The 60,940-nt window shown below is 42.2% G+C and overlaps 4 protein-coding genes across 12 annotated transcripts; 2 read left to right on the top strand and 2 right to left on the bottom strand.

The window, feature by feature from the left end:
* Positions 1–864: 864 nt before the first annotated feature.
* mthfs (5,10-methenyltetrahydrofolate synthetase (5-formyltetrahydrofolate cyclo-ligase)) lies at positions 865–11,536 on the bottom strand. The gene is made up of 3 exons (XM_014127624.3): positions 11,246–11,536; positions 9,564–9,834; positions 865–2,629 (listed from the first exon to the last, which is right to left on the bottom strand). Exons 1-3 carry the CDS (start codon positions 11,354–11,356, stop codon positions 2,403–2,405), a joined length of 609 nt encoding a protein of 202 aa, XP_013983099.1. The 5' UTR covers positions 11,357–11,536; the 3' UTR covers positions 865–2,402.
* A 62-nt stretch (positions 11,537–11,598) lies between these two features.
* Positions 11,599–28,850, top strand: zfand6 (zinc finger, AN1-type domain 6). Of its 8 annotated transcripts, none has more exons than XM_014127622.3 (6): positions 11,599–11,846; positions 20,140–20,297; positions 21,373–21,487; positions 22,771–22,871; positions 27,644–27,775; positions 27,949–28,850. In XM_014127622.3, the coding sequence occupies exons 2-6, from the start codon at positions 20,147–20,149 to the stop codon at positions 28,095–28,097; spliced, it is 648 nt and encodes a 215-aa protein (XP_013983097.1). In that variant the 5' UTR covers positions 11,599–11,846; positions 20,140–20,146; the 3' UTR covers positions 28,098–28,850. The 8 variants fall into 8 exon arrangements, with proteins under 8 accessions (XP_013983097.1, XP_013983096.1, XP_082825813.1 ...); XM_014127621.3 differs by having other exon boundaries at positions 21,373–21,496; XM_082969685.1 differs by lacking the exon at positions 11,599–11,846 and adding an exon at positions 12,442–12,737 and having other exon boundaries at positions 21,373–21,496.
* A 469-nt stretch (positions 28,851–29,319) lies between these two features.
* On the top strand, positions 29,320–55,525 carry fah (fumarylacetoacetate hydrolase (fumarylacetoacetase)). Of its 2 annotated transcripts, XM_045708427.2 has the most exons (14): positions 29,322–29,503; positions 29,745–29,855; positions 30,739–30,860; positions 31,320–31,369; positions 31,871–31,961; positions 35,258–35,355; positions 35,511–35,563; positions 35,762–35,861; positions 40,484–40,614; positions 41,747–41,822; positions 43,726–43,772; positions 47,375–47,476; positions 49,705–49,822; positions 55,187–55,525. In XM_045708427.2, the coding sequence occupies exons 1-14, from the start codon at positions 29,339–29,341 to the stop codon at positions 55,255–55,257; spliced, it is 1,335 nt and encodes a 444-aa protein (XP_045564383.2). In that variant the 5' UTR covers positions 29,322–29,338; the 3' UTR covers positions 55,258–55,525. The 2 variants fall into 2 exon arrangements, with proteins under 2 accessions (XP_045564384.2, XP_045564383.2); XM_045708428.2 differs by lacking the exon at positions 49,705–49,822 and having other exon boundaries at positions 29,320–29,503.
* Positions 55,526–56,996: 1,471 nt separating this feature from the next.
* LOC106587845 (major histocompatibility complex class I-related protein 1) lies at positions 56,997–60,291 on the bottom strand. Its single transcript, XM_014176498.3, has 2 exons — positions 60,131–60,291; positions 56,997–58,742 (listed from the first exon to the last, which is right to left on the bottom strand). The coding sequence occupies exons 1-2, from the start codon at positions 60,210–60,212 to the stop codon at positions 57,724–57,726; spliced, it is 1,101 nt and encodes a 366-aa protein (XP_014031973.2). The 5' UTR covers positions 60,213–60,291; the 3' UTR covers positions 56,997–57,723.
* Positions 60,292–60,940: the final 649 nt, after the last annotated feature.

Below are 60,940 nucleotides of genomic sequence, written 5' to 3'. Positions count from 1 at the left end.
AAACTGAAACCAATGTTAAACACATAGAGGAACCGAATAACGTTTATGTAAAACCACTTTTGTGATTTCAGCAGATGAACAAACTATAAACCACCATGGGGATTTAATGAGTGGGCAGGTCGTGGTGGAAGTACAGCCAGTCTAAAATAATAGGATTGAGACAAGGTCTTTTGTAATCTCTCTCTGAAGGTCTTGTTTAGATCATGGAAGGATGACTGTGGTTCTGAAGGTCTTGTTTAGATCATGGATGGATGACTATGGTTCTGAAGGTCTTGTTAAGATCATGGATGGATGACTGTGGTTCTGAAGGTCTTGTTTAGATCATGGATGGATGACTATGGTTCTGAAGGTCTACTGTAGGTGTGTACATCCTTTTGTTACCACCCAGGAACAAACGTTTCCTGATCCAAATAATCATGGTCTTCAATAAATAAAAAAAACAGAGGACCAGCAATGTATGTTCAAGTGCGGTTACACAAAAAGAGAGAACATCTTAGTGTTTTACTCTTGGATCTACGGTGAGCCATTCAAGCTTTCTGCGATTCATGCTGCTGCACTTAGCAATGTCATGTCATTCAGTCTCAGTTTAAAACAGGCAAGACTTTGATAAGCAAAACATAAAAAGACTCTACCAGAAAAGTATGGATTAATTCCCAAGAGCATCACAGCAATTAGGCAAACAAGCGAGGCAGTCACTAGGCAGTTCATTAACATTCTGCCAGTCAAACACTCATTCTCAGCATGCTCTCAGTCTCCAGTAATAATACTGTTATTCCTTTGTTAAGACAACGGAGGGGTTTTGGATTCCACTTCTGACACCAAAACTATGCTAGCTAGCTTTGGTAAGCAATAAACAAGCGTGTGTTCATTCAGCAGTCTTTATTCTTAACCGAACTTCCTGTGTCCCCTGATGGCAGCATAATCATCTCATTACAGAAGACCAGGAAGTTTGACAGTTTAAAAAAAATCTAAGAACTGAAATCACAGGAATCTTGAAATGGAAACAAGGTAGTGTCATCTGGTAGTAGTGTCATCTGTAGAGAACAGTTTATTCCTCACCAATTCAGGCACATTCTAAGACAACTCGTTTGACCATTATGATCACTAGGGGTCTTTAGCAAGCACTTTAGAAGTCCAAACTGAACCCTGGCCCCTTACTTAGGCCCTTGTTGATGCCCCCACTAGAAGATTTAAATGGATTGGATCCGTATTTAAACAAACACCTTGGAGTAAGGGCTAATGATCCATTTGGAATGAGGCCACCAGGCTCAGCTCTACCACTGTCCTGTTGACTAGTTCACAGCTTCATGTCTTATGATAATATCATATCAACATACCAAACAATATCATCACAGCTAGCACTGAACGTTCCCTAAAGGCTCTCTTTTGGTTGTTTGAAATAACTTTCCCACAATGTTCTGGGAACCAATATCTGTTAGCTGGGATCACATAATATGATATCATGTGCTGTATAATACAATTTCATCCACAGGTTGGTGGCACCTTAATTGGGGCGGACGGGCTTGTGGTAATGGCAAGAGCGGAATCAGTGGAATGGTATGTAAATACATGGTTTGATGCCATTCCATTTGCTCTGTTCCAGCCATTATTATGAGCCGTCCTCCCCTCAACCTCCACTGATTTCATCGTCATACCATTGTAGTCCAGTTGACTATTCCCATCACAGTTAAAGGAGAATTTTCCTATTTCTGAATTAGATCTCTGTTTCTGGTGTAAATGGCATGTTCTAGAAGGGTCCAGTCACTGTTTTGTGTGATTTGTCTTGTTTTCCATACGTTTCTCCCAGCCATGATACACTTCCTCATTGCTTGTTGTGCAGTACCAGGGCACATAAAAGACATGAACAAAAGCTCAAAAAACACCCAAATATGTCCTTTTAGAAATGGATTTTCAGTATAGTGATGTAGGTCTTAAGATGTTGTACATGTGTCATTCCGAAATGTATCCGCAACATTATAATCCATTTTGGTCGACTTGCACTGTTTCCCCCCTGCAGCTGTGCAGGTTGAGCGTGTCCCTATAGTACACGGACACAGCCCGCGCAGCACAGCTGCTAGAAGAAACGGCTCCAGTCGCACAAAATGGAAGCTAACGTTGTGGATAAAGTCTGGAATGACACAATTGAATGTGTACAACATCTAAAGACCTACATCACTATACTGAAAGTGTGTCCGTTTCTAAAACGACATATTTGGGTGTGTTTTATTCATGTCTTTTGCGTTGCCCGATTACTGCACAACGAGCAAGGAAGTGAATCACGGCTGGGGTAAGTTTCTCAAAAACAAGCCAAACCACAAAAAAGGTGTCTGAACCCTTCTAGAACATGCCATTTACATCACAAATAGAGATTTACTTCAGAAATATGAAAATGTGCCTTTTAACTAGTCCAGGACATCATACAGGACCTCGTCTATCAGCACGTCGTTGTCACCCACGGGTATGTCCTGACACAGCTGCTCCCTGAAGGCCAGAGCGATGGTGTACGGCTTCCCCTTGGGGTGCTTCATACAGCGTTCCAGGTATGTGTCGTAGAAGCCCTTCCCTCGGCCCAGCCGGTTCCCATTCCTGTCAAATCCCAGGCCTGGCATCAAGATCAGGTCAAGACCTCCTGCATGGGAGGAAGACATGAAAATACATGAATGAGGAGGCTATAAAACAACACTGTTCATCCTATTTAAAACAGAAATACACTCCACCCCCTAAAAATGCTATTGTTGCTTCGTAGCAGTGAACTGCAGGCCTGCTTCAATAAATGCCAGAACTAAAACATGCATTGCCAGTTCTACAGTCTCCAGCATGATCAATTCTTTATAATTCCATCAGACCCAACAAGCTACAGATTCTCTGTGAGGCAAAAGATGGATGGTGTTCGCTGCAAGACTTCACAAGCCCTTGGATGAATATTTCACAACATCCTGATGTAACCATAGCATCAAGTGCTCGCTGACAACCCAAAGAAATAACAGATGAGATGTTTCACAGAATGTTTCTTAGAACATCTGATATCAGGGCCCGTACATATCAATCGTCTCAGGGTAGGAGTGCTGATCTAGAATCAGTTTTGGCTTTAAGATCAAAATGATCAAGATTACATGGACAGGGTGGACCTGATCCTAGATCAGCACTTTATGAATGCGGCAGCAGGTTTCTGGTGATGATGTGAACCTCTCACTTCATTCTGCTCGGTGTAGCCTGAGACTCTAATATCAAAAGCTCTTCCTGTTGTCACGCAACCATGACATTCATTAATCATTTATGCAGATTAAGCAGGGACATTCTGCATACACGTTCCTCACAGCAGCAGCAGGTTGCGGTCTCTTCTCTGGCCCTCCAGACTGCATGGCAACATTCATCTATTATTGATGCATGTAGCCTACTGTTGTTCACATGACTCATCTGGCATCACATCTACTTTAAATGGTAGTAAGGATGTAATGCTAACAATTGAACCCTGATAGTTAGACACGCACGCTCACACACACACCCACACACACCCTCCCAATGTGTAAATAAAACAGAGCCCAATCAAAGGTCTCTGTTTTAATCTACTCCAGTCTTTTCTATTCCTAGCCAATAACAAAGATCTCGGATGAATGTTAAATCATTCACTTTCTGAAGGACATCTACTCCTGCTGTGCCAAAATGCCATTACCCCTTTTCTCTCTCCCTCTCTGTTGTGTGCTCTCTCCCTCTCTCTCTCTGTTGTGTGCTCTCTCTCTCTCTCTCTCTCTCTCTCTCTCTGTTGTGTGCTCTCTCTCTCCCTCTCTCTCTCTGTTGTGTGCTCTCTCTCTCTCTCTCTGTTGTGTGCTCTCTCTCTTTCTCTCTCTCTCTCTCTGTTGTGAGCTCTCTCTCTCTCTGTTGTGAGCTCCCCTCTCTCTCTGTTATGAGCTCTCTCTCTCTCTCTCTCTCTGTTATGAGCTTTTTCTCTCTCTCTCTCTCTCTCTGCTGTGTTCACTCTCTCTCCCCCCCATTTCTATATGCTGTGTTCTCTCTCTCTCTCTGATGTGTGCTCTCTCGCCCTCTCTCTGCTCTGTTCACTCTCTCTGCTGTGTTCTCTCTCTCCATCTCTCTACTGTGTTCTCTCTCTCCCCCCATCTATCTGCTGTGTTCTCTCTTTCTCCATCTCTCTGCCGTGCTCTCTCTCTCTCCAGCTCTCTCTGCCGGGTTCTCTCTCTCTCCAGCTCTCTCTGACGTGTTCTCTCTCTCTCCAGCTCTCTCTGCCGTGTTCTCTCTCTCTCCAGCTCTCTCTGCCGTGTTCTCTCTCTCTTCAGCTCTCTCTGCCGTGTTCTCTCTCTCTTCAGCTCTCTCTGCCGTGTTCTCTCTCTCTTCAGCTCTCTCTGCCGTGTTCTCTCTCTCTTCAGCTCTCTCTGCCGTGCTCTCTCTCTCTCCAGCTCTCTCTGCCGTGTTCTCTCTCTCTCTCAGCTCTCTCTGCCGTGTTCTCTCTCTCTCTGCCTGTTCTCTCTCTCTCTGCCGTGTTCTCTCTCCCTCAGCTCTCTCTGCCGAGTTCTCTCTCTCTCCAGCTCTCTCTGCGTGTTCTCTCTCTCTTCAGCTCTCTCTGCCGTGTTCTCTCTCTCTTCAGCTCTCTCTGCCGTGCTCTCTCTCTCTCCAGTCTCTCTCTGCCGTGTTCTCTCTCTCTCCAGCTCTCTCTGCCGTGTTCTCTCTCCTCAGCTCTCTCTGCCGTGTTCTTCTCTCCAGCTCTCTCTGCCGTGTTCTCTCTCTCTCTCCAGCTCTCTCTGCCGTGTTCTCTCTCCCTCTAGCTCTCTCTGCCGTGTTCTATCTCTCCAGCTCTCTCTGCCGTGTTCTCTCTCGCTCAGCTCTCTCTGCCTCTCTCTCACTCACTCTCTCTGCCGTGTTCTCTCTCCCTCTAGCTCTCTCTGCCGTGTTCTCTCTCTCTCCGCCGTGTTCTCTCTCCCTCTAGCTCTCTCTGCCGTGTTCTCTCTCTCTCTGCCGTGTTCTCTCTCTCTCTCCGCCGTGTTCTCTCTCTCTCTGCCGTGTTCTCTCTCCCTCTGCCGTGTTCTCTCTCCCTCTGCCGTGTTCTCTCTCTCTCTGCCGTGTTCTCTCTCCCTCTGCCGTGTTCTCTCTCCCTCTGCCGTGTTCTCTCTCTCTCTCCGCCGTGTTCTCTCTCCCTCTAGCTCTCTGCCGTGTTCTCTCTCTGATGTGTGCTCTCTCGCCCTCTCTCTGCTCTGTTCACTCTCTCTCTGCCGTGTTCTCTCTCCCTCCAGCTCTCTCTGCCGTGTTCTCTCTCTCCGCCGTGTTCTCTCTCTCTCTGCCGTGTTCTCTCTCTCTCCGCCGTGTTCTCTCTCTCTCTCTCCACATGTAAGTATCTGAACAAGAGGAAAATGCTTTGAAGACAAGTTTCAGATGCTCAGCAGGATGGCAATCCTTGCAGGTAGCAATTTGTGTTGTGTTGTCCACACACACACACACACACACACCTCCAGACCTTTGCTTTCTATGCACCCCAGGACAAAGAGACATTCTTTATGAGGATGGAACTGCTGTTATGAAAAGAGGGAAATAATATGGTCTATACCCTTCTGTCAGCTCCTGGGAATATTCAAGGTACTTGGAATAAGGTGCCCTTCTTGTTGCTATGTGAAAACCATGACGATAATCAAAGCTAATCTGATGGCACGGCAAGACAGACCTCCCCCCATCTCTTCTCATGTATTTAAATTTGCTTTGCATTATGTTCTATCGGTAGTTTCCTTGACAACAGCCATGATAGGTTCATGAGAGGTATTCAAGGCTGCAGGACTGAGTCAGAGTGGAGAGAAATTCATCAAACCAGCTGTTCACTGTCAGAGGGAGCCCTAAACTGAAGACGTGATTGGTTGGTATACAGAGACTACAGAAAGTCTACACCCCCTTCAACTTTTTCACATTTTCTTGCGTTTTTAAGTGGGACTGAAATAGATTTAACTGTATTATTTTTATGTCAAGTTGAATAGAAAATTATATTTTTTTTTACAAATTAATAAAAATTAAACAACAAATAGTAATTGCAAAAGTATTCACCCTCTTTGTTTATGCAAACCTAAATTAGTTCATAAGTATTTCGCTTAACAAATCACATAAGGACTCCCTCTGTGTGAAATAACAAAGGTTGACATGATTTTTTAATGACTATCCTTTCCTCTGTCCCCCATACATACAACATATATAAGGTCCCTCAGTCAAATATTGAATTTCTAGCACAGATTCAACTACAAAGACCAGGGTGCTTTTTCGAAAGCCTCATTACGGATGGCAGTGATTGGTAGATGGGTAACAATAACAAATTAGACATTGAATATATCTTTAAGCATGGTCAAGGTAATAATGATGCAGTGGATGATGTATTAAACCAACCAGACACATCAAAGATGAAGTCATCCTTCTGAACTGAGCTGCAGGACAGGAAGGAAACTGCTCAGGGATGTCACCATGAGGCCATTGGTGATTTTAAAACAGCTAGAGTTCAATGGCTGTGATGGGAGAAAACTGAGGATGGATCAACAACATTGTAGTGACTCCACAATAATGACCTAAACGACAGAGTGAAAAGAAGAATACAAATATACAGAATACATGCATATGTATGCAATAAGGCACTAAAGTAATACTGAAGAAAAAAAAACAAGGCAAAGAAATGCAAAGCCTTATGCCAAATCCAACGCAACACATCACTGAGTAACTGCCTCCTTATTTTCAAGCATGGTGGTGGCTGCATCATTTACACCAGACACTGGGAGAGGAATTCACCTTTCAACAGGACAATAACCTACAACACAAAGCCAAAGCTACTGGAGTTGCTTACCAAGAACACAGTGAATATTCCTTTGGCCAAGTTACAGTTTTGACTTAAAATCTGCTTGAAAATATATGGCAAGACTTAAATTGCTGTCTAGCCATGATCCCCAACACCTTGACAGATCCTGAAGAATTTTCAAAAGAATAATGGGCTAATATTGCACAATACAGGTGTGCAAAGCTTTTAGAGTGTCACATCTGTCGTCAGGAATGGACCAAGGCGCAGCGGGTTGCGTGCTCATCATTGTTATTTATTAGAGAACACGAAAAAACCACGACAGTACACCAGTCTTGCAGGCTATACTAAAAGCAATGCAAAAACAACTACCCACAAAATCCAAACCAAACACACACCTAGTTATAGGACTCTCAATCAGCGGCAACTAGAAACACCTGCCTCCAATTGAGAGTCCAACACCCAAACCTAAACATAGAAAAACTAAACTAGACAGAACGTAGAAATACATACAAAAACCCTCTGCCACATCCTGACCAAAACTAATACAATTACTCCCTCTGCTGGTCAGGACGTGACATAGAGACTTACCCAAGAAGACTGACCGCTGCCAAATGTGTTTCTGACATGTATTGACACAGAGGGGTGAATACTTATCTAATCAAGGTGTATTAGGGTTTTATTTTCATTCATCTTTAAAAATGTTTGAATTTTTTCTTCCACTTTGACATGAGTATTTTGTGAAGATCGTTGACAAAAAAGAAAGATTAAATCCATTTTAATCCCACTTTGGAACGCAACAAAATGTGAAAAAAGTTAAAGGGAGTGTAGACTTTCTATAGTCCCCAACGCCAAAATAAGTGAACCTGGTTACAAGTGAACCTGGTTACTAGTGAACCTGGTTACTAGTGAACCTGGTTACTAGTGAACCTGGTTACAAGTGAACCTGGTTACAAGTGAACCTGGTTACTTGAGCTGGCGAGTGGAGTGCATGAGGTGAGTAAGAGCGATAATTAGAATTGACACAGGTTATTGCCAGACAGGAGTGAATTCATACATATGTAACCGGTGTGAAATGGCTAGCTAGTTATAGCGGGGTGCGCGCTAATAGCGTTTCAATCGGTGATGTCACTCGCTCTGAGACCTTGAAGTAGTTGTTCCCCTTGCTCTGCAAGGGCTGCGACTTTTGTGGAGCGATGGGTAACGATGCTTTGAGGGTGGCTGTTGCCGATGGGTGCAGAGGGTCCCTGGTTCGAGCCCAGGTAGGGGCGAGGAGAGGGACGGAAGCAATACTGTTACACATACACAATGAAGGAGCGTGGTTATGACCAGTTTGGTTCCAGAAGTCATGATGACATTATTTGCACAGCTCAAATAGACTCAGAGAATGCACAACAAACACATTTCCTCCCCAGGCGTCGGTATTTCATATCCTATCTAATAATTAAAACTGTGACGGTCTGGATTAAAATAGTTGAGGTTGACAGAGGAAAAAATAAGTATTCACCATCCAAGAGATTACAATGCTAATAACCGTTATCAATATGATCTTTCTTATTATACAGCAGCAGCAGAGTTGATTACAATAGAATTATGCAACGTCACCAATGATTCACAGTGCTTATTTGGTGCTCAGGGTAAATGTTACCAGATCTAGGATCAGTTTATCCTCCCCAATGTTTTTTTTTTCACACCTTTATTTAACCAGGTAGGCAAGTTGAGAACAAGTTCTCATTTACAAAGACTAATGATTATCATATTATGATTGATTATGATTATCAATGATTAACCTTTAGGGGGTAAATGACCTTGGATCAGTGTTGGGGCAATTCCATCCTTCCCCTTGCATAGTATTTCGATTAAGTGTCACATGTCAGGTGTGTGGCCAGACGTAAAGATTGTTATTGCAGGAGACTATCAGTCTCGATGATGGTGCTATACCACCATCTTGTGGAGGAAACCAAAACAGGAACTTTTGTCTGACACTAATATGGTATCACATGTTGGAGACTGTGAATGCATCCCAAATGGCACCCTTTCCCCTAAATAGTGCACTACTTCTGAACAGGGCCCATAGGGGAACAAAGATTAACTGTGTATAAGGGAAGAAAGACGAACATTGCAAGGCCATGCCAGGATTTAGGTAATTCAAACAAATAGGTCATAAGTGTGTTATGATACACACAGCTGGTAACATACAACAGGCAAACTAAAGTACAATGTGTCAACACACACTGTGAGGATCGTATCACCATAGGGCACCCTGTGTGTGTGTGTGTGTGTAAATGTTTTCCAACCTTATCAGGCCCACAAATTCCTGGCAAGTCACCGGAATGTCCTGACAAGGTAGAAAAACAGTCAGGACTTCTTTCATGTCCTGAATTTGTTAACATTCTATTTTACGCTTAAGGGTTAGGTTTAGGAGTTAAGTTTAGGTTAGGCATTTGGGTTTCAGTTAGGTTAAAGGTTATGGGTTAGGGAAACTAGGATTTTGATTGGGAATACATTTTTACTCCCCAAAAAGTAAAAAATGAATCACGAAAACTAAGCTCTGTGTGTGTGTGTGTGTGTGGCCCTATGTGCATACTGAAAGAAGGTATGACGCTTACTTGACTCGGTAGGATATAAAGGATATTTTGTTGTTGTGTATAACCAATAAAGAGATCCCAGAAAAATAGAATAGGTTCTCACACAAAGTGGACGGACTCCATTATCTTCTTCTTCTTGTGTGTGTGTGTGTGTGTGTGTGTGTGTGTGTGTGTGTGTGTGTGTGTGTGTGTAGGTTAACACTAACCTGTCTCCAAGGCCTCCTCTCTGGTGTTGTCGTTGGCAGTAGGCTGTCTGATGTTCCAAGAAGTCAGAGGCAGTGACATCATATCCTCCATGCTGGTGAGCTTCACCATGTCCATGTGGTTACTGGTGCCCTGTGTCAAGTACTTGGGCATAAAGCAGGTCTTACCGTGCTTAAACAAGTCCTGAATTATCTCCTCGGTTCTCACCTCGTCATGCATGCTGAGGAACACAGCGATGCGCTCACAGCTAGCATACTTGGGGTGCTTGAAGAGCTGGTTGAGAGGAGAGTATAAACGGGTCAGTGTATGCATAGTTTTTCTATTTTCCTGTCATTTACGGAGCAAATTACATCAAATAATGCATGTAAATTAACCATTCAAAATGTGCTGTTAGGTTTGGTGAAAGTAATTAGGTATGAGGTGTTAGACTGGTAATTATATGATTACAGCATTAAGGTACTGCCAGTTTAACATAGGCAGTATGGCCTATGAAAACCATGTGAGGTCACCAACTGGAGACATCTGACAAACGAATTGTTTGAGTTATTTGATTATTTTAAAAGCAATATCGTCTATCTGTTAGTAAAAGGCAAGTTACATATAATTGAAAGCATTCATGGCTAGGTGTCTTCTGCTTGCAGGTATTGACAATACTAAACAAAAGTAACTATAGAGAGCAATAGTAAAGGCATGTTTTTGGAGGCACCAACTCTACCCTGGTTCACACTAAATCAGGCTTTGGCTCCACAGGCTGTCTAGCCACGCACCTGGTCACCCAAACGGGTTACCAGGTGCTGATGGGGGGGGGGGGGTCCTCAGGAGTGGTAAGTGTGGTAAGTGGTAAGACCCCCTAGAGGGGGCAACCCCCCCCCCCCCCCCCCACCTGGGATCCACCACAACGGGGCGCCACTGGTCATTTTAGGACATTTTAACCACGGGCACCAGGGAACCACTGTACAAAGCCTGTGGGGAAATGAATGGAATTTTGGGGATAAACGGCAAAAATGAGGTATGTGGTAAACACAGGCTTAGGAGGTCTTATATGTCTGTTCTATGAGATCATCTCCATCAGCTAACATTACTTTGTGATTTTCCAAAAAATTATCTGAAAAAGCACATAAAAGGCTTCATAATTCATAAAGGTCATGTTAACTGACTGATATCTCATAGAGCAAAACATACCAGATATCCTAATGCAACATTCAAATAAACTCGGAAATCTCAGACTTCTGAGTGAAAAAAAAAAGAAGAAAACTCTGACTGGAATGTTTTTTGAAAGGTCAACTGGGAATTCAAAGTCCGAAACTCTGGCATCTTTCTAGAGCTCCAAATTTCCGAAATGAAGACCACCAACGTCGTGATTGACCTCGTTTTTTCCAAGTTCCCATTTATCTTGAAAGCACCATAAACCTGTGTTAATCTCAGATCTTATTTTCGACATTTATCCCAGAACCCCATTTTTTTCCGCATTCAATTTCCCATTGGAATGGCTGAACGAAACAGATTTCCGGTTTCTAGGACTACAAACTGGCGAGTTCTATTGGCAACGCGACGATAGGACACATGCATACACAAATTCAGCTTTTAGCGTTGTAAAAAAAAATCATTAAAAAATGCACAAGCACATTGTAAATGTGATACCCAGTTTTTTGTTACATGATTGTTTATATCTCACTGCAGTTACCTTTTGCGAAATGACTCGAGACTGGCGAAGTTTCTCTTGATCGTCCAACGCAGCTACTCGTTTCTTTATTTCTCGCCTCATAGCTTGTTTGGCTGCACGCAAGGCGGCCATGCTGGCTAATGTAAAACTCGTGTCCAAAGATAAAAATGTTGCAATGTGTGTGAGTTCAGAGAAAGCAGCAAGTTAGGCTGGCCTTGAAATGAGAAAATTCTACATTTGGATTGGACTCAGCTAGCCACGTAATTGATTTGCCAATCAATCATTAAACAGACTGCAATAACATAATAATCACCTATATGGCTATCACACTACCCCACGGCACTATTTGACAGCCCAGTGACGTGTGTCGGATTGTCTGTGACGTCACCACCAATTTTACAGTCGGAGTTGAAGTGAAAAAAGTAACAAATAGACAGTGTCTGGTTGGGGGTAGGGAAGAGGCGAGAAAAGACGATCCAACAACACCGCGTAGAGTTAGCAAGCCTGCAATCCTGGTTGTTAGATATCGTTCGTTTTTCTTACCTAGCTAGTCTTTTCCGAAGTCCAAGAAAGTTATCGTGGGCTAGCTACTTACGAGTAGAAACGTAACGTTTAACAGAAGGTAAGGCAACGTCAGTTCAAACAAGCTAGCTACTGATAGGTCTGGGTTGCTAGCTGGCTAGCCAGTATATATCGCACTAACTTTTAACGATGCTTTGGATCTTTATTTAGCTACAGCATCTAATGTTCTGGTACAGCTAAGTTATCTAATTAACGTTAGTGTGACTATATATACACGATATACTATCCTGCCAGTGCTACTACGTTAGCTAGCTAGTTAACGTCGTTAGCTGCTGTAACTGTATCATACAGTGTATGACCTCGGTCCTTGAAAACTAGGTTAGCGTCCACTTATCCAAGGACGGCTAGCCTGCACAAAACTTTAACACTTGATGCTAACTAACGTTAGCTAGTTTTTGTAATTTTTTTAAATGTTACATTCCCTGTTTTAAAGTTAGATTTTAACTATAATAGGTCAGTAGAGACGATATGCATAGGCAGTTAACGACATCATAATCATGTTGATGTCAGCAACTTCTTAGACGTACAGTAGATAACGTTTACTTAACGTTACACGGATAAATGGCAGTTAACTAAGAGGTCGCTAACGTTACATTTACGTTATGGCTGGTTACAATACTTTCTCGGTGACAATTTGTTATTATACTTGTTTTCTGTCACTATTGTATGGGGGTGTATACTTTCACATACCCTGTCCAACCAGCTGTGTTTTTAAAAGGCTGTAAATGATTGACGTTTAATTTGTGCAAGACGGTACTATATATGGGCGTGGTTTACTAAACAAACAGCCAATGACAATGGATTATGTGTAGTCAGTTGAGTGCGTTCAGTTGTGGGATCATTCTGCGTATGATGTCGGATCTAATCTGCTGGTGTAGAGACGAAGAAAGAGAGGAGTAGGAGAGAGGGGGAAATTGGTACGTTTCTTGAGGTTGGTCCAATACAAAGTTACATGATTGTGATGGACACCCATTTCAGGTTTATTCTCAGCCAACGTTATTTGTCTCTGCCTAAGTTGCCTGTTACAATTTTGCACTTATCCGAACAATATTGGGCACTGTTGAGACGGCAGTAAAACGATAATACAGGCTAGGCTGGGGATTTATAACAACATTTGTCACACAGTTCCGTGTGATTTTAATCGCAATTTACTACACTCACTGCAAACTACTGTAAGAGCTCCTGACTAGGTACATTGTTGCAAGTTTTCATTGTCTGATTTATATGTTTGGATAATGTTGTGTAGTTAATGGCAGCATTTATTTTCCCAGTTTGATATTGTAGCTAATGTGCTTGGGACTAGGACAATCAAATAGCTTTTATGACGTTATAGTACAATTCCCTTTGCTTTGTTGCATCTCAGAGTTTATATTGGACTATTTTGAGTCCCAATGGAGGAATCATACTTCCTCTGTTACTGCTAGGTCCGTCTACTTCTAGAGACCCAGTGTTGCTGTATCTGTAGCAAAACAGCTGTTCAGTTAAAATGATGGCACACTAGCTAAATAAACAAAGCCAATGGCAAATTGTAATGTAGGCTAACACCTGTGATGTCATGTGGATGTAGGCTAGCCTATGGCAATGGGTTCCTGTGACTTGGATAGTGTTGGCCTATTCAAACAACACTAGTAGGCTATTACCCCAGCCTATCAGAACAGTTATTTAGTTATATTAGTTCCCCCAAACCACATGATGCCATTTGAGATGGAATCAGTTGACAATGACAAGTCCCTGGCCGATACCCTCAGATTACATCCTTGCTAGTAGAGGAGAGAGTTCTTTCCACAGCCAAGGTGACGGTATCGGCCTATCTGTGTGAGAGTCAGCATGTAGCCTATAGTCATGTGTGACAGTCTTTGTTGAACTGGTTCACTGTGGTTGCACAACTAGGCCAGTGACATAACTGTCCTTAGCCTATGCTGTGATGTGTGCAACAAGGCTTCAGCTGGAGTTCATAAGTTTGTTTTCCATATTTCAGCTAAACTGAATGTGTAGGTCTACACATGTTTTGGCATTTAGATAGGCCTTATGTCTCTTACCTGTTAGCTAAGACATATGATTAGGGAAGATGTTCAGGCTAGTCTACATATTGGATTCCTCACCATGTTTGTTAAAGACACGTTACTGTACTGCGTAACAATGGCATGCCAGACATAGTTTCAGCTCCAGGTAGGCCTAATGCTTGTTGTGTTCTCTGAATTATTCACCTCTCACCAGGTGCGAGTCCTAAATGGCACCCTATTCTCTATATAGTGCACTACTTTTGACCAGGACCCGTAGGGCTATGTAGGGAATACTATGGTGCCATTGTTTTGGACTGGAGCATCTCTCATTGGCCTGCTGTAAAGACAGTCCACATCATTTCTATGTTCAACCTGAGAAAGTAGCCTGCTGTGTCTGAAGTCCACTTATCCCTTCCACGTAGCATACCGTAATTTCCGGACTATTAAGCGCACCTGAATATAAGCCGCACCCACTGAATTAAATGTATTTTATTTTATTTTGAACATAAATAAGCCGCACATGTCTATAAGCCGCAGGTGCCTACCGGTACATTGAAACAAATGAACTTTACACAGCTTTAACGAAACACGGCTTGTAACAAAAATAAATAGGCTTTAACGAAACACGGCTTGTAACAAAAATAAATAGGCTTTAACGAAACACGGCTTGTAACAAAAATAAATAGGCTTTAACGAAACACGGCTTGTAACAAAAATAAATAGGCTTTAACGAAACACGGCTTGTAACAAAAATAAATGGGCTTTAACGAAGCATGGCTTTTAATAAAAAATTAGCAGTAAACAGTAGCCTACCAAGAAAGTCATTGGTCACCATCTTCCTCCTCCTGTGCACTGAAACCACTGAAACCATCTCCTTCGGTGTCGGAGTTGAATAGCCTCAGAATTGCTTCATCCGATATTGGATCGTTTTAATTGTCGCTCTCGTCACTTTCATCTGGAGGCAAATCCCCCGCTGAGCCCTCTTCAACATGCAGCAGTCCAGCCTTTCGAAACCCGTTGATGATAGTGGATTTTTTGACAATGCTCCACGCTGTCAGGACCCACTGGCAGACTTGACCATAAGGTGCTCTTCGCATGCGGCCCGTTTTTAGTGAAGGATTTCTCCCCACTTGTCATTCAAGCCTCCCGCTGAATACGGAGCGCCACCTTAAATGCACGATTTACACTGATGTCGAGTGGCTGCAAATACTTTGTTGTACCCCCAGGAATCAGGGTGACAAAATGACTACCGTAATCAGAATGATGGGAAGTTTGAGCGCGCTCGATTTTAATCTAAACAGTAAACAAAAAAGTTGTTTGACCTTAACCCGTTCGGCAATTTCATTGGTCTAATGAAAGCTTCATGCCGCCAAAAAACTGAGCACGTCACAGAAAGCGGGAAAAATCCATATATTAGCCGCGTCATTGTTTAAGCCGCGAAGTTCAAAGCGTGGGAAAAAAGTTGCGGTTTATAGTCCGGAAATTACGGTACTCAAGCTTGATCTGATTTCGGTCTATATGCATTGATGACGTTTGTGAGTTTCTCTCTCACGTGTGTGTTTGTTTGTTTGGGATTGTTACTATTGTAGATTTTAAATGGCAGATTACATAACATAATCTAGACTAGATGAGGCCATTGTGAAATCTCACTGCAATTAATCTGGTGATTGGCATCAAGGAGGCAGGGGTAGAGAAATGGGGCAATGATTGGTGTAAAGAAGGGGAGCGAGGAGGGACTTGAATTACAGTAATATTGAGAAGGACAGAATGGAATGGTGCTGATCTGCAGAACCTGAGATCTGAGCCTGTATTTATCAAGTCTCAAAGTAGGAGTGTTGATCTAGGATCAGTTGAGCCTTTCAGATCATAATGAATCAAATTATTATGGACAGGCAGGATCTGATTCCTAGATCAGACACTTCATAAATACGGGCTCTGGATAAGTTGTATTAGTTGTATGTACAGGATACACATGGTATACACCGTCCAACGAAATGCTTACTTAGGACCTCTACATGTCTCTTCCACCAGTAGGCTATTTCAGATCAAAGGAGAAAAATCACACAGGCACGGCACAAATTCTGAACTTGGCACAGGACCTGAGCAAAAGGAGAGCCTGTAGGTGGTCTATGGGTTCAGGCTGTAGCAATAGAGTGTTAATCTCAGCTCACTGTTAGCATGATCATCATTGAGTTAACCTGCTGTTGTATCGTTCTTTCTTTTCACCATGGTTTTCTTGGTATTTCAGCCCCTCTGTGAGTGGTTGCTATCCACCCTGATTAAAGACAGTCCCTGAGATTACCACTAGATTATTCTCTTTCTCTCTCTCAAATCACTCTGTTTATGTAAAAGATAGAATTAGGATGGTGAAGTCCATGTCACAATGAAGTCAAATGATGTCCTCTCCGTACTACCTTAAGAGCCCAGTACGATGCTGACGACACTGGCGTCACACGTCCACACTATCTTAAACTTGTTATGCTTTCTGTATATTTTCCTATGCATTCTCAGGGTAGTGAAGCAGCCCTCCCTATCCTGTCTCCCATGGAGGAAATGGCAGTGTACTAAACCATACACCAGATGTCCAACCCAGCAGATGCACCATTACATCACTACTACCCAGATCAGTGTTACCATATCCAGGCTTAGTTTAGACTACGTCCCAAATGGCACCCTATTCCCTATATTTGGGCTCCCGAGTGGTGCAGCAGTCTAAGGCACTGCATCTCGGTGCTAGAGGCGTCGCTACAGACACTGATTCAATTCCAGGCAGTATCACAACCGGCTGTGATTGGGAGTCCCATAGTGCGTTGTCCGGGTTTGGTCGGTGTAGGCCGTCATTGTAAATAAGAATTTGTTTTTAACTGACTTTCCTAGTTAAATACATAAAATATAGTGCACTACTTTTGAGCAGGGCCTAATATAATGTAATTTGGGGTGCATCCTTATGTAGCTTATGCGACATTAGCAGAGTTTTCATTTCTGTGGCTTCTTTGATGTTTTGACATAGTAGCCTAAGTGTTACAAAGAGTGTAGGCTATCAACATGACTATGGAGCAGTAGCTTGTATCGAATTAGGCCTAATGCTGTTTCCCGCACAGAAAATGAGGCAGCATAGAATGTATTAGGCCCAATTATATAGCCTAGTGCAGGGATCATCAACTAGATTCAGCCGCAGGCAGATGGTCAGGGGGCCAGAACCTAATTACTGTAAACTGCAAGAAGCCCAAACAGATCATTTGACTAAAATAGTCATTTCAAACCTTACTTACATTTGTGTATGATCACATATCTCTTTATGTGTGGAAATACTTTGGAAAAGATCTCAAATTAATTTAGAGCTGGTTTGCTGGTGTTTTTAGTCTTTTGTCCCTTTTTCTTGCTCAGAAAACTTGGTGGGGGGGCAAATAAATTGAACTGCAGGCTGCCAGTTGGGGAACCCTGGCCTTGCTAACCCTGTTAGCCTACGCCGAGGCTGTATTTGACCTGTAGTTAGTCTCTGTCTCTAGGCTGTATTTGACCTGTAGTTAGTCTGTCTCTAGGCTGTATTTGACCTGTAGTTAGTCTCTGTCTCTAGGCTGTATTTGACCTGTAGTTAGTCTCTCTGCTCTCTAGTCTCTCTGTCTCTAGGCTGTATTTGACCTGTAGTTAGTCTCTCTGTCTCTAGGCTGTATTTGACCTGTAGTTAGTCTCTCTGTCTCTAGGCTGTATTTGACCTGTAGTTAGTCTCTCTGTCTCTAGGCTGTATTTGACCTGTAGTTAGTCTAACACCTACTTGAAGTGGTCTTTTGAAAGGTTCATGCATAATAGGATATTAACTTGTTATCCAATGTTCTTTTTACTGCATGAATAAAGGTGAAAGTTAAATCTTTCAGAGTTCTTTGAAAGGCCCAGTGCAGTCAGTCGTGATTTTCCTGTGTTTTTTATATATATATATATATATATATATATATATATATATATATATTTCCACACTGCGGTTGGAATAATATTGTGAAAAAAGATGGTAATGCGTTAGTGTAAGCGCTGTTTGAAAAGATTTCGGCCTGTTTTGGTGGGATGAATTTTTGGCCTTCCATGGTGACATCACCATGCGATAAATTAGTTAATAGACCAATAAGAAAGAAAGTTCCAAACCTCTCTGCCAATAACAGATCGTTTTCACTTTTACCCTCCCCACTCATACCACTTCCAGACAGTCCAAGCAAAATTCTTGCTTGAGAAATTGCACTTTGCTAAGAAGCTATTGACTGTACAGCAGCTGTCTAGTGCCCTTATCATGGAGAAGATGATTTATCATGTAGTGGTCCTGTCAACACCAGGCTACACATCCAGTTCATCATGTAGTGGTCCTGTCAACACCAGGCTACACATCCAATTCATCATGTAGTGGTCCTGTCAACACCAGGCTACACATCCAATTCATCATGTAGTGGTCCTGTCAACACCAGGCTACACATCCAGTTCATCATGTAGTGGTCCTGTCAACACCAGGCTACACATCCAATTCATCATGTAGTGGTCCTGTCAACACCAGGCTACACATCCAGTTCATCATGTAGTGGTCCTGTCAACACCAGGCTACACATCCAGTTCATCATGTAGTGGTCCTGTCAACACCAGGCTACACATCCAGTTCATCATGTAGTGGTCCTGTCAACACCAGGCTACACATCCAATTCATCATGTAGTAGTCCTGTCAACACCAGGCTACACATCCAGTTCATCATGTAGTGGTCCAGTCAACACCAGGCTACACATCCAGTTCATCATGTAGTTGTCCTGTCAACAGGTCCTGTGTGGCTCAGTTGATATAGCATGGTGTTTGCAACGCCAGGGTTGTGGGTTCGATTCCCACGGGGGACCAGTACGGAGAAAAAAATGTATGAAATGTATGCATTCACTACTGTAAGTCGCTCTGGATAAGAGCGTCTGCTAAATGACTAAAATGTAATGTAAAATGTCTATGCTCTCTAGTCTCTCTGTCTAGGCTGTATTTGACCTGTAGTTAGTCTCTGTCTCTAGGCTGTATTTGACCTATAGTTAGTCTCTCTGCTCTCTAGTCTCTCTGTCTCTAGGCTGTATTTGACCTGTAGTTAGTCTCTCTGCTCTCTAGTCTCTCTGTCTCTAGGCTGTATTTGACCTGTAGTTAGTCTCTCTGTCTAGGCTGTATTTGACCTGTAGTTAGTCTCTCTGCTCTCTAGTCTCTCTGTCTAGGCTGTATTTGACCTGTAGTTAGTCTCTCTGCTCTCTAGTCTCTCTGTCTAGGCTGTATTTGACCTGTAGTTAGTCTCTCTGCTCTCTAGTCTCTCTGTCTAGGCTGTATTTGACCTGTAGTTAGTCTCTCTGCTCTCTAGTCTCTCTGTCTAGGCTGTATTTGACCTGTAGTTAGTCTCTCTGCTCTCTAGTCTCTGTCTCTAGGCTGTATTTGACCTGTAGTTAGTCTCTCTGCTCTCTAGTCTCTCTGTCTCTAGGTCACCCATATCCAGTTGTACTGGTGACATAAGCAGCCTCTTTCCCTACCCCTCTTCTTACCCTCTTCTCTCAAGTCTGTGTCAGCCTGTCACTTGTTATACAGGAGAGTGACTGTGAGGCTTAGGTTTTTCGTCTGATTTTTAATACAGCACATTTTAACTCTGCACTTAGGCTATATGTAGTTTTCACTGGCTTACAAGGGCAGGCTGGCCCAGAGAGAAACAGAAGTGAGAGTTACACCATATACACTCAGCAGTCGGTCAGAGATTGGGCTTGACCAAAGACACAGATTAGTAGTAGCTACTTTTATCTTCCACTTTCAGCAATTAACCTACATAGGAGAGCTATGTGTTAATATCAGATAGCCTAAGTACCAGTGATTTATACATTTTCAGTGCTTAGGTCATTGTGTTGCCATAGAATGATCCAGGGCATCGTGATGCAACAAACAACTTCTAGAACTTGTGAGTCCAAGTTTAGGGAATTGTGACCAACTTGTTTTGGTTTACACCACTTTCAATGCTACAGCCGGCTGGCTAGAGATTGTCTTCTAATCTTCCTTCCTTCCGGTCCTGTGTGTCTCAGTTGGTAAGAGTATGGCACTAGCAACACCACAGTTGTGTTCAATTACCACAAGGATCACACACTTTTATCCAAGGTGACTTTTAGAATAAGTGTGTGCTAAGTGGTATAGCCTTTTGCAGCAGCACACTGGGCAGCTCCGCTCTCTTTTCAAGAAACTAGCCTTTGGCTTTCACCAATACCTAAGCATTTTTTAGACCTAGGCAGCAGCCAATCCTGAAATGGCGTGATAGCCATATTGACCTTTGAACTCTCCCCTCTTGACCTCCACAGGAGGGACATGGCCCAGGAGACCAACCAGAACCAAGGGCCGCTGCTCTGCACCACGGGCTGCGGTTTCTACAGCAACCCGCGAAACAATGGCATGTGTTCGATGTGCTACAAGGACTTCCTCCAGAGACAAAACAACAATGGACGAGTCAGTCCACCAGGTGAGTAGGAAAGAAATTCCCCAGAGCTTTCCAGTATCTTATTGATCATTTAGTTAATCAATCAAAAAAGACCTGTTAGACCAAAATATTGACACTGACCCATTTGACTTTTGACTGGGTGAGCATGATTTCTGGTGTTTGGGACTTACTATTTCACAATGAAGTCAGTTTAAAAAAAATGACTGAAGTTTGTTTGAAAGACTAATGATAGCGACAGTAACTCCAGACAGTGACTAACTTTAGACAGTGTCTCATTTGAGTGAGTGACTTTTGCCACAGATGATCCATTATATTGAGCAGATACCCAATTAAAAGAAATGTTAAAAATGGAAGGCAGTCGGGAGGAGGTAAGATCAAGTTGGCCCATTCTAGCCAATGAGAGGGCAGATGCCTGTATGAACAACAGGCACAACTCCAATAGAAGGTGTTTCTCTGAGTTTCCGGGATGTCATGTATCCTACTAATATCAGTACACTCGTAACAACCTAAGCATTATAAAATGTATATTCCATCAAATAAGCCATTACATTTTATGTTAATCAAATTCTACAAGGGGCGAAAGAAATGCACACCTATTTAGGCGAGGTGCTGGCTAGCGGAGTAGAACACCTGTTTAGGTGAGGTGCTGGCTAGCGGAGTAGAACACCTGTTTAGGTGAGGTGCTGGCTAGCGGAGTAGAACACCTGTTTAGGCGAGGTGCTGGCTAGCGGAGTAGAACACCTGTTTAGGCGAGGTGCTGGCTAGCGGAGTAGAACACCTGTTTAGGCGAGGTGCTGGCTAGCGGAGTAGAACACTTGAAACATTTAAAGGAGAGCCCACACTCTAGGAGCTCAGATCCAATAATTTAATAACCTAATATCCAACGTTTTGACTGACAAGCTGTCTTCATCAGGGTAAGATTCTATCAAATTCTACACTCATTGACCTACATCCAAAAACTCCTTGCTTGGTGAGTGAAAAATAAAACTGCCACCTGCTGGAGAAGACAGATTTTTGGGCCCAGTTGTCCCTCTCGCTTTGCCTCTTCCTCTCCGTTTTGGGACTGCTCTGATGTAAGTGTGTGTTGTCGTTGCAGTGTCGTCCTCGGCGGCGGTTAGCAGCCTGGGGGAGTCCCTCCTAGCCCAGTGCTCAGAGAGCAGTACTGTAGACGTGCCGTCAGCCACGACCCACACAGCCATCAGGATGAACAGGTACAGTAGGTATAGAGCTACTCTTCTCTGAAACACGCTACAAGCATGATCACACCACCACCATGTCTACGGTGTAGCTGCCAAGCCAGCCATGCAACATACAGTATAGGATACACACGCCATGTGGAAATGATTGTAATAAAGTAGCCTATGTGAAACGTAGGTACACTAGATGTATACAGCCCTTTCTATAAAGATGTAGTTATTACTGTACGTACGCAATGCCCCAAAAAAACACATGGCAATCCTGCATACTTGCACACCAGTTTATAATTGTGGGGCTGCACACGTCTGTGTATATTTGCTACGCAATTAAGTAGAATCATTTTGCGTCGCTATTTGTAGTTCTTGCATTGCTTACTACGTACGGTCAAGGCTAGTATTACGGTGGATTATTATTATTTTAAACCTGGATCATTTATTTCCTCTTACAAAATTCAAAGATGTTGTGTCATTTTAAATTAGTGTGTCAATCATGAAGTGGTTTCTCTGCGGAAGGGAAGGTTATTTTTGCACCATGGTCTTCCTGTACCCCATTGAAGTACAGTACAAGGAAGTCAATCATCTCTAGTTCTGTCTGAATAGTGTGATGTCATCTCCCTGGACGCTTCTGTCTCTTCTATGAGACAGATTCCACTTGCCATGTCCGTTTCCCCTCCCAGTGTGTGTTAACCACAGAAGGTCTCGTGTCTTATCTAATGAGCTCTGTCTTTGTCTATCTGTACCATACCTAGCCTGCTGAAATCTACAGGGACACTGTTTTCTCAAACACACAGAAAATGATTTGAAATAAAAAAAATCACTGTATAGAATTGAGTACTGCTCATTTCTCTACAGTCGTTACGGTTTTATCCATTTAATACACTTTTTATTGCTTCAACATAGAGCTACAAGCTTTCAATCTCTATAACCACAGAGAGACACTATTATGAAGCCACAGTGGACAGCTGCCACTAAGTCTTTCTGGATAAGAGCGTCTGCTAAATGACTCATGTGAATGCCAGTCATTCTGACTGTCTGACAGTGAGGTGGGCATTAGTGGTGAAATGCTTTGTAATATGATTGCCATAGTTGATGACAATGAGCTGCATGTCATTGGATTTTACAGTCAGTTTTCTTCCTTCAGTGCATTTTCAGAAAAATCCTGAATAGGATTAAATTGAAGTCTTCAAGTGCATCAATTTCATAATACTGTATATAACTAGTCTAGTCTTCTAATCTAGACTACCAACTGATGGATCATGCTTTTGTCTAATTGAACACTTCCATTTTTTTTCTTCCAGGGTTGTATCTAGCCAGTCATTCTTAACGGCAGCACCAGCTACTCATTCAGAAGAGGAGAGTACAGCCACGTCTGAAGACCTGAAAACAGAAGAGATACAGGGTGTGTATTACCAGCGCGTTTCACACAAACCTTTTCTCATAGGGACGAGTCGATCCTCATTTGAGATCTGCACGTGTTACTCACATTTCTGTGCTAGATGTCATTGACATGAATGCACAATTTACACGTTTTCTCATTGACATCAAAGCATGGTTTACATAAGACTTGAGTTATGCAGGCGAATCTCAAGTTAGGATTCAGACAATAGTGCTGTTGCTTTGCTACCCTCTCATGTTCCTGTGAATAGCCTGAGGTCTCACACACACACACACACACACACCAAATGCGGGCTCACTACCATGGGAACCCTTCACCTCATACCCTCTTGCAGTCAATCTCAGTCCATGGGGTGGTTTTACACACAGACACACATTGTTGTCCCATCTCTATTAGCTTAGAGATCGGTAGTAGAGAAAGCCCAAAGATCAGCCTAGGGATTTCAGGAAGGATTTCAGACACAATCCTCTCTTGCTGGATTACAGTTACACTGGTTCTCTAGTGTTTCCGTCTACCCTCTTCTAGAACAGTTGCACTGGTTCTCTAGTGTTTCTCTCTACCCTCTTCTAGAACAGTTGCACTGGTTCTCTAGTGTTTCCGTCTACCCTCTTCTAGAACAGTTGCACTGGTTCTCTAGTGTTTCCGTCTACCCTCTTCTAGAACAGTTGCACTGGTTCTCTAGTGTTTCCGTCTACCCTCTTCTAGAACAGTTGCACTGGTTCTCTAGTGTTTCCGTCTACCCTCTTCTAGAACAGTTGCACTGGTTCTCTAGTGTTTCCGTCTACCCTCTTCTAGAACAGTTGCACTGGTTCTCTAGTGTTTCCGTCTACCCTCTTCTAGAACAGTTGCACTGGTTCTCTAGTGTTTCTCTCTACCCTCTTCTAGAACAGTTGCACTGGTTCTCTAGTGTTTCCGTCTACCCTCTTCTAGAACAGTTGCACTGGTTCTCTAGTGTTTCCGTCTACCCTCTTCTAGAACAGTTGCACTGGTTCTCTAGTGTTTCCGTCTACCCTCTTCTAGAACAGTTGCACTGGTTCTCTAGTGTTTCCGTCTACCCTCTTCTAGAACAGTTGCACTGGTTCTCTAGTGTTTCCGTCTACCCTCTTCTAGAACAGTTGCACTGGTTCTCTAGTGTTTCCGTCTACCCTCTTCTAGAACAGTTGCACTGGTTCTCTTTTCAAGTATTCGTTTCGGTATTTCACTATGGGATACGCCCCCAGCGTTTGTGTGATATATAGCACAGGGCAGTCTGTCGTCAGGATAAGCTTGTCTGGCAATACGGGACTCAGTATATCCCATAGTGAAATACCGAAACTAATAGTTGAAAGAGAACTATAGGTTACGACTGTAACCCCGGTTCTCTGATAGTATGAGTGAGGTATTTCACCAGAACACCCTCCTTGCATGAGCAGGGAAGAGGTGTGGCTTATTCGTTAATGACTCAGATATGTTGGGCTCTTTATAGGGTAGGAGGGACACGCTTTCCTGACTCGCACGTCTCCACGTCCAGCCAATCATGGCTGGCGTAGTGTAATAAGGCTTCTGCCGAATACGCTGGGGGCGTATCCCATAGTGAAATCCCTCACTCATACTATCAGAGAACCGGGGTTACAGTCATAAGCTATAGTTCTCTAGTGTTTCTGTCTTCTAGAACAGTTACAGTACAGACACCCAATTCAACATTTGTTAAAGAGGAGCTGTGTTAGATGGGTAGAAAATACCCCAAAGTGTTTTAAGCTTTGTCTTGAATTACAAACCAGTCGCTAAAGTTTGTGTGTCTGTGTGTCTCTATGTGTGTGTCTGTGTGTCTCTATGTGTATGTCTGTGTGTCTCTATGTGTATGTCTGTGTGTCTCTATGTGTATGTCTGTGTGTCTCTATGTGTATGTCTGTGTGTCTCTATGTGTATGTCTGTGTGTCTCTATGTGTATGTCTGTGTGTCTCTATGTGTGTGTCTGTGTGTCTCTATGTGTGTGTCTCTATGTGTATGTCTGTGTGTATGTCTGTGTGTCTCTATGTGTGTGTCTGTGTGTCTCTATGTGTGTGTCTCTATGTGTATGTCTGTGTGTCTCTATGTGTGTGTCTCTATGTGTGTGTCTCTATGTGTGTGTCTCTATGTGTGTGTCTGTGTGTCTCTATGTGTATGTCTGTGTCTCTCTATGTGTATGTCTGTGTGTCTCTCTATGTGTATGTCTGTGTGTCTCTCTATGTGTATGTCTGTGTGTCTCTATGTGTATGTCTGTGTGTCTCTATGTGTATGTCTGTGTGTCTCTATGTGTATGTATGTGTCTCTGTGTGTGTCTATATGTCTCTGTGTGTGTCTCTGTGTGTGTCTCTGTGTGTATGTCTGTGTCTCTATGTCTGTGTCTCTATGTGTATGTCTGTGTGTCTCTATGTGTATGTCTGTGTGTCTCTATGTGTATGTCTGTGTGTCTCTGTGTATGTCTCTATATGTGTGTGTCTGTGTCTCTATCTGTGTGTCTCTATGTGTATGTCTCTATATGTGTGTGTCTGTGTCTCTATCTGTGTATGTCTGTGTGTCTCTATCTGTGTGTCTCTATGTCTCTGTCTGTGTGTCTCTATCTGTGTGTCTCTATCTGTGTGTCTCTATGTGTGTGTCTCTATGTGTGTGTCTCTATGTGTGTGTCTCTGTCTGTGTGTCTGTGTGTCTCTATGTGTGTGTCTGTGTGTCTGTGTGTCTCTATGTGTGTGTGTCTCTATGTGTGTGTGTCTCTGTGTGTCTCTGTGTGTCTCTGTGTGTCTATGTGTGTCTCTGTGTGTCTCTGTGTCTCTATGTGTGTGTGTCTCTGTGTGTCTCTGTGTGTCTCTATGTGTGTGTGTGTCTGTGTGTATGTCTGTGTGTCTATGTGTGTGTCTGTGTGTCTATGTGTGTGTCTGTGTGTGTCTCTATGTGTGTGTCTGTGTGTGTCTCTATGTGTGTGTCTGTGTGTGTCTCTATGTGTGTGTGTCTGTGTGTGTCTGTGTGTCTCTGTGTGTCTGTGTGTCTGTGTGTCTCTATGTGTGTGTCTGTGTGTCTGTGTGTCTCTGTGTGTCTGTGTGTCTGTGTGTCTCTATGTGTATGTCTGTGTGTCTCTATGTGTATGTCTGTGTGTCTCTATGTGTATGTCTGTGTGTCTCTATGTGTATGTCTGTGTGTCTCTATGTGTATGTCTGTGTGTCTCTATGTGTGTGTCTCTGTGTCTGTGTCTCTGTGTGTCTCTATGTGTCTCTCTATGTGTGTCTCTGTGTGTCTCTGTGTCTCTGTCTGTGTGTCTCTGTGTCTCTGTGTGTGTGTCTGTGTGTCTCTATGTGTGTGTCTGTGTGTGTGTCTATGTGTATGTCTCTGTGTGCCTACGTGTGTGTGTGTGTGTGTGCGCGCAGAGCGAGCACCATGTAGAGCAGCTGTAGAAAGTGAACAGCAGGAGCCCAGCACAGCAGGTAGCTCAGGGACTCGCCCTAATAGACAGGACAGTCAGCCAATGAGAAGCCAGGACAGGAAGTCAGTCAGAAGGCCTGCCCCAGAGGACAGCTCTCGCAAGAGGAAGCTAGAGGAGCCAGATGGAGAGAAGGGTGAGTGAGGACAATCGCGACAAATGGCACCCTATTCCCTATGTGTAGTGCACTATTTCTGACCATGGTCTATGGGGATCTGGTCTAAAGTAGTGCACTACTGTGTATATAGGGTGCCTTTTGGGACGCACACCGTCAGAACAGACGGCTGTCAATGGTTGTTATAATGGCTTATAAGCTTTTAGAGGGGATTGAGTGAGTTCTAGAGAGCGGTGAGAGTCTGAGAACAGCTGCTAGCTGCTTCCCCTGTACCAAGGGTAGCCAAAACCTGGGTTGTATTCATAAGTGCACACCGTAGCAAAACGTTTTGCGATGGAAAACGAAAACAAGTGATTCTTATTGGACAAGTTCAGGTACTCCCCGTTTTGATACATTTCCTTCCGTTTGGTTTCTACTTAATCCCAATGGCTACCTTTCCTTATCTCCTTTCCTCCACGACCACTGATTTTCCATGTCACGATGGGTGAAAGGGTATTGTAGAAACCCCATCCAGTACTATTCACAGGTAATGAAGAAAGGACGCTCTTTGAGAGGACCGGGACACAGTCCCAATCTTCAGGCCCCTTCTAAAAATCAGCCCTTCATATCCATTTGGTCAAGACTGTACAATATGGGTTTTGTATAAACTTAAAAAGGACACATGTATATAAAAATGTTTACTTTGTTAAGGAGGAAAACTTTACTTTGTTTACTTAAGGAGGAAAAAATATCAAGAAACGAACAATAAAGGAACTGGTTAGTACTTTAACACTTCATTCTTACAGTTGAATGTTTACTGTGTGAATACGTTTACCCAAAGGTACTGGCACCATGCAATAACCCAGTCACTTCTGTTGTGACTTCTCTTCACCATGACAGGGAAAGGGCGCTGGCTTTGTGCCAGATAAACTAAGCTTTTCTACCCATTATGTTCAAAAGTGAAGAAAAACAGAAAAGCAAATGCGTTGTAAAAATGTCTGCATTTTTCGGCTGTTTTCTATTTCCTACTGAAAATATGTTAAGTGGGAACAAGCATAGTAGGCTTCCGCTTCGATCACACTGACAGCGTCCTTGCACAAAATAGTACGCAACATCTGGATATGTATGCTCCGAAAGTTCAACATTCACCTTCTGCTACCATTTCTGTCATGTCGTCTACACAGACAGTTTGACACATCGATAAAAAAGGAGAGACTGTAAAGTTGTTGTTCTGTGTGATCCATCCAGTGTCTGTATCGGTATCCGAGGACACGGACCAGGCCTCGGTAGACGGACAGGACAAACCCTCGGACTCGGACGAACCCAAAGCCGCCAAGAAGAATCGCTGCTTCTCCTGCCGCAAGAAAGTCGGCCTCACGGGTAAGGTTCTGACACATTCTCCTGTTGGCTTAGTGCAGTGACTTAATAGTTCCCATTTTCTCGCTCTGTCACTGTCTCTGTCTGTCTCTGTAAGTACTTGATATCCTGGAGATGCATTTGGCGAACAGCCATTTTTCTTTTTTACCTTCAAACTCTTCCGTCTGTGTACCCAGGCTTCGACTGCCGATGCGGCAACGTGTTCTGCAGCATGCATCGGTACTCAGATGTTCACAACTGCACCTTCAACTACAAGGCCGACGCAGCGGAGAAGATCAGGAAAGCGAACCCTGTCTGCGTCGGGGAGAAGATACAGAAGATCTGAAAACGGGTTTGCCGCGAATCGATGTCCACCCGGAAGCCTGCGGTTTAGATGAACCGTTGACCACCTTTTTGTTTCTCCGTTTCCTCTTTTCATTTGAAGTTGTTTGTGAGCAACGCTCCATTCCCATCGGACCCTTTAAAATCATGCATGCCAGCTGCAAAAAAAATGTCTTTGTAAATGTATTTTTACTTAACCTGTTTCCTTTTGTAGTTTTAATTCTATTATCCCTTAAATGTTGTGGCTTATGAAAAACCTGAAGATGTAAACAGTTACAATATTTAGATTGATTGATTGATTAATTAGGCTTTAATTACTTTGTTGGGTACTACTGGAAAGGCTGTGCTTTTCTGGTGTTAAAAAAAATAATACAAAAAACAAGCATGTTAAAAAGCCTGAAGGATCTTTCCATTCCTCCTTTTGGACTGGATGTAGCCTGACGAAGAGGACGGAACAGGTTGTGTTTTACATTATCAGCGAGAGAGCAGAAACTAGGATTGTGCTGTTGCTCCCAGACCTTTTTGTATAATTGAGTCATTTTAAAGACTGTGATCTGCTGTGTAAAGAGTTTATGTTTATCATATGATTATGAATAGCCTGTATGCATGTTTCCGGTTGTGCGTTTGAGGATTATAAAGTTCATTTATGGGTGCACAGGAGTATGACCTGAATCTATTGTTCTGTATTTATGTTAGTTTATTCACTGTCTTAACTTTGATCTGAATAAAGCTTTAACACATTTTTGAACATTTGAAATGTTATGCATTTGGTACAATTTTCTCAGAAACCAAATGAAGTAAGGTCCAAAAAGTGGTTTTGGGTGTTAATGTGTACTGTCATATAATGCTTTTACACAGGCAGCCCAATTCTGATATTTTTTTGTCAATCATTTGCATTTTGACCAGTCAGATCAGCTCTGAAAAATATGACTGAAAAGATTTTATGTGATTGATCAAAATACCAATTGTTGGGAAAAAGATCAGAATTGTGCTGCCTGTGTAAACGCAGCTTAACCGTCTACTTCATTGATATCACAAAATATCTTCACTAGCAACTTTAAACTTTTTAATAGGGTAATATTTAATACACCCCAACCAATAAAGGTTAATCAGTTGTAGACCGCATCATTTTTGCTGAGTCATTTTCAAACCGTTTTGGGTTATTTACAGTTCTTGAAAAAGGGTGGATATAAGAGAGCGTTTTGTATTGGTCGTTGGTTCATTGTGTGGGAGGCGGGCTGTCCTATGGCTGCGGTCAGCATCTGGAAGAAGTTACTCACGCTGTTCCTTACCTTGGAGAGTATACCGGAGTACAACTGCAATTTCAAAATGTCTTTTGTAAAAATTGACGAGAAGTCCGACTTCTCCTATCACAATTTACCATATGGCGTGTTCTCGACACCGGATAATGTGAGTATGACGATAAATGTGTTGTACTTTTAGTTGAATCGGTTTTCCTACATCTTCTCCTGTGCCATAACACTATGACATGTACATTGATTTTCTTGGGATAGAATGTTACAAACCACTGTTGGAACGTGAAGTTCTCTTGGATGAAATATTGTAGTTTACAAAGTAGCTTCTCCAATATCGTTCCATTTCGGTATTTCATTACTGTTTACTGTTTTCACAAATGTCTCGTCACTCTCAGCCCAGGCACCGGATTGGGGTTGCTATTGGAGATCAGATTTTGGATTTGAGCGTTATAAAATCTCTCTTCCGAGGTCCTGTGCTCTCCAATCACCAGGATGTGTTTGACCAGGTAAGTCCATCAAAATGCATAATGCTCCTCAATGTCTCGTATTGATGGTTGATATTTCTTATCAGCAATGATGGCAATATTATGCATTGACCTGGTAATGTAACATGGCACGTTTACTATGTATCTCCACTAGTTTACTTATAGCTACATGGGTCTACCTTATGTGAGCCAATAGTGCAGTATGCTAGGAGGGTAGGTGTCATAATCGAGTCTTCAACTAGGATGTATGCTTCATATATTGTGGACTATACAGTACATTAAATCTACAAGTGAGTAGCGTAAATTGGTTTGGAGTGTCACCTCTCGCCCTCTGCCTGTGAATGGGTCCCTAATACCACTCTTGTCTGGAGGCCTTGTGTGCTGCTGCCTCCCAACTGTCTCCCCCCTTCAGCTGGGTGCTGCTCTGACATAACAGGATCGGTTAAAGCACAATGGTGAATTCTTACTAGGAATTGGCTTTCACCTGTCCAGTTCGGTCACATTAGTGCTTGATAGGGAAATGAGACAAGGGGAGAACGCCTCATCATGCTGTTGTATTCACACTATTCTTCAACAGGAAATGAAAGAAGAAGAAGAAGAATTTCTGTCATGATTTCACTCCTTGAATTCAATCTTAAATGCACAGGTTCCCCCAAGGATATTTTCACTCCTGCCCCCACACCAACATCAAAACAAATTGGACTTGCATTCAACTTGCAAACATGCCTGTTTTCTCTTGAAGTTTCTTCCTTTTAGGTTGTTTTTCCTTGCCACTGTGCTGTTACTTGCTCCTTGGGGTCCAGGCTGGGTTACTTGTTATGAGGGCTATATACAGTATAGAAAAAAAATGATACTTTAGATTTTTATGCGTTTCCTCCATCATATGTTCCAACCTCTCGACTAGCCGACCCTGAATGCGTTCATGGGTCTGGGGTACGAGGCATGGATGGAGGCCAGGAGGAGTCTACAGCAGCTGCTGTCTGCCAACGAGACCACGCTCAGAGACGACGTCAGCCTCAGGAGCAGGTCAGCCTCCAGCACTTCTGTAGCACTTTTTTACAATTATTTATTGGATTTTGCCGTATGTAAGAAGCTATATTCTATAGCACTTCTATATTCTATAGCACTTTTATATTCTATAACACTTCTATACTTTATAGCACTTTATATTCAATAACACTTCTATAATTTATAGCACTTCAAAATTCTTTAACACTTCTATAATTTATAGCACTTCTATATTCAATAACACTTCTATAATTTATAGCACTTCTATATTCTATAGCACTTCTATATTCAATAGCACTTCTATATTCTATAGCACTTCTATAGTACTTCTATAACACTTCAACAGTTCGGCAAAGTAGGATCATGTCAAATATATTTAATTATTATTTTAATTGTTTAGGATATGGTTTTTGGCCGCAATCAAAATCATATTTTCTTGTATTCCCTCTGTAATGTGTGTGTGTTTATATGTCTCAGAGCGTTTTTCCATCAGAGTTCAGCCATGATGCAGCTGCCTGCTGAGATAGGTGAGTTGTTAAACAGTCGGACAAGAGGCAAGGAGAGGAAGCCACTTTAGACTATTGACATGCACCTCATATTTCACTCCCCCTGTCTCTTCACTGAGCTTGATGTATCCTACAGTTGTCCCTAAGCACAGATCTAGGATCAGATTTATGGCTCTGCCATTGCTAACTTTAACTCTCAGTGGTATTAAACAAAATCTGACCCTGTATCAGATGAGAAGGTCATCCAATGTGTTTGAGAAGGAAGCAAGGAGATAGGACGCGAGGAGTCAAGACAATGCAATTGAGGTGTTTGTATGATGATTGAACAAGAGGGGGCGCTGTTAACCAATATAAATTTACTAGTGATTGAGAGATTTGTTTGCTATCTAATTGTTGATATAAAAAAAGGTTCTGAAGGCTGATCATTGGTTCACTGTATATATTTAACAGTGTCACTTAATTGCCCTCTTTCTCTCTCTCCATCACACACACAAACATGCATCTATATATAACCACACACAGGTGACTACACTGACTTCTACTCATCCAGGGACCATGCCACCAATGTTGGCATTATGTTCCGAGGGAAGGAGAATGCCCTGATGCCCAACTGGTATGATATGACAACCAACACCGCATCTGTGACCCAAATGGCATCCTATTCCCTTTATAGTGCACAACTTTTTTATTTTTTAACCTTTAACCTTAACCTCTAGTTAAGAACAAATTCTTATTTAGAATGACGTACTACCCCAGCCAAACCCTAACGACGCTGTGACAATTGTGCGCCGCCCTATGGGACTCCCAATCATGGCCGGTGGTGATATAGCCTGGAATCGAACCAGAGTCTGTTGTGATGCCTCTACCACTGAGATGCAGTGCCTTAAACTGCTGCGCTACTCGGCCCAAATAGCTCTTGTCAAAAGTAGTAAACTACAAAGGGAATAGGGTTCCATTTGGGAAGTAGACGGTTGTCTGTTCCACTACTACACTGAGTGGAAAAAACATTAAGAACATCTGCTCTTTCCATGACATAGACGATCCAGGTGAAAGATATGATCCCTTATTGATGTCACTTGTTAAATCCACTTCAATCAGTGTAGATGAAGGGGAGGAGACAGGTTAAATAATAATTTAATCATTGAGACAATTGCAACATGGGTAGTGTTTGTGCGCCATTCAGAGGGTGAATGGACAAGACAAAAGATTTAAGTGCATTTGAACGGGGTATGGCAGTAGGTGCCAGGCCTACCGGTTTTTGTCGTGAACTGCAATGCTGCTGGGTTTTTCACACTCAACAGTTTCCTTTGTGTATCAAGAATGGTCCACTATCCAAAAGACATCCAGCCAACTTGACACAACTGTGGGAAGCATTGGAGTCAACATGGACCAGCATCCCTGTGGAACGCTTTTGACATCTTGTAGTCCATGCTCCGACGAATTGAGGGGGGTTGCAACTCAATATTAGAAAGGTGTTCTTAATGTTTAGTACAGTCAGTGTATATCTCTGTTTTTCATTCCCCACTTACTTACTAACCATATTATTAGATGTAGACAGAATAACTCACTAATTAACCATATTATTAGATGTAGATAGAATAACTCACTAATTAACCATATTTTTAGATGTAGACAGAATAACTCACTAATTAACCATATTATTATATGTAGACAGAATAACTCACTAATTAACCATATTATTAGATGGAGACATAGTAATCATATTGGTCAGATTCTCTGAAAACCTCGAAGTCAAAATCCTCAGATAACAATGTAGCTTTTCCTGTTTGAATTGTTTTTATCTCCTCGTTGTTATTTGGAGAGAGACACGGCGAGAAAAAGAAGGATAAATAAAAAGAGAGATAGAAAAGAAGATGACGGGGAAGAGGAGAGAATAAGAGGGAGAGGGAAAAATAAGAAAAGAGAGGATGAAATAACAATAGAAAGTGAGAGAAGAAGATAGAGAGGGAGAAAGAGAGATAAACGTGCTAAGGCCTGGTACTGTGAGCTATGATGTGTGAGGGACACAATTAGTTTTCTCTAATTGACTGGAGCACTCGGGCGGTTTCAGTGCTTTCACAAACAGCACCATCCTTCCAGTCAGTCAGTCAGTGAGTCTGCTGTTCAACACTGCACCATCCTTCCAGTCAGTCAGTCAGTGAGTCTGCTGTTCAACACTGCACCATCCTTCCAGTCAGTCAGTGAGTCTGCTGTTCAACACTGCACCATCCTTCCAGTCAGTCAGTGAGTCTGCTGTTCAACACTGCACCATCCTTCCAGTCAGTCAGTGAGTCTGCTGTTCAACACTGCACCATCCTTCCAGTCAGTCAGTGAGTCTGCTGTTCAACACTGCACCATCCTTCCAGTCAGTCAGTCAGTGAGTCTGCTGTTCAACACTGCACCATCCTTCCAGTCAGTCAGTGTCTGCAGTCCAACACTGCACCATCCTTCCAGTCAGTGAGTCTGCTGTCCAACACTGCACCATCCTTCCAGTCAGTCAGTCAGTGAGTCTGCTGTTCAACACTGCACCATCCTTCCAGTCAGTCAGTGAGTCTGCTGTTCAACACTGCACCATCCTTCCAGTCAGTCAGTCAGTGAGTCTGCTGTCCAACACTGCACCATCCTTCCAGTCAGTCAGTGTCTGCAGTCCAACACTGCACCATCCTTCCAGTCAGTGAGTCTGCTGTCCAACACTGCACCATCCTTCCAGTCAGTCAGTCAGTGAGTCTGCAGTCCAACACTCACCATCCTTCCAGTCAGTCAGTGAGTCTGCTGTCCAACACTGCACCATCCTTCCAGTCAGTCAGTGAGTCTGCTGTCCAACACTGCACCATCCTTCCAGTCAGTCAGTGAGTCTGCTGTTCAACACTGCACCATCCTTCCAGTCAGTCAGTCAGTGAGTCTGCTGTTCAACACTGCACCATCCTTCCAGTCAGTCAGTCAGTGAGTCTGCTGTTCAACACTGCACCATCCTTCCAGTCAGTCAGTCAGTGAGTCTGCTGTTCAACACTGCACCGTCCTTCCAGTCAGTCAGTGAGTCTGCTGTTCAACACTGCACCATCCTTCCAGTCAGTCAGTGAGTCTGCTGTTCAACACTGCACCATCCTTCCAGTCAGTCAGTGAGTCTGCTGTTCAACACTGCACCATCCTTCCAGTCAGTCAGTGAGTCTGCTGTTCAACACTGCACCATCCTTCCAGTCAGTCAGTGAGTCTGCTGTTCAACACTGCACCATCCTTCCAGTCAGTCAGTGAGTCTGCTGTTCAACACTGCACCATCCTTCCAGTCAGTCAGTGAGTCTGCTGTTCAACACTGCACCATTCCTCGCTTCAGACACCACAGCTGCTGTTCATATGGCTGCGGTCTTTGTCACGGTTGGGAACCTTTGTGTAGAACCTCTCTTCTTTCTGTCTCTCTTTCCATTTTTCTTCATTTCTTACTCTCTCTTTCTCTCTGGATCCGTATTTCTGTATTTGTACAATGCTATAAAAAAAACGGATTGATTGGTTGATTAACTGAACGATTGCCTGACTGATTGACTAGCTGTTTGTTTGGACTGGTTGGCTAACTGACTGACTGGCTGACTGACTGACTAATTGCCTGTTTATTGGACTGGCTGGCTGAATAATTGATTGGTAGCCTCAAGGTTAGTGTTGGGCCAGTAACCAAAAGGTTGCTGGTTCCAATCCCAGAGCTGATAAGGTGAAAGAAACTGGTCGCTGTGCCCTTGAGCAAGGCACTTAACCCCAATGTCTCTAGGGGTGCTTGACAATGGTGACCACACTCCCTGCGGCTGTCTTAGGGGGAGTTGGGATATGCAAGAAACACTTGTGTGTGACAGGACAAATATAATAACCCCCCAAATGATTATTATTATTATGTTTGTTTGACTGACTGATTGTGTCCCTCAGGTTGAGGCTGCCCGTGGGGTATCATGGCAGGGCTTCTTCCATAGTGGTGTCTGGGACCCCCATACGCAGACCCTCTGGACAGATGAGACCCGACCAATGTAAAAATCTAAACATACTCTGAATTCAAAGAGACACACACACACACACACACACACACACACACACACACACACACAAAACCTCTCAGACCAGTGTCACTTTGTTTTCGTGTCCCTCACTAACGGTCCTCCTCTTCCATTGTGTTCTCTCTTAGCTAAGCCTCCTGTGTTTGGCCAGTCCAAGCAGCTGGACATTGAGCTGGAGATGGTCAGTATACAATTTATATAGCTACACTTTATTACAACCAAGGAGATGGTTCATATCAATGGCATCACAAAACAATGATCTGTCTCCCTCACTCGCTCTCTCTCTGCCTTTTATCTCCTTTCTCTGTCTCTCTCTCTCGCTGGCTCTCTTTCTCTCTCTGTCTCTCTCTCTCGCTGGCTCTCTCTCTTTCTCTCTCAGGCATTCTTTGTAGGTGGAGGTAATCGTCTTGGTGAGCCCATTCCCATAGAGAGAGCCCACCAACACATCTTTGGCATGGTGCTAATGAACGACTGGAGTGGTAAGACCTAACACACACACACACTTATACACACACTCACTCGCAGACTCATGCACACACATGAGTACACACATAGTCACTAACAACTACACACACACACACACACAAGCACACACACAGTTACTAACAACTACACACACACTCACACGCTTACTCACTCATGAGAACACTCACAAGTCACGATAACACACACACACACTCACTCACTTATTTACACACTCATATGTGCATACACACACACACACACCTACATAGCCCACCTCACTAGAAGACAGAAATTAATAAGCACCATACAGTATTTCTTCATTTTCAAATGAATGCATCTATCGACTATAGCAGCCAATAGTAGAATCATTAGCCAAAAATGATACATCAGTAAATGTAAAATTCGAACGTCAATAACACTCATTGAAAAGCATCCATAATAACACTGACTTAAGTTCCTTAATTTAATTCTGCATTATACATGTTGATGTAAACAGTTCATATTTAATGACTGGGATCAGGGTAAGTTACTCAGGAAAACATGACAGGTTATTGATTATTGATGAGGCAGAAGGATCTCAGGAGGAGTGGTTTTGACTGTAGCCTTGAGATTTCAAGATCGTCTTCTCTCCATCTCTCTCTTTCTGTCGCGATCTGTCTCTCTCCGTCTCTTTCTCTCTTTCTCCATGTTTTTTCCTCTTTCTCTCTCCTTCCTTCCTTCTCTCTCTTTAGGTTAAGCTCCCACTGTATACTGTCTATCCTCTATTCTCATCCTGGGAAAATGGAGAATGAACTGTTTGCCAAATATATTTTCCAAAATTGTATGTGTTTGTCAAGCCCATAACCACTATCATTTCGTAGTTAGCTCCCTTGCTAAGGCGTCATTACGACCAAGGTTGTTAGCTACAACGTTGTAAGTCAACTATGCGAGAACACTTTCTTGCCCGCACATGTTTTGATCTCAACGGTAGTAGGCGCGGGCGCATTGACGAGCCAGGAAACGTCCAGTGTTGCGGTAGTTCAGTGCGCGTCGCTGCATGGATGGAAACGGACATGGCAGAGAGAGCTGTTCCACTGATACCATCAGTTATGTTAGACTGTTCAAGTTTAGTAGGCCTATGTTAATAAATCAGTTGTTGATCTGTCCTCTTGATATAGCTGTATGTCAACAGTATAATGACATAATAGTCAGTTCACCAATGACAACAAGGCATGTTGAATGAATGGCAGCTAGTAGTCAGACCTAACTGGAAGGATGAGGTCAGGGATGGAGATCTGGAACCAGCTCATATAGACCTAGTCCAGTTGTTTCATATTCCAAATAGCCTGTAGTTAACTACACTACTATATTGCATCCAGTTATTTAATTATTCAGAATCCCCCCCGTTTATATTTTTCCTAGACTATCCACATAAAGACACCTATTATATAGAATAATAATTACCCCTAAAGTTAACCTAGAAACATGTGAGTGTCATTGTGACCACCTCAATTTCATTTAGGATCAAACAGCAGACTTCTGTGTTGGCTACATCGTTTGATATATTTGAAGACTCCAAATACCATAACAGTCTATGGGCTACCATTCATACAGAGGCAGTCTTCTGCCAACATCATTAGGCTAAACAAGGTGCATTTGCCTATGGTTTGAGCAGTGTGGGTGTCACACGTGTGCTGTCGCAGGGCCGGGGGTGCCGGTTACGTGCTGAAGTGGTACTCATTAAATATTCTTCAAGGTTGGCAGGTTTGTCTCAGTCACACCCATATACAATACTGTTTCCTGTTGATTCAAACAAGTTGTTTCCTTCCCTCCGGCTTCAGTCACTCCGCTTTAATGAAATCTAATTAAAAGAAACGCGTGTTTTTGCCATGAGGGAACTCGTTATGAGAAATTATACTTTTGTTTCTCTCTCTGTGTGTGTGTGTGTGTGTGTGTGTGTGTGTGTGTGTGTGTGTGTGTGTGTGTGTGTGTGTGTGTGTGTGTGTGTGTGTGTGTGTGTGTGTGTGTGTGTGTGCATGGAAGCACGTGCATGAAATAATACATGTGTGTGTATCAACTCAACCATTAAAGAGATACACAGTCAGGGACCAAGTGACATTCTAATTCCTCACCTGTTCCAATAGCAGCACTCTCTCTCTCTCAGCCCCGCCTCCCCTCTTAGTTTATTTAAATATTGAAGATATCTCTTCTTTGCAAAGCTGTTGTCACCTCTTAACACTAGGTCGAGACATCTCACCATGACTTGCTGAGTTGCTGTGATTTAGTGAGACTTTCAAGGCAGAGCAAGTGGCATTTCAGCACATTGACTAGTGCTGTGTCCCAAATGGCACCCTATTCCCCATATGGTGCACCACAAAAGGAGTGCACGGTAGGAAATCAGTGGCGTGAAGTACTTATTTAAAAATACTTTAAAGTACTTAAGTCGATTTTTGGGGTATCTGTACATTACTATTTAAAAAAAATTAAATGTGTACTTTTACTTTACTAGCTACATTCTTAAAGAAAATCATGTACTTTTTACTCCATAGATTTTCCCTGACACCCAAAAGTACTCGGTACATTTTGAAATCTTAGCAGGACAGGAAAATGGTCCAATTCACACAATTATCAAGAGAACATCCCTGGTCATCCTTACTGCCTCTGATCTGGCGGACTCAATAAACACCAATGCTTTGTTTGTAAATGATGTCTGAGTGTTGGAATGTGCCCCTGGCTTCCCGTAAATGATGTCTGAGTGTTGGAGTGTGCCCCTGGCTTCCCGTAAATGATGTCTGAGTGTTGGGGTGTGCTCCTGGCTTCCCGTAAATGATGTCTGAGTGTTGGAGTGTGCCCCTGGCTTCCCGTAAATGATGTCTGAGTGTTGGAGTGTGCCCCTGGCTTCCCGTAAATGATGTCTGAGTGTTGGAGTGTGCCCCTGGCTATATGTAAATGATGTCTGAGTGTTGGAGTGTGGCCCCTGGCTATATGTAAATGATGTCTGAGTGTTGGAGTGTGCCCCTGGCTTCCCGTAAATGTAAAAAACAAGTGTGCCGTCTGGTTTTATAACGGGGTGAGTGACTGGTTGCCGGGTAGTCAGGCGCAGGAGAGCAGAGATGGGTGATAACAGGAGAACTTTAATATACACCCTGGCCCACAGGCACAGGCGAGGCAGCACAAAGCACAACCATGGTAACATGAACCGGATAAACAAAACAAACAAACCTAGCGCAAGCCAGCCTGTAGCCTAACACCCTACACAAAGAACAATTCCACACACAGAGGGGAATATACATTTAGTCTGATGAGGGAATGTGAACCAGGTGTGTGGGAAAACAAGACAAAGCAAATGGAAAATGAAAGGTGGAGCGGCGATGGCTAGAAGACCGGTGACTTCGACCGCCGAACAAGGAGAGAGACCGACTTCGGCGGAAGTCGTGACAGGTTTGCTTAATATAAGGAATTTGAAATGATTTTTACTTTTCTTACTTAAGTATATTTAAACTAAATACTTTTAGACTTTTACTCAAGTATTATATTTCTTGGTGACTTTTACTTGAGTAATTTTTTGTTAAGTATGACAATTGGGTACTTTTGCCACCACTGTAGGGAATAGTCTTCACCTTATTGTTCGTTTGCCAGAGCCCATGTTGACTCCAATGCTTCCCACAGTTGTGTCAAGTTGGCTGGATGTCCTTTGGGTGATGGACCATTCTTGATACACACAGGAAACTGTTAAGCATGAAAAACCCAGCAGCGTTGAAGTTTTTGACACAAACCAGTGTGCCTGGCACCTACTACCATACCCGGTTAAATGCACTTACATCTTTTTTGACTTGCCCATTCACCTTCTGAATGTCACACATACACAATATATTTCTCAATTGTCTCAAGGCTTAAAACTCCTTTAACCTGTATCCTCCCCTTCATCTACACCCATTTAAGTGACATCGATAAGGGATCATATCTTTCACCTGGTTAGTCTATGTCATGGAAAAGGCAGGTGTTCATAATGTTTTGTCCACTCAGTGTATGAAGCTCTAAGGGCTTTGGTCAAATATAGTGCACTATATAGGGAATAGGGTGCCATTTGGGGTGCATCCTCCACCCCTGCGGCTACAGCTGACCAGTCATTTACAGCAAAGATACAGTGAGGCTGAATGACTGACTGATTGATGTCGTATCTTATCTGTCAGTTGTGAGAAGTCATTTTTCAGACAGATGTAAGGGAGTCTGAGCCAGGTTCCACCTGGGTTAATATGTAGAGTAGAGGGGTACTGATAGTTGAAATAGATTTTCCTGCTGACTGCAGCACATGATCATTTATCACATCCCTCAACACTATATTTCATAGAATAGTTCCTTGGTTGTCAATAGTCAAAGACCAGTAGTTCAGTTGAACATCACACAACTAACTTCACCTACACATTACCAAGGTTTTGAAGCTATGTCTATGTACAGGTAGTGTTAGTACAGGTACTTTAGCTGTGTTGGTCAACGATCATCCAATCAACATAGCATGGATCACCACTGGGCAGGTTACATAGTATTCAAACCTAGCTGTAATCTGTGTGTCCACTGAGGAATATTCAGCAAATACCAGTTCAACAACTAATGGTAAAATAAAGGGTAACCTCTCTTCTTCCTGTGTGTGTTCCAGCCAGGGATATCCAGGCGTGGGAGTACGTTCCTCTGGGTCCGTTTCTGGGGAAGAACTTTGGGACAACCATCTCACCCTGGGTGGTTCCTATGGAGGCCCTGCTGCCCTTCGCTGAGCCCAACACTGTCCAGGTGAGGAACACAAACAGTATAGTAGTGTAATATAGTATAGACCTGGTGGTCCTACTGCCCTATAGTATACTATGGGTGGTCTGGATGTATTTTATATTACATTATGGGTGGTCTGGATGTATTTTACATTACATTATGGGTGGTCTGGATGTATTTTACATTACATTATGGGTGGTCTGGATGTATTTTACATTACATTATGGGTGGTCTGGATGTATTTTACATTACATTATGGGTGGTCTGGATGTATTTTACATTACATTATGGGTGGTCTGGATGTATTTTACATTACATTATGGGTGGTCTGGATGTATTTTACATTACATTATGGGTGGTCTGGATGTATTTTACATTACATTATGGGTGGTCTGGATGTATTTTACATTACATTATGGGTGGTCTGGATGTATTTTACATTACATTATGGGTGGTCTGGATGTATTTTACATTACATTATGGGTGGTCTGGATGTATTTTACATTACATTATGGGTGGTCTGGATGTATTTTACATTACATTATGGGTGGTCTGGATGTATTTGACATTACATTATACTACGGGTGGTCTGGATGTATTTTACATGACATTATACTACAAGTGGTCTGGATGTATTTGACATTACATTATACTACGTGGCTGGATGTATTTTACATTTCATTATACTACGAGTGGTCTGGATGTATTTTACATTTCATTATACTACGAGTGGTCTGGGTGTATTTTACATTACATTATACTACGAGTGGTCTGGATGTATTTTACATAAAATTATAGTACGGGTGGTCTGGATGTATTTTACATTTCATTAATACTCTTACATTTTCACCATTCAGGCAAGCCTTTAGTAATGAGAGCCAGTATCCATACTGTGTTAGAAAAAAAGGTGCCATCTAGAATCTAAAAGGGTTATTCAGCTGTCCCCATAGGAGAACCCTTTTGATGAACCTGTTTGGTTCCAGGTAGAACCCTTTTGGGCTCCATTTTCTACATGGAACCAAAAAGGGTTCAACCTGAAAGCAAAAAAGATTCTACCTGAAACCAAAAAGGGCTCTCCTATGGGGACAGCCGAAGAACCCTTTTTTCTAAAAGTGTAGTGGCTCTTCATGCTTTCTATTTCCACTTCCTGTTTCAGGATCCAAAGCCCCTCCCTTATCTATGCCATGACGATGCCTTCACCTTCAACATTAACTTATTTGTGTCAGTGAAAGGTATGTTGGGTTTTACACACACACACGTGCACAGACACACAGTAAAAAGGAATTGTTGGTGAATGAGTGCCTTGCCTTGGTAATTAAGCACACACACACAAGGGAGGTGATGATTTACCATTAAGAGCTTTGTATTCCTAATGACCAGGACTGTTCATTCTCTCTGTCCTGACTTTCACTCTCTCTCTCCTGACTCTCTCTGTCTCTCCACTGACTCTGTCTCTCCTGACTCTCTCTGTCTCTCCTGACTCTCTGTTTCTCTCCACTGACTCTCTCTCTCTCTCTCTCTCCACTGACTCTCTCTGTCTCTCCACTGACTCTGTCTCTCCTGACTCTCTCTCTCTCTCCTGACTCTCTCTGTCTCTCCACTGACTCTGTCTCTCCTGACTCTCTCTGTCTCTCCTGACTCTCTGTTTCTCTCCACTGACTCTCTCTCTCTCTACTGACTTTCTCTCTCTCCACTGACTTTCTCTCTCACCACTGACTCTCTCTCCCTCTCCACTGACACTCTCTCTCCACTGACTCTCTTTCCACTGACTCTCTGTCCTGACTATCTTTCTCTCTCCCTCCACTGAATTTGAAACCTTGAATAAGGGTTTCAAATTTGGGGAAATGACACTGTCTAATTGTTTTATATATTTCACATTTTGTCAGGAAATGCAGCTCTGTCTCAGGTTCTGCTGTTGTGCAGTGGTTGCACAGCCTTTCCTCTACAGGGAGCCAGGTTTTCCTGTGTCTACCCTTCTCAATGGCATGGCTGTGCTCACTGAGCCTGAACTTTGTCAAGGTTTTTCTAAGGTTTTGATCAGTAACCATGGTCAAATAGTTAGCCACGGTGTACTGTCGATTTAGGGCCAGATAGCACTGCATTTTGCTTTGTGTTTGTGTTTCCCAATAAGCAATGTAGTTTTGTTTTGACTGTGTTGTAATTTGGTTTATTCTGATTGATTGGATGTTCTGGTCCTGAGGCTTCAGTGTGTTAGTAGAACAGGTTTGTGAACTCAGCCCCAGGACCAGCTGGATGAGGGGGCTCTTTTCTTTGCTCAGCTCTTGGCATTGCAGGGCTTGGTAATGATATGAGAGGGGTCACTGTATTTTAGATGTTTCCAAAACTTAATTGCTCTTGTTTTAGTTTTTATTATTAGTGGATATTGGCCTAATTCTGCCCTGCATGCATAGTTTGTAGTTTTCCTCTGGACATGTAGGAGATTGATGTGACACTCTCTCTCTCCACTGTCTCTCTGTCCTGACTATCCACTCTCTGGCTTGACTATCTCTCCTGACTCTGTCCTGACTCTCCACTGACTATCTCTCTTGACTCGCCACTGACTATCTCTCCTGACTATCTCTCCTGACTATCTCTCCTGACTATCTCTCCTGACTATCTCTCCTGACTATCTCTCCTGACTATCTCTCCTGACTATCTCTCCTGACTATCTCTCCTGACTATCTCTCCTGACTATCTCTCCTGACTCTCTCCTGACTCTCCACTGACTCTCTCCCCTGACTCTCTCTCCAGTGACTCTCTGTCCTGACTCTCTCTCCAGTGACTCTCTGTCCTGACTCTCTCTCCAGTGACTCTCTGTCCCTACTCTCTCTCTCCTGACTCTCCAGTGACTCTCTGTCCTGACTCTCTCTCCAGTGACTTTCTGTCCCTACTCTCTCTCCTGACTCTCCAGTGACTCTCTGTCCTGACTCTCTCTCTCATGACTCTCCAGTGACTCTCTGTCCTGACTCTCTCTCCAGTGACTTTCTGTCCCTACTCTCTCTCCTGACTCTCCAGTGACTCTCTGTCCTGACTCTCTCCACTGCTCTTCCTATGTATTTTCTGAGGTATTATTGAGGGGGTATATCAGGTGTTGATATCCTGTCTCAATTAACTATTGTGGATTGTTTTTTTCAGGAGAGGCAATGAAGGAAGCAGCCACTATATGCAAGTCCAACTTCAAGGTAAGCAGTTGGTGAAGTAGACTGCTTCAATGTGCAGAGTTGTGGACTCGAGTCACATATTTGATGACTTCAGACTCAACTTGATAGAAAATAAAATAACTAGAGGCTTGACTTGACTTGGAGCCTCAAGACTTGGGACCTGAGTTTGACTTGAGACTGATGACTTGAAATTATTTGGCCAGGGTTTGTCACTCATTTTGTGGCACAGAGTCTTAGTGCACAGAGTCTCTGTGGCTACTGTCTCTGTCTCTACGTAGCCAGAGACAGTAGCCACAGCATCGCACATTGCAAAGAAAACGTGCAACAGATTGGCTAGTGAAATGCACACTTGGCCCTCTGATTGGCCCAACAAACAGTCAATTAATACAGGTCTGGTGAGGTAGCGAAGCGTAAAAGGATTTGGGGGGTCGTGAGCAATGTTCCCTCAAATCTTTTCTGGCACTGAGATAATTGAAGTTCTGCTGAGCGCAAACTTGAACATTGTGAAAATTCTGTGCAACTTCCAGCACGTGCTTATGTGAACACTGAAGCTGCACTCACTTTAAGTTAGTTTTAACAGTGGCCAAGTCGGCTACTGTGGCTATTTGATCATATTGTAGGCCTACCAGAGTGGCCCACCATCAAAAACAACGGAGATGTTTTGTGCTCTTGTAGGAAGCAATCAATCACCTATTGCTGACTACAAATGATCTATAACTGGGATAATACCTCACTAAATAGCAAAGGATATTAACTAAATGTACACTTGTGGCTACATGCAGCTCTTGTTTTGATCTCAAAACAAGTGGATCTACTCACGACCACAGCTGTAAACACAGTCCAGTTCAAAGTAAATGGCATAGATCCATATATGGCAATGGTCTCTTTGCTTACAGGCCTACTGCAGCTCTGATTGGTTATGCCGCCGGTCTGTGTAGAGTACAGGCTGAGTTGTTGCAATAGAATCCTTCTGCGATGCTAGAGATGTTGTTGTAGGCAGAACGCATGGTTAGTTTTGTTTCACTATGTTGCATTGACAGTGGCTAATATTGTGTTGATTCGATCACGATTGCCAGAGTAAAGGGAAACTAGTGTTAACTAACAGGGAAAACTCTAGAAAGCTGAGTGAAGTTTAATCTCGTGGCTGATATTTCTTCTGTGCGCTGCACTGCATTCGCGGACTACTGCACACCCCCGAAAGTTTAGAGGGAATGTTTGTTGTGAGTAGGAAACTGAATTTTTTAAACATATTTTAATTGGCTACATACATTTTATATTTATACCTTTGCCTATTTGATCTGGTTTCAGGCATAGGCCCACGGTATTACACCAAATGATTGTCTGAAAAACATTTCATCCGTGCTTCAGAACCACCAAGTTGCACGTCTTGACTGTTGACCAATGAACAGTGATCAGCATTAGCACACAAAGGCTCATATCCAGATTAGTCTTCAGAAAGCGCTTGTTACATTTTCTCCGGTTTTGCCTGGTAAAAACAGAGTGAGCCTAAATGTATATTATCCATATAAAAGTGAACCACATATATACAGTTTAGCAATCTACCAAGGACACATCTTTTCCAGAACAATAACCTTAGGCTACGTGGTGATTTCATTGATAATTTTCATATTTCAGATAGTGCTAGTTTGGGTGGTAACTGGCTATATGTCTGAAGATAACTGTAACATCACACTGCCTTGAATATTATGGGATGAAGATGTAGAACTAACATATTCGGGTGAATGTATTATGATATGTGTGAGGAAGAAAGGATCTTCCCAGTTGGCAACGAGCTGCAGGCAGGCGGCCCTCCAGAGTGACAGGCAAGGTGCAGACAGACCATGCTTTCCTGTTCCTGCAACCTCCGCTGCATTCAGGCCTATTATCCTGGTTTCTCTGGACACCAGAGGAGTGAGAAGATATCCCTAGTTGATATTGGCTGCTAACATGAATGACTTTCATCAAGAGATGCAGGTGTAAAAAGTTTATTTCTGTGTCTTGCGCTTTGAAAAATGCATCGCTGTTTATGGCTCTTATGACAGGCTACATTTGCGCCGCGTTTGAGCGGACGGGCGGGTCGCAAGCTTTGAACCATATACAAATTAATTTTTACATAATAAACATATGTAGTAGACAGAATAAAGAAAATGGCTGTCTGGTAGCCTCAATAAATATACAAAATATTGTAGTTGAACAAGTCGTTGCGTGTGTATGTATATATATATATATATATATATATATATATGTATATATATATATATATATATTTTACTTGACTTGAAAAAACTACATGCACTTAGAATGCAGAGACGAACTGTTCTACTTCAGACTTGCTTGTGACTTGGTTGGGGCAATTCCATTTCAATTTCAGTCAATTCAGTAAGTACACAAAAATTCGATTTGGTTTACTTTCTGAATTGGAATGCAGCTCTTATGGAATGCAGGACTGGCCCAGGGGTTTTGACTAGCTGTAAATGAGTACTGTTATCATTGAGATACATTAGTGTTTACTGTATTAAAGGGATAGGTCACTCTATTTTCAGAAGTTGTTAATATTTGTCATGTCAGAGGCAGTTAAGAGTGCAGTAGTGACAGAATCTACGATGAGCCTTACATGTCTGCCAGAGCCACCACAGGCTGACAGTTAGCATTGACCATTGAGTTTCAATGTTTCAACGCAGCATCCTCCAATGTAAATGCCCATGAAATGAAAGACTTAGCGTAGATACTGTCACACTACTGGTCTCTAGACCACTTCTAAGGTAAGATACACATTACAAAACATAACGATTATATTACGATCATATATTACTAAATATAATGATTTATGAAAATTGGGTGGACTACCCCTTTAACCAGAAGACGATAGAAATAAAACAAATCCTGTGTGATTTAAGTCTCATTATCCCTCTCTCTCCTGCCTCCTAATGGCAGCTGTCTTATCTGCCGTTGTAGGCAAGTACTCAGTACTCACACACAGACTATGGTTATGTCCCAAATGGCACACAAATCCCTACATAGTGCACTACTTTTGACCATCAGTGGAGCCCTATGGGCCCTGTTCAAAAGTAGTGCACTATGAAGAGAATAGGGTGCCATTTGGGACGTAACCAATATATTGGTGAGGTGAGTGAGTGGAGTCTATCAGCTTCTCTGATGAGAACGGTTAGTCTCTTAGTCCAATGGCTTTGACTGATGAGGTACAGGATGTCTTTCTGACTGACTCACTGTCTCTTTTTTACCTGTCTTTCTGTGTGTGTGTTAAAGTTGTTTTATTAGTCGTATGTACAGGATACACATGGTATACACCGTCCAATGAAATGCTTACTTGCAGGTTCCTTCTCGACAATGCAACAACAGTAACAAATAATAAAATATAAGAATACTAACTTAAAGAAAATATCTCAGTAGAATAGAATAAACATTTAACATCAGTATAATACAGGAAGGCACAATTTATAGTCCAATATGTACATGTGTTCTGAGGAAGGAGGGATTGGGGAGCAAGTGTTTAAATTTTGCAGCATGGTATACACATGGTGTATGTTGGTGTGTGTGTGTCTTTCTCACTCATTTCTCTCTTTCCCTCTCACTTCTCTCCATCTCTCTCTTTCTCTCTCCAGTATATGTACTGGACTATGAAGCAGCAGTTAGCCCATCACACAGTCAACGGCTGTAACGTCAGACCTGGAGACCTGCTGGCCTCAGGAACCATCAGTGGACCGGTGAGTGTGTGCGTGCATGCATAAACACTACCGTTTAAAAGTTTGGGGTTACTTATACATTTCCTTGTTTTCCATGAAAGTATACATGAAATGAGTTGCAAAATAAATATGAAATATAGTCAAGAAGTTGACAAAGTTATAAATAATGATTTTTAATTGAAATAATAATAGTGTCCTTCAAACTTTGCTTTTGTCAAAGAATCCTCCATTTGCAGCAATTACAGCCTTGCAGACCTTTGGCATTCTAGTTGTCAATTTGTTGAGGTAATCTGAAGAGATCTCACCCATGCTTCCTGAAGCACCACCGACAAGTTGGATTGGCTTGATGGGCACTTCTTACCTACCATACGGTCAAGCTGCTCCCAGAACAGCTCAATAGGGTTGAGATCTGTGACTGTGCTGGCCACTCCATTATAGACAGAATACCAGCTGACTGCTTCTTCCCTAAATAGTTCTTGTATAGTTTGGAGCTGTGCTTTGGGTCATTGTCCAGTTGTAGGAGGAAATTGAAGCCCTGTCCACAGGGTATGGCATGGCGTTGCAAAATGGAGTGATAGCATTCCTTCTTCAAGATCCCTTTTACCCTGTACAAATCTCCCACTTTACCACAACCAAATCACCCCCAGATCATCACATTGCCTCCACCATGCTTGACAGATAGCGTCAAACACTCCTCCAGCATCTTTTCATTTTTCCTGCGTCTCATGAATGTTCTTCTTTGTGATCTGAACACCTCAAACTTAGATTTGTCTGTCCAGTGTCTGTGTTGCCCATCTTAATCTTTTCTTTTTATTGGCCAGTCTGAGATATGGCTTTTTCTTTGCAACTCTGCCTAGAAGGCCAGCATCCCGGAGTCGCCTCTTCACTGTTGACGTTGAGACTGGTGTTTTGCGGGTACTATTTAATGAAGCTTCCAGTTGAGGACTTGTGAGGCGTCTGTTTCTCAAACTAAACACTCTAATGTACTTGTCCTCTTGCGCAGTTGTGCACCGGGGCCTCCCACTCCTCTTTCTATTCTGTTTGGAGCCAGTTTGTGCTGTTCTGTGAAGGGAGTAGTACACAGCGTTGTGCGAGATCTTCAGTTTCTTGGTAATTTCTCACATGGAATAGCCTTAATTTCTCAGAGCAAGAATAGACCGACGAGTTTCAGAAGAAAGGTCTTTGTTTCTGGCAATTTTGAGCCTCTAATCAAACCCACAAATGCTGACGTCCAGATACTCAAGTAGTCAACAGAAGGCCAGATGTATTGCTTCTTTAATCAGGACAACAGTTTTCAGCTGTGCTAACATAATTGCAAAAGTGTCACGGTTGTCGTAGGAATGAGCGGACCAAAGTGCAGCGTGTGTGTGTCATTCCACATTTTATTTATACTGTGAAACTATGCAATACATCAATAAACTGAATAACAAAAAACAACAAACTGTGACGCAGAGGTGAAACATACACTACTCAAAATGAATCTCCCACAAACCCAGGTTGGACAAACATCAACTTAAATATGACCTCCAATTAGAGACAACGATGACCAGCTGCCTCTAATTGGAGATCATTCCAAACACAGGCCAACATAGAAATACAATACTAGAACAACCCAACATAGAAATACAATACTAGAACAACCCAACATAGAAATACAAAACTAGAACATAACAACATAGAAAAACTAAACTAGAAAAAAAACCTGTCACGCCTTGACCTACTCTACCATAGAAAATAACAACTTACTATGGTCAGGATGTGACATAAAGGGTTTTCTAATGATCAATTAGCCTTTTAAAATGATCAACTTGGATTAGCTAACAGAACGTGCCATTGGAACACAGGAGTGATGGTTGCTGATAATGGGCCTATGTAGATATTCCATAAAACATCTGCCATTTCCAGCTCCAATAGTCATTTACAACATTAACAATGTCTACACTGTATTTCTGATCAATTTGATGTTATTTTTAATGGACAAAAAAGGTGCTTTTTTTTCAAAAACAAAGACATTTCTAAGTGACCCCAAACTATTGAACGGTAGTGTGTGTTATTCTGTGTGTGTCTGTGAGCATTTTGTATATGAATCAGTGTTTACATGTCTTCACATTTTACTGTGTATGTTCTGATGAGTTGTTGATTCAGTATTGACTGACTCTGTCTGTCTGTCTGTCTGTCTGTCTGTCTGTCTGTCTGTCTGTCTGTCTGTCTGTCTGTCTGTCTGTCTGTCTGTCTGTCTGTCTGTCTAGGATCCAGACAGTTTTGGTTCTATGTTGGAGTTGTCATGGAAGGGTTCTAAGACCGTGGACCTGGGAGGAGGAGAGACAAGAACCTTCCTAAAGGATGGAGACGAGGTCACTCTTACAGGTGGGTGGAATCCTATTATACACACTGTTACAGACAGAACCACTACAGAAACCATCATACAACCTTACTGAGCTCTCTACAAACACTGTTATAGACAGAACCACTACAGAAACCATGATACAACCTTACTGAGCTCGCTACAAACACTGTTATAGACAGAACCACTACAGAAACCATGATACAACCTTACTGAGCTCTCTACAAACACTGTTATAGACAGAACCACTACAGAAACCATCATACAACCTTACTGAGCTCTCTACAAACACTGTTACAGACAGAACCAGTACAGAAACCATCATACAACCTTACTGAGCTCTCTACAAACACTGTTATAGACAGAACCACTACAGAAACCATGATACAACCTTACTGAGCTCTCTACAAACACTGTTATAGACAGAACCTCTACAGATACCATGATACAACCTTACTGAGCTCTCTACAAACACTGTTACAGACAGAACCACTACAGATACCATGATACAACCTTACTGAGCTCTCTACAAACACTGTTATAGACAGAACCACTACAGAAACCATGATACAACCTTACTGAGCTCTCTACAAACACTGTTATAGACAGAACCTCTACAGAAACCATGATACAACCTTACTGAGCTCGCTACAAACACTGTTACAGACAGAACCACTACAGAAACCATCATACAACCTTACTGAGCTCTCTACAAACACTGTTATAGACAGAACCTCTACAGATACCATGATACAACCTTACTGAGCTCTCTACAAGCACTGTTACAGACAGAACCTCTACAGATGCCATGATACAACCTTACTGAGCTCTCTACAAACACTGTTACAGACAGAACCTCTACAGGTACTATGATACAACCTTACTGAGCTCTCTACAAACACTGTTACAGACAGAACCTCTACAGATACCATGATACAACCTTACTGAGCTCTCTACAAACACTGTTATAGACAGAACCACTAAAGAAACCATCATACAACCTTACTGAGCTCTCTACAAACACTGTTATAGACAGAACCACTACAGATACCATGATACAACCTTACTGAGCTCTCTACAAACACTGTTACAGACAGAACCACTACAGATACCATGATACAACCTTACTGAGCTCTCTACAAACACTGTTATAGACAGAACCACTACAGAAACCATGATACAACCTTACTGAGCTCTCTACAAACACTGTTATAGACAGAACCACTACAGAAACCATGATACAACCTTACTGAGCTCTCTACAAACACTGTTATAGACAGAACCTCTACAGATACCATGATACAACCTTACTGAGCTCTCTACAAACACTGTTATAGACAGAACCACTACAGAAACCATCATACAACCTTACTGAGCTCTCTACAAACACTGTTATAGACAGAACCACTACAGATACCATGATACAACCTTACTGAGCTCTCTACAAACACTGTTACAGACAGAACCACTACAGAAACCATGATACAACCTTACTGAGCTCTCTACAAACACTGTTATAGACAGAACCACTACAGATACCATGATACAACCTTACTGAGCTCTCTACAAACACTGTTATAGACAGAACCACTACAGAAACCATAATACAACCTTACTGAGCTCTCTACAAACACTGTTACAGACTGAACCACTACAGATACCATGATACAACCTTACTGAGCTCTCTACAAACACTGTTATAGACAGAACCTCTACAGATACCATGATACAACCTTACTGAGCTCTCTACAAACACTGTTATAGACAGAACCTCTACAGATACCATGATACAACCTTACTGAGCTCTCTACAAACACTGTTATAGACAGAACCACTACAGAAACCATGATACAACCTTACTGAGCTCTCTACAAACACTGTTATAGACAGAACCACTACAGAAACCATCATACAACCTTACTGAGCTCTCTACAAACACTGTTACAGACAGAACCTCTACAGATGCCATGATACAACCTTACTGAGCTCTCTACAAACACTGTTATAGACAGAACCACTACAGAAACCATGATACAACCTTACTGAGCTCTCTACAAACACTGTTATAGACAGAACCACTACAGATACCATGATACAACCTTACTGAGCTCTCTACAAACACTGTTATAGACAGAACCACTACAGATACCATGATACAACCTTACTGAGCTCTCTACAAACACTGTTATAGACAGAACCACTACAGATACCATGATACAACCTTACTGAGCTCTCTACAAACACTGTTATAGACAGAACCACTACAGAAACCATCATACAACCTTACTGAGCTCTCTACAAACACTGTTATAGACAGAACCACTACAGATACCATGATACAACCTTACTGAGCTCTCTACAAACACTGTTACAGACAGAACCACTACAGAAACCATGATACAACCTTACTGAGCTCTCTACAAACACTGTTATAGACAGAACCACTACAGATACCATGATACAACCTTACTGAGCTCTCTACAAACACTGTTATAGACAGAACCACTACAGAAACCATAATACAACCTTACTGAGCTCTCTACAAACACTGTTACAGACAGAACCACTACAGATACCATGATACAACCTTACTGAGCTCTCTACAAACACTGTTATAGACAGAACCTCTACAGATACCATGATACAACCTTACTGAGCTCTCTACAAACACTGTTATAGACAGAACCTCTACAGATACCATGATACAACCTTACTGAGCTCTCTACAAACACTGTTATAGACAGAACCTCTACAGATACCATGATACAACCTTACTGAGCTCTCTACAAACACTGTTATAGACAGAACCACTACAGAAACCATGATACAACCTTACTGAGCTCTCTACAAACACTGTTATAGACAGAACCACTACAGAAACCATGATACAACCTTACTGAGCTCTCTACAAACACTGTTATAGACAGAACCACTACAGATACCATGATACAACCTTACTGAGCTCTCTACAAACACTGTTATAGACAGAACCACTACAGATACCATGATACAACCTTACTGAGCTCTCTACAAACACTGTTATAGACAGAACCACTACAGATACCATGATACAACCTTACTGAGCTCTCTACAAACACTGTTATAGACAGAACCACTACAGAAACCATGATACAACCTTACTGAGCTCTCTACAAACACTGTTATAGACAGAACCACTACAGAAACCATAATACAACCTTACTGAGCTCTCTACAAACACTGTTACAGACAGAACCACTACAGATACCATGATACAACCTTACTGAGCTCTCTACAAACACTGTTATAGACAGAACCTCTACAGATACCATGATACAACCTTACTGAGCTCTCTACAAACACTGTTATAGACAGAACCTCTACAGATACCATGATACAACCTTACTGAGCTCTCTACAAACACTGTTATAGACAGAACCTCTACAGATACCATGATACAACCTTACTGAGCTCTCTACAAACACTGTTATAGACAGAACCACTACAGAAACCATGATACAACCTTACTGAGCTCTCTACAAACACTGTTATAGACAGAACCACTACAGAAACCATGATACAACCTTACTGAGCTCTCTACAAACACTGTTATAGACAGAACCACTACAGATACCATGATACAACCTTACTGAGCTCTCTACAAACACTGTTATAGACAGAACCACTACAGATACCATGATACAACCTTACTGAGCTCTCTACAAACACTGTTATAGACAGAACCACTACAGATACCATGATACAACCTTACTGAGCTCTCTACAAACACTGTTATAGACAGAACCTCTACAGATACCATGATACAACCTTACTGAGCTCTCTACAAACACTGTTATAGACAGAACCACTACAGATACCATGATACAACCTTACTGAGCTCTCTACAAACACTGTTATAGACAGAACCACTACAGAAACCATGATACAACCTTACTGAGCTCTCTACAAACACTGTTATAGACAGAACCACTACAGAAACCATGATACAACCTTACTGAGCTCTCTACAAACACTGTTACAGACAGAACCACTACAGATACCATGATACAACCTTACTGAGCTCTCTACAAACACTGTTATAGACAGAACCACTACAGAAACCATGATACAACCTTACTGAGCTCTCTACAAACACTGTTATAGACAGAACCACTACAGAAACCATCATACAACCTTACTGAGCTCTCTACAAACACTGTTATAGACAGAACCACTACAGAAACCATCATACAACCTTACTGAGCTCTCTACAAACACTGTTATAGACAGAACCACTACAGAAACCATCATACAACCTTACTGAGCTCTCTACAAACACTGTTATAGACAGAACCACTACAGAAACCATGATACAACCTTACTGAGCTCTCTACAAACACTGTTATAGACATAACCTCTACAGATACCATGATACAACCTTACTGAGCTCTCTACAAACACTGTTATAGACAGAACCACTACAGAAACCATCATACAACCTTACTGAGCTCTCTACAAACACTGTTATAGACAGAACCACTACAGATACCATGATACAACCTTACTGAGCTCTCTACAAACACTGTTATAGACAGAACCTCTACAGAAAACAAGAGACACATCTGTTGTTGTTTAGATGGACATTTTGGTCATTTAGCAGACAGTCAGTGCATTCAACAATTAAACGGTATTGCTCAGTTGGTAGAGCATGGCACTTCTTTTGCCAGGATTGGGGGTTTGATTCCCGGGACTACCCATATATAAAATATATGCACACATGACTGTAAGTGGCTTTGCATAAAGGTGGCATTTATTAGTGTTATTATTATTATTATTATTATATTAACTTACGGAAGCTAGGTTAGACAACCACATATTACTGTCATTGTGAGTAGAACGTTCCTCAATAAAGCAGCTATCAGCTACATCAGTCCCAGTCAGAAAAGAGGAAGTGTTAGGGAAGGCAGGTAGAATATGGTGTTAGTTTTTCTCTCTTCTAATATTAGTATTTTAAATAAATACTTCAACTTGATTGAGCTTACATGTCTTAATGGAACCAATGGAATATTCTCAGGCGTGCAAACCCCTCCCACCAGGAACTTCTATCCTATTTGAACCTCGGTCTGTCACCTATGTGTTAGTGACCACAGCTTCTATTAGCCACCGTTCACACACACACACACACACACACACGTTCAGACGTTTCTGTTGGTCTGTGTTGTCCTTTCATTTATTTTTCCTTCTTTCTCTCTCGATCTCTCTCCTCTCCACAAACCCTCTCTCGATCTCTCTCTCTCTCTCCTCTCCACAAACCCTCTCTCTCTGGCTCTCTCTCTCCTCTCCCCCAACCCTCTCTCTCTCTTTCGCTCTCTCTTTCTTTCCTTCTCACCCCCCCCCCCTCTCTCTAGGTTACTGTGAGGGGAATGGGTATAGGGTGGGTTTCGGACCGTGTGCTGGGACCATTCTACCAGCCCTGTAACCATGAGAATCATCCACCCTCAATGTCTCTTCCATCCTGGGGGGAGTAATGTTGTTACTGAAGTCCTTTAAAAGAAACAATCTGGGATTTTAAATACACCAAGTCATTCGGATGGATGAACATACCAATCCAGGATTGACCCTTTAAATGAAGGATTCTTGTTTATCATTCTAAAGTATTGTTGCCAGAAGCAGTGTTGTATTCCATACTGTTCCATAACTATGTGGTTTGGGACTTGACATCTAAAAACTATAAATGTTTAAACCCTCCTGTGACTTTGTTTTGTTTTCATCCTATTGACTTACTGAGTGACATCTTTATGGTGGAAAATACTGTAGGTAAAATCTGTGCAAAAGTATTGTAAAATCCATTACAATCTGTCAGTATAATTTAATTTGACACTTTCTTGAACAATGTGCGTTATGAAAAGGTGATTATTTAACTAGAGTTTAATAAACTGAGCGATGCATAAATAGTGGCCTTTTTATTTTGCGCATTGCTGAATTGTCAAATTAAAACATCTCACTCTCTCTCTCACCAGACAGTTTTAGCTATCCTTTTATAGGGTCATTCCACCAAGTGTAACTTGGTCAATAGACTATAGTAAGTACCTATGAAGTGCTAAATTAAGTAACGGGGTTAACGATTTATTCTTAAATCAGCCTTACATCCCCTTGTGACAGGTTGAATGGAAGCTTATTTTGTTCCTTTGACTTTGTCAAAAATAGCTTTACAATGATGGTAAAAATTGGGAGACATTTTGGGACTAAGTGGGTTAAAATCTTCCTAGAAGTGACACATGGTTGACGGAGAGACATGTCAAAACCCTGAATTGTAGCACTTTAGCAAGCCTTTATATTTAAAAAAAAAATGGATTTATTGAACTTACCATGGCTATGTTTACACAACCACCTGAAGAACCCAGTTCTGTTTTTTCCCCCATATCCAATCTTTTTTTCTGACTGTCCACACTCAGTTTTACATGTGACCCATATCAGAATTGAACATTCATGATGTAGCCTCTGAAGTAGCACACAGATGCAATGCTAATTTCCTGTCGCTGTTCCTTCAAATTTTGACCGTGGTTGTCATGGTAATGGCAGGTCATGAACAAACACTTCAGAGCAAAATAGATCAGATTTGAGCGTCAGACCAAGGTCACATGTGGAGCCGAATTGTATCAAGATTGAGATCCAAATAATTGGCAAAAGATAAGAGGGGAGAGGAATCATCTAACTTACTACATTTCAACACATTTTGCCATGGTGCAGAGATATTTTTCAGTTTTATAATGCTATTCTACACATTAGGATATTTAATGAGTGGGCTCAAAAGTGGCGCAGCTGTCTAAGGCACTGCATCTCAGTGCAAGAGGTGTCTATAGTACCAGAGGGCTAACACAATATTGTGGTGTGCAGGAGACCTAGTTAGTCTCATTAGGAAGCAGGTAACATGGAAGGATACTTATTTCACAATGTGGAATGGAGATATTGGCTTTGCAGCCTTTTGATATACCATTCAGTGTTCAATACAAAATAACAGTTAATTAAACTAGATCTTATATTCAAAAGCGATGTTTTATGTTGTGGTCCAGCCTTGGAGTGGAAATGTAGGCCTGAATATTTGACTGGGGAAAGGTAACACAAAAAAATATATGTTTAGAAGAAGTGGTGTGCATATTGTAAAATAGAAAATGACTTTTCATGGCACTGACTACAATCCAACAGATTCATTCCCCATTAAAGCTGTTATATCAAAACGGTTTAATTGTTTATAATGCATACAACATTCACCTTAGTTTAATAATCACTCCAGTCTTCAACTGGAGTGAAATAGGGTCAGATATCTCTCCCTTCCACCGTGATAAACAAGTTCCTGAGAGAAGTTATGGTATACTTGACATTAATTTAAACAATGTCGTAGTTAACATTAATCAATCCATTAATTGATTTGGCTACATTTTATTGTCTGTAATAAAGGTATTATTGTACAGCCTGGGGGTAATATACACTACATACAATACAACACAGAGACAGTGTAAAGTCTTTCCAATAATAAACAGACCTCATACACATGATCACATGATTCTCCTTCTGGTTAAGATACTGGCTTTCAGCTAATACAGAACGGATATAATTGTACAGTTAATGAATAGTCATGATTAGAAATTACAGATTACATCACACATATAACTACCAGATTATGTTTGTTAATGCTCAGGATGCCAAACCAGCCTATAAAATATAGAAATGCAGATCTGGACTAATAATGGCCAGATATTTGTTATTGTCAACAGTCTCCACAAACTGATGTCTTTACAGTCCTTTGTTGAGGGGAAGGGAAGATTGTTATGGTCAGTCAATCATTCATACATTTTGTGTCTGCCCTCATAGGTGCTCTGGCAGTCATATTTTCATTGTGAATTGAGCTGAATTGACAAAGCTGCATCCGTGTCCCAAAAATATATTAGGTCTCAGAATCTGAAGAAAGGTTCATTTCCTCTGACACTTTTGCATCAACGTTGGCAAGTTCAGACTGGGAGGCAGTGTTACTCCACCTCCTTTTGACACAAATGAATATGACCAATAGAATAAGAATCAGCAGCATCATCAGTAGAACTGAGAGGGTGGACAGGTGAACTCTCTCTGCCCCAGACTCCCAACTGACATCCAGCTTGTTGTCCAGACTGAGGTGAGAGACAGTACAGGTGTAGTTGTGTCTCTTCTTTAGCTCCTCAGTACTGACCTCCAGACTCTTCCTCAGCTGGTAGGTCCCATCTCCACTAGGCAGCACCTCCCCCCCTGTCAGCTCCTGTTCTGCCACTGGCTGGCCGTCTCTCAGCAGGGTCAGGTTGATGTGGCGGGGGTAGAAACCAAACGCCAGGCAGCTCACCTGAAACCCTCCAGAAACCTCTTTCTTTATCAACCTGAGTCTGGGAGGAACTTTACGCATCACAATGTTCTTCTCTCTCTTCAGGAGTCTCTTCAGTGATTTTATACAAATAGGAAGGTAAACATTCTCATAAAGTGTTCTTTCATATGCTTGCCTTATCCCATCCCATCCTAGTAGTAGTTTCCCAGCATCGTACGTAAAATGTGTCATGTTGTAATATAATGTTCGATCTGTATAAATGGCATTGAAAACATCCTTATACATGACCAAGGCTGATTCACCATTGTTCAACATCTCACAGCCAGTTATTTTTTGCTGAACTTGAACACCTTCCGTGAGATTAAAGCGGTGCTTTAGTTCAAATGATCTGTCTTTCATGCTCTGGTATATTACTCTAAATACATGAGCTCCGTCCTGAGCTTCATCGTCCTTGGTTTTTGTGATATGTTGTCCCCTGTAGACAGACTGTTTATCGTTGGAGTCATAGTAAGCCACTTGAACATCATCCAACATCACCACAACCGTAAACTCAGGGAAAGGCGTCTCTCCGACGATGTATGTTGCAAGTGCCCACAGAGAATGTGATCCTGAACCTGGGAGAGAAGTGAAATTATACACAATTGTGGACATTTTACATTTTATAACATCAAATGTTAACATAGATTAGCCAAATTGTTTTATTTGAGCATAACCCACTAAAAAGCCTAATCTGTTATTTTTGATTTTGCTGTCATGGAGGACTGATTGGGCTCATTGCTTCTCGTTGAGAAAGAAAAACGAGATGGTAATTTTCCATTAAGAAAATAAAAGCCCCGCTGCTGGTCTTCTTAAATTAAACTAGTTTATGACGTATGAAGCACAATACCACAGGGGAGTTTAGAAGGGAGAAACTCAAACTTTCTTTCCATAGGTTGGGATCTGCACTACGCAGCTGTTGTAGGAGCGTATTTTCACTGGCTGTCTACTGGGGCATATTCTGTTGCAAAAAGTGTCTTAAACGGAACGAAATGGGAGGGACCTACACATTTCAGTTGAATGCATTCAGTTGTGCAACTGACTAGGGCTGCGTTTCAAACAAAAAAAAAGACACCCTCGTCCACTTACACCCTCGTCCACGCCTTCTGCCCTTGGGGGAATCCCCGCAACCACATTTGTCGTCGGTCCAAACGATTAGCCAAGCAAGGGACGTTTGCAACTTAAGCCCCTCAGCGCTCGTTTTTAATGGAGTTTGTGAGTGTACAATTATGTTCACTTTGAGGCCTTTATACACCCCATAATTCAATTCACGATGATTGTACATCCGCTAAGAAAAGTCAGCAAAAACATAAAACCTCAACATCAACATGGAGTCAACATACAAATGTAGGTAAAAACAAATGTGAATAAGTTAGAAATTGTGCTACTAATGCACATGACGGCACAAACACGCCTCGTAAAAGTAATTATGTTTTTGTTTGGTCAGCTTTTGGAAATTGGAGAAATAATGTTAGTTAGCTAATTAATTTGATAGCTATCATACATTAGGCGTATATTAATAATTATATAGTTAATTTAAGTAGACATGCAATCATAATTGACTGTAGCGCATATAAAGCACCCACAAGCTACCGGTGGCTGAAAACACAATCAACGCGGGATGAACGAGTGCCCGGAAATTCGTCACTCGTTCATCCCGCGATGATCGCCCCTTGTCCTGCAAGTGTAAACTCTTCTGACATCATGATACGTCATCAGAAGTGTCCACTTCATTTGAGGGCCGAGGGGAGAGGCTGTGTCTTTTAAGTGTTTGGAATGCTGCCAAGATATAGAGAGCAGCAGTGTGATTCACATCATCAATGTGCCATGTAGCCTAGATATCAATAATAAATTATATCAGTATAGCCCGTACACTACTCCCCAACCCTGTAAACAGTTATGGACATTTTACATTTTCTGACATAATAAATCATTAAATGAGTAAGGGAGAAAGTTAAACCCTTACCTGGGCTGACAATGGTGTAAAATGAAAAAACAAACAAAAAGACAGACAGTTTGCCCATGATTTTGATAGTGTAGCCTCGCATAGCAAGAAGTGAGTCTGTCAGACTTTCCCTTCCACTTAGCCGATTGCGTAGCAAGAAGTGAGTCTGTCAGACTTTCTCTTTCACTTAGCCAACTGCCAATGGCGACCCGTCATTCAGGGCAGGTGGGGCAGAGCAATGGGCTTGCCTGTTTTGCATGTTCTTTTGGCATTAATACGTGTCACATATCAGTTTGCAAACAATGTAAAAAAACATCTATATAAAATGTAGTTAATAAATCATCATACATGGTCTCTTTTTTGTTTTCTTGAGTAAGGCAGCTCCAAAATGCAGGTGTTTCAGCCTAGCTCACTGCTTTCTCTGGTGGTGGGGCAAGCCAGCAGAACATTATTATTATTTTTATTTTATTTAACTAGGCAAGTCAATTAAGAACAAATTCTTATTTTCAATGACGGCCTAGGAACAGTGGGTTAACTGCCTTGTTCAGGGGCAGAACGACAGATTTTTACCTTGTGAGCTCGGGGATTCGATCTTGCAACCTTTCAGTTACTAGTCCAACTCTCTAACCACTAGGCTACATCATGGAGCATTGCGCCGTGTATGGCTCAGTGTTCTGTCACTCATGTGGACACTACGTCACCGCAAAGTCTGAGGGTAAACCTCGAAAACTTTAGCCCCTTGGGTGCTACCATAGAGTTACATTTGATGTGCCCATCCAAGAAGGCTCAAGGTCATTGGCCACAGATAAAATGACGTCAAATCGCGTTATA

The sequence above is a fragment of the Salmo salar genome, chromosome 26, assembly GCF_965601325.2.
Source record: "Salmo salar chromosome 26, fSalSal1, whole genome shotgun sequence".
Lineage (NCBI taxonomy): Eukaryota > Metazoa > Chordata > Actinopteri > Salmoniformes > Salmonidae > Salmo > Salmo salar.
Note: the sequence above shows the minus strand (reverse complement) of the source record. Positions and strands in the feature narration are given on the sequence as shown.

Coding starts and splice junctions, on each gene's coding strand:
- mthfs (XM_014127624.3), bottom strand. CDS start 11,356: ATGGCCGCCTTGCGTGCAGCCAAACAAGCTATGAGGCGAGAAATAAAG. Junction 9,835..11,245: donor CTCGAGTCATTTCGCAAAAG/GTAACTGCAGTG, acceptor CCTCTCAACCAG/CTCTTCAAGCACCCCAAGTA. Junction 2,630..9,563: donor AGAGGAGGCCTTGGAGACAG/GTTAGTGTTAAC, acceptor CCTCCCATGCAG/GAGGTCTTGACCTGATCTTG.
- zfand6 (XM_014127621.3), top strand. CDS start 20,147: ATGGCCCAGGAGACCAACCAGAACCAAGGGCCGCTGCTCTGCACCACG. Junction 20,298..21,372: donor TGGACGAGTCAGTCCACCAG/GTGAGTAGGAAA, acceptor TTGTCGTTGCAG/TGTCGTCCTCGGCGGCGGTT. Junction 21,497..22,770: donor AGGATGAACAGGTACAGTAG/GTATAGAGCTAC, acceptor TTTTTCTTCCAG/GGTTGTATCTAGCCAGTCAT.
- fah (XM_045708427.2), top strand. CDS start 29,339: ATGGCTGCGGTCAGCATCTGGAAGAAGTTACTCACGCTGTTCCTTACC. Junction 31,370..31,870: donor GCAGCTGCCTGCTGAGATAG/GTGAGTTGTTAA, acceptor AACCACACACAG/GTGACTACACTGACTTCTAC. Junction 41,823..43,725: donor CTTATTTGTGTCAGTGAAAG/GTATGTTGGGTT, acceptor TGTTTTTTTCAG/GAGAGGCAATGAAGGAAGCA.
- LOC106587845 (XM_014176498.3), bottom strand. CDS start 60,212: ATGCGAGGCTACACTATCAAAATCATGGGCAAACTGTCTGTCTTTTTG. Junction 58,743..60,130: donor TTACACCATTGTCAGCCCAG/GTAAGGGTTTAA, acceptor CTTCTCTCCCAG/GTTCAGGATCACATTCTCTG.